Below are 71768 nucleotides of genomic sequence, written 5' to 3' on the forward strand. Positions count from 1 at the left end.
AGGGGGGACCACAGGGAGCGGTCTGTGTGAGAGAGGGGAGACCACGGGGAGCGGTGTGTGTGAGAGAGGGGAGACCACGGGGAGCGGTGTGTGTGACAGAGGGGAGACCACGGGGAGCGGTGTGTGTGACAGAGGGGAGACCACGGGGAGCGGTGTGTGTGACAGAGGGGAGACCACGGGGAGCGGTGTGTGTGACAGAGGGGAGACCACGGGGAGCGGTCTGTGTGACAGAGGGGAGACCACGGGGAGCGGTCTGTGTGACAGAGGGGAGACCACGGGGAGCGGTCTGTGTGACAGAGGGGAGACCACGGGGAGCGGTCTGTGTGACAGAGGGGAGACCACGGGGAGCGGTCTGTGTGACAGAGGGGAGACCACGGGGAGCGGTCTGTGTGACAGAGGGGAGACCACGGGGAGCGGTCTGTGTGACAGAGGGGAGACCACGGGGAGCGGTCTGTGTGACAGAGGGGAGACCACGGGGAGCGGTCTGTGTGTGAGAGGGGAGACCACGGGGAGCGGTCTGTGTGACAGAGGGGAGACCACGGGGAGGGGTCTGTGTGACAGAGGGGAGACCACGGGGAGCGGTCTGTGTGACAGAGGGGAGACCACGGGGAGCGGTCTGTGTGACAGAGGGGAGACCACGGGGAGCGGTCTGTGTGACAGAGGGGAGACCACGGGGAGCGGTCTGTGTGACAGAGGGGAGACCACGGGGAGCGGTCTGTGTGACAGAGGGGAGACCACGGGGAGCGGTCTGTGTGACAGAGGGGAGACCACGGGGAGCGGTCTGTGTGACAGAGGGGAGACCACGGGGAGGGGTCTGTGTGACAGAGGGGAGACCACGGGGAGCGGTCTGTGTGACAGAGGGGAGACCACGGGGAGCGGTCTGTGTGACAGAGGGGAGACCACGGGGAGCGGTCTGTGTGACAGAGGGGAGACCACGGGGAGCGGTCTGTGTGACAGAGGGGAGACCACGGGGAGCGGTCTGTGTGAGAGAGGGGAGACCACGGGGAGCGGTCTGTGTGACAGAGGGGAGACCACGGGGAGCGGTCTGTGTGACAGAGGGGAGACCACGGGGAGCGGTCTGTGTGACAGAGGGGAGACCACGGGGAGCGGTCTGTGTGACAGAGGGGAGACCACGGGGAGCGGTCTGTGTGTGAGAGGGGAGACCACGGGGAGGGGTCTGTGTGACAGAGGGGAGACCACGGGGAGCGGTCTGTGTGACAGAGGGGAGACCACGGGGAGCGGTCTGTGTGACAGAGGGGAGACCACGGGGAGCGGTCTGTGTGAGAGAGGGGAGACCACGGGGAGCGGTCTGTGTGAGAGAGGGGAGACCACGGGGAGCGGTCTGTGTGACAGAGGGGAGACCACGGGGAGCGGTCTGTGTGACAGAGGGGAGACCACGGGGAGCGGTCTGTGTGACAGAGGGGAGACCACGGGGAGCAGTCTGTGTGACAGTTGGAGCCATTAGAGGACACGGCCTCCTCTCCGGCCTCTGATCTGTTGGAGGCTGCACTGACTTCTCGGTAAATGTTGTATCCTAGTTACGGCAGGACCTGTGATGATGTCATGGTCATGTGATCAGTCACACGGGGGGGGGGGAGTAAAGCAGAACAGTTTCGCTGTAGCACATCCTGTCATGTGACCAGCAGATCACATGACAGTGACATCACCGCAGGTCCTGTCCCCCCAGGAGGTGACATCTGCAGTGATCTGTCGGGTGAGTTTCCTTGCGTCTTTCATCTGCCTCAGGCCTCATTCACACATCGCTTTTCCTCCTTTGTGTTCTGTGATAGCTCTCCTGCGCATTGTGGTCTATGGGGCTGTTTACTTGTCTGTCTATTTTCACTTACTGATCGGTTCACACGAGATCGCAGAGACTTGTCCGATATTGATCGGTGTCTCAGATCAGAGTCCGCAGTGTAGGTCTGTGGATCGGGGATAACTCGGCAGCGCTCGGATCCGTCTTGTTCTGTCCGTTTTTCACAGACTGATAAAAGCCGGAGAAAAACTGATGAAACTCGGACCATTATCTGCACGTAGGAAAAATCAGCGATGTCTGAACGAGGCCTAATCCAGGGAGGTTTTTCTCTTGTTGCATACTTAGGCTACGTTCACACACGTTGCTTTTTTTTTGCATTTTTGGTGCTTGTTACACCTGTGATTTGTCCACAGTCCATGATTATTAAATCAGCCAGAAGTCCAGCAAAAAAAGCAGCTTCTTATTTGTATAAATAAAATGGTGCAAAAATGCTGCATGTGAACACTGCCTTATAGCGCTGTTGTTCTGTAGGTGATGTGCAGCCAGCAGAGGGATCAGTGGCCTAAAATTGTTTAACCCTTTAAAACACCAGTCCATCGACCCATTTTGATGCCCCCCTTTCATGCCCAGAACCTAATTGGGCTAGCCTAGAGTGAACTGAATTTGAGTCACTTAACCCCTTACGGATATATAACGTACTGCTACATCCAATGTTGGCTTCCTGTCTTTGATTCGTACTCAGGAGCTGAGCCCGCATCTTTCCCAGCAGATGATGGCTGTTTTATTCAGCCGTCATCTACCTGTGACAGAGTGTCAATCTGTGACAGCGACAGTTACAGCGCGCGACTGGGGGGGGTCGCACTGTTCTAACCGACCATTGACTCCCTGCAACGTGATCACGGAGTGCCAATAGGTTGTCATGACAGCCGAGGGTGTGCTGAAGACCCCCGTTCCTGTCCTACGAAGACTAGCCTGCGGCTGGTATTCATAGGAAACTGTGATTTTTAGAATATATTGCACATTGCCATATATTGCACAAACAACCGGACGATCAAGTCCCCTAAGGGGACTATAAAATGCAGCCGAAAGTAAAATAAAAAATGTAGTTTTGAAAATAATAAAAAAATAGAAGTTTGAATCGCACCCTTTTTGCCCCATTAAAACCAAAGAAATTAAAAAAATTCACATATGTGATATTGTTATGTCCGAAAACGTCTGATTTCTAAAATTATGTAACCTGATAGGTAAACGTCGTAATGACAAAAAAAAAGATTAAAACTCCAGAATTATGTGTTTTCGGCTGCAATAAGAGGTGATCAAAACATCATAACTACCCCAAAATGGCCGCAATAAAAATGTTGGCTCAAGGCGCAAAAAATGAGCCGTCACACAGCTCAACTGACTGAAAATGATCCCCGTCATGGATCTCGGAAAATGACGACACAAGAAAAAATGTATTTTATTTTTTTTCTTGCGAATTTCCGAATTTTTTTTCACCATTTAAATAAAGAATAAAACCTCTGCATGTTTGGTATTGCCGTGATCTTACTGACCTGGAGAATCAGGTCATCAGGGACTGTCTAAGGCCTAATGAACACTGTAACAACAAAACCCCAAAAAACAGTTGCGGAATTGCGCTTTTTTTTTTTTGCAATTTCGCTGCACTTGGAGTTTTTTTTCGTGCTTTCCAGCACATCCCATAATAAAATGAATCATTCAATACTACAACTCGTCCCGCAAAAATACAAGCCCTCGTATGGCTGCATTGACCGAAAAATAAAGGTTTTATTTCTTGGAAGAATGGTAGGAAAAAATGTAAGCCTAAAAATTGAAAATTGCTCTTTAAAAACACCAGCTGCTTGTTTGAAGCTGTGGGCTGAGTGGCTCGCTGGCTACGTCTGTGCCCAGAACCCGTGTGCAGCGGCCTGTAGTGAGCAGAAGTGCTGGCCGTTCCTTTTTGTGTCTACAGTGCAACCTCGGTGGCACAGAGTGATATAACTATTTGGTAACCCCCTTTGATGCCATTTTTGTGCCACTGGTACATGTTTTGTAGCCGTTGTTAAGTCTACTCATCCCCGGACTGCGCACTGCATTGTGTTTTATTACTGTGATCATTTTTCTAGATTTTAAACTTTTATACTCTGATAAATACAAAGTTCTGCATCGTGCAGCTCCCTCCTCTCTGCTCTGTGACTCAAGACAGTCAAAGCAGCAGCTGGAAAATGGAGGGTATGGAGTAGAATGGGAACGGGCTGCTGTATATGGTGTACTGCAGGGTATATCCTCTGTAATACTGGATTCACTAAAACAGGGTCAACTGACTAATATATGACCAGCAGTCTGGTGTATATGTCACCTGCACCGTGTACTGCTGTGTAATTCCCAATTAATGAGACCCTGAACTTCATGTAAGGTTATACTCTGTCCTCCTTTTTTCATGTTCAAGACTTTTTCCCTTTAATAGACGATGGTCCTTTCCACCAGTGAACCCCCGAGGATGGAGCAGGACAGAGACCACATGGCGGCTCGGATATTAGACCTCACCCTGGAGATAATCTACTGGATCACTGGAGAGGTGAGAGCTTCACATCACATCACTCTGATCTCTAGTAATAAAGCCGGAAATGACGGGAAAGGTGAAGGATTCTCGGCCTCTGTGTAGTGATCGGAGTCTCCCCATACACAGGATCACACAGTAGTGAAGACGTCGTCTGGGGAGTGTGGGACCCCCCGTGTGTCAGGAGGACGGAGCAGGACCCCAAGTGACATCACCGAGCCTCCACCTCATTCACTGATACATGAGCAGAAGATCCTAGAACTGACCACCAGGATCACTGAGCTGCTGAGCGGAGAGGTGAGCGCTGCCGGGAATGCTGGGACATTGTACAATAACGCCGGGGGAGGGGTCTGCTAATGACGGGTCATTGTGTGTGTCAGGTTCCTATAAGGTGTCAGGACGTCACCGTCTATTTCTCCATGGAGGAGTGGGAGTATCTAGAAGGACACAAGGATCTGTACAAGGACGTCATGGTGGAGAATCACCCGTCCATCACATCTCCGGGTAAGAGGAGACCTTCCTGGGTTGTAGAGGAGAGAACAGGTCTGAGAGTCGTCTAGATTCCCCATCATCTGCTCATCACATATAGACAATGTATTCAGACACTGCGGTTATTTCCTATAGATGGATCCAGTCCGAGAAATCCCCCGGAGAGATGTCCCAGTCCTCTATATTCCCAGGATCGGCCAGAAAAGGAGGAAAATGTCCCCCGGGATCATCAGGTAGATGAGATGAGATTTCTGTAAATCCTCTGTAGATTGATGTAATGAGGCTTCCTCTGACCTCCTCCGGCCGCCGTGCTGTGCACTGGAGGATCCATCAGATCCTGGTATTGTCGGTCGGTATAAATGATTTCTGGGTTTATATTAGATTGTGTGAAGCTTCCTGCTGTCTGGAGATTGAGATGTAATGGGATCAATGTAAAGTTCTGCAGTGAGATGTAAATGACAGATAACAGCACAATGCCAATCAGCTGCTTCTAAGGCAGAATACTTTCGTAGATTGCAATAGTCATACGGTCACAAATTAGTTACATGAATGTAATCAGTTGCCACCAAATTGTATAGTGAAAAAAGTTGTCCCCCAATTTTTTTTTTTTTTTACACTGCTCTCACCAAAACCTAGAAATTTGGTTGTGGTCACCAGATTTAAAACGGAGAACAGCACAAGTCCAGGGCTGCTCTTATCTGCTCTTATCCGGAGAGATGTCCCAGTCCTCTATATTCCCAGGATCGGCCAGAAAAGGAGGAAAATGTCCCCCGGGATCATCAGGTAGATGGGATGAGATTTCTGTAAATCCTGTACAGATTGATGTAATGAGGCTTCTACTAATCTCAATGTAACCTTCTGCAGTGAGATGTAGATTTCAGATAACCGCTCAATGCCAATCAGCTGCTTCTAAGGCACTATCTTGGATTGTAAGGGTCATTCGCTCCCTGGTCAGGTAGATTGGTTTTTCCAAATTTTGGGTGAAAAAAGTTACAAAAAAGAAAAAAAAAATGTATGCTGCTCTCATCAAAAGTGGAAAAATTGGTTGTGGTCACCAGATTTTTTTTTAGAATGAAAAACAGAGGACGGCACAAGTCCGGGGCTGCTCATATCTGTCCTATGTTTCCTTTACTGACTTTTTTCAATTTCGAATGCGTCTTTTAATAAATTTGTTGCTACAACTCACATTTTGAAACTTTGCCGCGTTTCTACACAAAATGCAGGTTTTAGTCTTTTACAGAATATGAAGTTTAGTTATTTCTTTCTATTATAGTTCCTGATGGTTTTAGGTACAAAGAGAAGAAACAAAAGTGATGAGAGTCCTGGAGAAACTCAGTTATGAGGAGAAATAGGAAGTAGCGAAATGTATTTAGTGGTGAGAAGAGACGTCTAAGAGGAAGACGCGATAAACTGTACAACTATGAGAAGTGTTAAGAGCAGATTTACACTGGAGGTCACTGCAAAGGACGAAGCCGAATTCTCTCTGACGGGTGGAAAGAGGATTTTTGGTACTCTCCGTAAAATCTTTTCCTCTTTGCCTTCATTAGAGGACACAGGAGACCATGTTGTGTGCCCCAATGAGGCATCCAAGAAAAGAAGGGTAAATCTTCGGTGGTGATGAAAGGCTTCTTTACGGTAAATGCAGGGATACCTGAATAATGTGACTGAGCTCAGTGTCCACCTCACGATAGACCGAGACCATTTTATGCAGAGAAGTAACAGGAACGTTCCTGTCGATGTGTAAAGTACGAGGGTAATCGTGATCATGTCTGATAACCACGTGAGAAGATCTTTCTCCTTTTACAGCAGATTGGTTCTTGCTTTCTTGCTGTCTTGTTTTTGCTTTTTAACCTTTATGTGGATCTAGGATAAGCCAGGGTTGCGTTTCCTTTTTCTTATACCTTTACTGTGGGATTCTTCTAGGAAAGTTCTGGTGGAACGAAGCGCGAACGAGAAGCCCCCACATCGGTGTCAGTGACCGGTAAGAGTCGCCCGCTCTAAACATCCCTAACGTTGGTATCACTGATAGGAAGTTCTGAAAAATGTCTTCCTAACGGTCGTTAATATCAGGCCTCATTCAGACGTCGTTTGTGTTCTCCACGTGTACCCGTTATCGTCTATGGAGCTGTTCACATGTCCATGTTTATTTGCGGACCGTGTGTTCTGCAAAAACAATCACAGAGACATGTCCGTATGTGATCTGAGTCACAGATCAAAATTACGGCCACAATTCTATGGTTACGTGAAAAATCACCTGCGGGGCTCGGCCTGTAATTAACATTGTAGTGGGTAGAAGTTTTCCAGTTTATTTAGTTATTAATTATTTTTTATAGAAGAAAATCACCGATGGTAAAAATGTCCATGTCATGTCTTTGGAGGTGTTTGTATTGTTCTCACGCTGTAAATTGAACGGTAAAGATATTTATGGTAGAATCTAGACTGTAGGTCGCCAAACAGGAAAAAGCGAAGGCGGTTTAAGAGATTATTCATGAATGTAATAAAATGATTCAAACGACAATCTGTCCTAGTCACGTGTAGTCTGAAGAAACACGGCTCCCGAGACTTGTGTCTCAACTGACAGAGGAGCTCACATACCTTATCTGCTGGAGAAGTGCTGTGACCGAAGAAGAAGTAAATCTTCTCCCCGGCTGACTGAATACAGAAGACTGAGGCTCAGTCAGTTGAAGAGAAGATTTATTTCTTCTCCTGTCAGACAGTTCTCCGGCAGTTAACCGGTACGTGTGCTTACAATACAGCTCCTCTGTCACTTGAGACATAAGTGTCGGGAGCTGTGTTTCTTCAGAATGCCTTCTTGCCACCTGACTAGGATGGCCCGCTGTATGAATTGCATATCAGCGACATTTTATTACATTCTTGAAGAACCTCTTTAAGCATGATTGGGGTGTTCCAGAAAATTAGGAAATTTGTAGAAGGAGCAAAGAACACCTTCCTGATATCCACTGATGACTTAACCATTATATTTTCTGATCCGTAAATGTATATTTTCTTTACACGACATTGGGGGGCGGTCGTCCTGTCTGTGACTCTATTGCAGTTCAGAAATTTGCTTTACTGCGCTAGCAGGAACATATAGAAACGGGAGATGGCTCATTGGTTTGTCTTAGAGAATGCTGTAGGCACGATCTACAAATTGACTTACGTCACCAGTTAAAATAAGTTTAAATTAAAACTTTTAGTAACTTAAAGGGTTATTTCCATCTCCTAGATCCTATTCCAATATGTAGTAGGTGTAATAAAAATAATAATAATAATAATATTATCAAATACCCTCCAATTAGAAATGTAGTATAGTTCTTCTGATTCGCTATGTCTCTTTCCTCATGTGCAGGGCATTGCAGGACCTTAGGTATCCATGGTTACAACCACTGATATAGTGACAGTTAGCTAGTTGCTAGTGGTTGTAACAATGGATACCTAAGGTCCATGAGGTAAGTGACATGGTGAATCAGAAAAACTATACTACATTTCTAATAGAAGGTATTTGCTAATGTTATTTTTATTACATCTACTACATATTGGGAAAGGATCTTGGAGATTGGAATACCCCTTTTAATTAACCCTTCAGTGCTCCATGATAAATATATCCGTCATTAAGCCGGTCTGGGCGTATGAAATGGGCTCAGGAGCTGCATTATGCAGCCGTCATCTGCCTCCGACAGCAACAACTGCTGCTCGCTCCATTCACCGCTGTTAATCCCGTAAATGCCGCCGTTAATCACTGACCACGGCCATTAAACATCAGGGGTCCATTGACAGCCTGATGTGCACACACATGGCGCATATACACACTGACAAGCAGGCTGTCGGTCAATGTGCCAGGGAGTGATTACCGCTCTCACAGTATAGTGATCAGTGGCTGTAGCCGCTCCCTGCACAGCTCCCATCACTGAACGGCTGCAGGGACGATATAAGTTAATTTTCTTCCTGAAGCCGCTGCTCCAGAAGGGCAGTTTGCCATGATGTAAACTCTACCTGCAGATTAACCCTATATCTACATGTAAATAGCGTTTCTGGTGTGACAGGTTCCCTTTTAACTTTGATGTCTTTTGACACTCTGAAATAATACAATATATGGTTGGGAATGAAACATCGGGCGCTATCTCTGCAAGGCATTGCATCATAGATCCTTGTGACGACAATGGCCCCCGATTTATTAGAGGGCTTGTCCATTTACTCAGACAACCCCTTCTGAATCCCTATGTTTTCGGCCAGAAAAATAATAACACCTATACTCACCTCCAGTGCCGTTCTAACAGTGTTGGTACTGGCACTCCCAGGGATTGCTGGCTTCACTGTCCCCTCCTTCAAACAAATCAAGACATCTGGGGGAAGCGAGAGCTGCTGCCGTCCTCTCACTTCCTCCGGATGACCGTTACGTCCATAAGAGAGTAGAGTGAAGCCATCACTGATTGGCCACAGGGATCACATGACATAATATAATGTCACGTGAGCCCCAAGAGAGCCAGTGCCGACACCGCTGGAACAGCACTGGCACCGTAAGTGAATGATAATAAATAATAATAAATTTTATTTCTATAGTCCCAACATATTCTGCAGCACTCTACAATTAAGCGGGAACATGTATAGACAATAAAGACAATAGAAAGTAACACACAGTTCACTGGTTACAGGAGGAGTGAGGGTCCTGCTGCTCGCAAGCTACAATCTATAAGGAAATAGCGTGAAGACAATAGGTAGAACGTGCTGTTATGTACGGTCCAGCCATCATTATAATAAATAAGGGTTATGATATCAAGCTGCATGATGATCTGTCTAAGTGCAGTTACCGTGTGCTATAGGGTGCATGGAGGTTGTGGAGACATGAATAGGAAGGAGCAGATTTAGATTAACATTTAGAAGGGAACAGGGGAGAGTTAGGTTGGGGAGTTGAGGTGATCGGCTTGTCTAAACAGATGTGTTTTTAAAGCACGCTTAAAAACATGGGAGCTAGATATTAGTTGGATCGTTTGGGGTAGTGCATTTCTGAAAACTGGCGCAGCACGAGAGAAGTCTTGGAGGTTGTTAGTCTTAGATCAGTTGTGGAGTGGAGGGCACGGGAGGGGAGATAGACAGACAGAGATGAGGGAGGTGATGTAGGGCGGTGCAGAACTGCGGAGAGCTTTGTGGCTGAGAGAGAGAAGTTTGTATTGTATTCTGTAGCGGATGGACAACCAGTGTAATGTCTGCCGCAGGGTAGAGGCGTCTGTGTAGCAGCTGGACAGAAATACGACCCTGGTTACCTCATTCAGGGTGGATTGGAGAGGACAAAAATTTGGTTGGAAGGAGACCGATCAGTAAAGAGAAAAAAACCGCTGGAGTGGTGCTTTAAATAGTTTGTTAAAAAATAATATCCCCAATTTTTTTTTTTCTTTTTTTAACAGTTAAAAAGACAATAAGAGGTTCCCGGGGACATCACCATTTATTTCCCTGTTATAAAGAAGAAAATAACAATACCTTACAAGCTAATTCGTTACTTCCTCATGTACCCGAAGTCCTTCCCAGCAGAGATCTCTCCACTGATCCTTCTGATCAGAAGATTCCTTCATCTAGTCAACCACTGATTGGGAAACAAACAAGTAGATATAGTCAGGGGGAAATATTCCCACATGGAAAACATTTAAAAAAAGAATCTAATATTTCTGTGCTTGAGAAAAATCATAGAGATATAATGTTATTTTCATGTTCAGAATGTGGGAAATCCTTTAAGGGGGAAATTAGTTATATTAAACATCAGATAACTCACATAGAAGAGAAACCACTACCGTGCCTTAGCACCCAACCAAATCTCGTGGATCATCCAAGAAGTCAAACGGAAGAGAAGCCATTTTCATGTCCTGAATGTGAAAAGTGTTTTGGAAAGAAAGCTAATCTTCTTTTACATCAGAGAATTCACACAGGGGAGAAGCCGTTTTCATGTCCTGAATGTGGGAAATGTTTTAGTAAAAAAGCAAGTCTTATGGAACACCTAAAAACTCACACAGGGGAGAAACCATTTCCATGTTCTGAATGTGGGAGATGTTTTAGTGACAAATCTGCTCTTATTAAACATCAGAGAATTCACACGGGGGAGAAGCCATTTTTATGTCCTGAATGTGGGAAGTATTTCAGCCGGAAATCAAATCTTGAGGGACATCTAAAAATGCACAGAGGGGTAAAGCCATTTTCATGTTCAGAATGTGGGAAATGTTTTAGCTACAATTCAGCTTTTGTTCATCATCAGATAACTCACACAGGAGAGAAGCCGTACTCATGTCCTGAATGTGGGAAATGTTTTAGCAATAAGTCTAATCTTGCAGGACATCTGAGAAGTCACACGGGGGAGAAGCCGTTTAAATGTTCAGAATGTGGGAAATGTTTTAGTCAGAAATCGAGTCTCGTTAAACATCAGAGAACTCACAGAGGGGAGAAGCCGTTTTCATGTTCAGAATGTGGGAAGTGTTTTAGTCAAAAAGCAAATCTTGTGGAACACCTAAGAATTCACACAGGGGAGAGGCCATTTTCATGTCCAGAATGTGGAAGATGTTTTAGCGAGAAATCGGGTTTACTTAAACACAAGATAATTCACACGGGGGAGAAGCCGTTTTTGTGTCCTGAATGTGGGAAGCGTTTTAGTCGGAAATCAAATCTTGAGGACCATCTAAGATCTCACAGAGGAGAAAAGCCATTTTCATGTTTAGAATGTGGGAAATGTTTTAGCCAGCAATCCAGTGTTAAATTACATCAGAGAATTCACACAGGGGAGAAGCCATTTTCATGTCTTGAATGCGGGAGATGTTTTAGTCGTAAATTATATCTTATGGAACATCTAAGAATTCACACAGGGGAGAAGCCATTTTCATGTTCAGACTGTGGGAAATGTTTCGGCCAGAAATCAAGTCTTTTTAATCATCAGAAAACTCACTTTCGGGAGAAGACTATTAACGATTCACCTCTATAACTCTACCCCTCGGGACCCATGTCAGGGTAGTACTAAGCAGACCGAAGCCTTCAGATGACCTGCACCAAACTATTATGAGGTTCTGATTACTTGGGAATTGTCAGTTTGCCTGAATGTTCAGGAGCAGAACTGAGGACCATTGGCTACAAAGGAAATAGTCAATGGAGAAGCCGTACTCGGACCTGAAGTGAGCGCATACATTCGTCGTCCTTACCGGAGTAGTCCTGTGCGATAGGTTAGGTATTGTGCACCTGTCCTATTCATTAACAAGGTACAGATGCCACAGCACTTTGCAATCACGCACGCACATCCCGGCACGTGTCCGTATGCATGATGTCTCCTACCCCACTCTCTTCACGATGCAGAAGTGAGAGGAAAAGGGTTAATTCTGTCTGTATTCTTGCAAGTATTGCTTTTAAAGATTGTGCCATGGTGGCTATCATAGGTTGATCGTCACAGAAGTTGAGGTCACAAAAATTTTCGGGCTGGAAGTGATTTGTGAGTGGCTAATGGAAATGTAGACATGACAAAAGTATTGCTCTCAACAAAAGCTAAACTTTATCGATACACATTAAAATGTATATAAGTTTATTAATATGTTATTCCCTCTCCATAGAACCGAGAACAGGGCTCTGTTTTGACCTATCATTAACCCCTTAATGACACAACCAATTTTTTAGTTTTTGCGCTTGGCTTTTTTTTTTTTTTTTTTTTTTTCCTTCTCCTCATCCAAGAACCAGAACTTTATGGCCATATGAGGGCTTGTTTTTTTTGTGGAACGGGTTGTAGTTTTTTTTTTTTTTTTTTTTTTTTAAATATTTAAGTGGATTAAATAAGTTCTGAAAGCTTGTTAAAAAATAAATAAATAAATTAAAAATGTTTTGTGTTAGTATTTTATTTTCTCCACAATGGATATGTAGTTTTTAGGTAAAATTAAACTCTGCAACCGAGCCCGTGCTGACGCCAGCGCCTACTTCATCTAGATGTGGATCCCGAGGACGCACGTTCAGCTGAAATGCATCGCGGCGCAGAGACACAGTGAATTCTTGCTCTGCAATACACTCCGTCAGACAATCAGAGGCCGGCAGCTGACGTTGGTGTGCAAGTTACTGGCTGTGCATAGCAGTGACATCATGCGCTGCCCGCCGCTTTCACGCTGAAGTCAGCTGCCAGCTACAGAAGAGGACGCCGTGCCTCATGGGAGCGGAGGAAGGCAAGTAGAATCATTTTTATTTTTTTATGCATTAAAGAACGGCTGCAGAATGGGGGACATATACAGTGGGTACGGAAAGTATTCAGACCCCTTTAAATTTTCCACTCTTTGTTTCATTGCAGCCATTTGGTAAATTCCATTTTTTTCTCATTAAAGTACACTCTGCACCCCATCTTGACTGAAAAAAAACAGAAATGTAGAAATTTTTGCAAAATTATTAAAAAAGAAAAACTGAAATATCACATGGTCATAAGTATTCAGACCCTTTGCTCAGACACTCATATTTAAGTCTCATGCTGTCCATTTCCTTGTGATCCTCCTTGAGATGGTTCTACTCCTTCATTGGAGTCCAGCTGTGTTTAATTAACCTGATAGGACTTGATTTGGAAAGGCACACACCTGTCTATATAAGACCTCACAGCTCGCAGTGCATGTCAGACCAAATGAGAATCAGGAGCTCAAAGGAACCGCCCAAGGAGCTCAGAGACAGAATTGTGGCAAGGACCAGATCTGGCCAAGGTTACAAAAGAATTTCTACATTACTCAAGGTTCCTAAGAGCACAGTGGCCTCCATAATCCTTAAATGGAAGAAGTTTGGGACCACCAGAAGTCTTCCTAGACCTGGCCGTCCAGCCAAACTGAGCAATCGTGGGAGAAGAGCCTTGGTGAGAGAGGTAAAGAAGAACCTCAAGATCACTGTGGCTGAGCTCCAGAGATGCAGTAGGGAGATGGGAGAAAGTTCCACAAAGTCAACTATCACTGCAGCCCTCCACCAGTCGGGCCTTTATGGCAGAGTGGCCCGACGGAAGCCTCTCCTCAATGCAAGACATATGAAAGCCCGCATAGAGTTAGCTCAAAACTCATAAAGGACTCCCAGACTATGAGAAATAAGATTCTCTGCTCTGATGAGACGAAGATAGAACTTTTTATTGATAATTCTAAGCGGTATGTGTGGAGAAAACCAGGCACTTCTCATCACCTGCCCAATACAATCCCAACAGTGAAACATGGTGGTGGCAGCCTCATGCTATGAGGGTGTTTTTCAGCTGCAGGGACAGGACGACTGGTTGCAATTGAAGGAAACATGAATGCGGCCAAGTACAGAGATATCCTGGATGAAAACCTCTTCCAGAGTGCTCTGGACCTCAGACTTGGCCGAAGGTTCACCTTCCAACAAGACAATGACCCTAAGCACACAGCTAAAATAACAAAGGAGTGGCTTCAGAACAACTCTGTGACCATTCTTGACTGGCCCAGCCAAAGCCCTGACCTAAACCCAATTGAGCATGTGTGGAGAGACCTGAAAATGGCTGTCCACCAACGTTCACCATCCAACCTGACGGAACTGGAGAGGATCTGCAAGGAAGAATGGCAGAGGATCCCCAAATCCAGGGGTGTAAAACTTCTTGCATCATTCCCAAGAAGACTCATGGCTGTACTAGCTCAAAAGGGGGCTTCTCCTCAATACTGAGCAAAGGGTCTGAATACTTATGACCATGTGATATTTCAGTTTTTCTTTTTTAATAAATTTGCAAAAATTTTTACATTTCTGTTTTTTTTCAGTCAAGATGGGGTGCAGAGTGGACTTTAATGAGAAAAAAATGAACTTTTTAGAATCTACCAAATGGCTGCAATGAAACAAAGAGTGAAAAATTTAAAGGAGTCTGAATACTTTCCGTACCCACTGTATACCAGGATGGGGGATATATTCTAGCAAGGGCCCAGGATGGGGGTGTAAGGCAGCGCTAGTCATCATGTTGGGGGACACTCGCTGCACCCGGTCAATTAAAGCACGCCAGCCACGTTTTTCCAGTTTTCACCATCCAGCAGTTTATTGCACTTCATAACTGCTTATCACACAGTCCATCTTAGTGGCTCACCGGCATATTACACACACACAACATTCGGGAGACTTTCAAGTGGCAGACAGGCCCACTTGGCTCCAGCTACAGCCTTCAGCAAAGTCACTTATATCAATGTCCATATAACGCAGTGTTTTTACCTTTGCCGGGTCGTAGCTGCTTCAGTCCGCTTTGTTCTGCCACAGCTGTGGCTCTAAGGCTTACCAAACGTGGTCTCCAGCCCTTTTGCCCTCCAAGGCTGCTGGCATCTCTCACACACAAGAATCCAGCCTTCGTATCTTCCAGGCTTCACCAGGCCTCACTAGGCCTCACACTAACGGTGTCCCACACAGGGAACAGGCCTCACGCCTTTCACACCCCTGTCTCAGATCTACCAGGGTTTATATATCTTCCAGTTCACACACAAGACCTGTGCTGATGTCACAGTCATGTGACCAGTCACGTGGGGGGGAGGGACATGGTCGGCCAAAACACACCCTGGACCATTACAGTAATGCCGCAAGCCGCTGCATTACAGGGACATATTATACTAGGATGGGCCCAGGAAGGGGGACATGTATACCAGGATGGACTCGAATAGGGGAAATGTATACCAGGAAGGGGCCCAGGATGGAGGAACATATATACCAGAATGTGGAAAATGTATTCCTGGATGGGGGACATATATACCAGGATGGAGGAACATATATACTAGGATGGAGGACATGTATACTTGGATGGGCGACATGTATACCAGGATGGGGAACATGTACACTAGGAAGGGCCCAGGAGGGGGGACATGTATACAAGGAAGGGCCCAGGATGGGGGACATGTATACCAGGAAGGGGCCTGGGATGGAAGAACATGTATACCTGGATGGGGGACATGTATACCTGGAAGGGGCCCGGGATGGAAGAACATGTATACCTGGATGGGGGACATGTATACCAGGATGGGAGACATGTATACCAAGAAGGGGCCCAGGGTGGGGGACATGTGCCAGCAAGGGACCGAGGATGGGGAACATACATATTAGGATGGGGGTGGATGGTTTTATTACAATCCTATTTATGCTTATGCATTTCAGCTGCATTAGTAGGGGATGAAATGATGTGGTGTTTTCAGTGATAAATTAAGCTGCATACTGGTTAGTTTTCTCAACCTCCAATTAAATTAAATCATCGAAAAGTTTTAAAAAGCACATGTTCCTAATCCATGTTGTGGTTACATAGATCCCTGTGTCAGCGGTAACTTCTGGCACACCGTTTTCTGTGGGCACACAAATGGGTTAAATTGATCGGTGAAGGATAATGAATTTATGATTGAACCACTCACAGGTACTTCTCTACCATAAGCATCACGCAAATATAAAGTGTTGCAAATAGGGAATGACAAAGAAACCACGTAGAGATGATATTACATTTTTTTTAATACTTAATGGTCCATGACTAATATATCTGTGAAAGAGGCGGCAAGAGGGTGCAGAGCGGCTCAGGAGCTGATGGCGACATGTAATCCTGCTCGGGTTTGGCGTCCATTCTGGGTGTGGCACCCATCGACACCACTTGTGATGTGACTGCAGGGTGCCATGACAGCCGGAGGTCGGCTAAAGACCCCCATCTCTTCCATGTTAGTTCTCTTGTGATGCCCAGACCAGGTTTTGTTTTGTTTTTTGCCTTTTCACTGCACTTGTGATTTTTTATATAATTTTTCCCGTACATCCTATTCTAAACTGAATCAAACTACAGCTCGACCTGAGATGGAAAAAAAAGCCCTTGTGCAGCTACGTCGACCTGAAAAAAAAAAACAACAAAACTTATGGGTCTTTGAAAAATGTTTTTTTTAAAAAAAAAAAAAAAAGCAATGAAAACACAAAATTAATAAAAACGTTATTGTATTCTTAATGGGTAAATAGTAAGGGAAAAAAAATCAAAGCGGTCCAGAAAAAAAAAATAGTACACTTGGATTTAAATATACCAGTATATATTCATTTTTTAGTGTGTTGACATTTTCTTTTCTGACGGTTACAGCACATGGTTTGGTTGACGTCCCAAAAACAAGGGTGTGCAAGCGGGCACCAAATACAATGTGATAGAAGAAGTGCACGGGAACTGGTAGAAGTATAAAAGTACCTATTGCCCACTCATTTTTACTATGCAGTGCAATGCTGTATATAATAAAATTATACCTATTACAAGAGAGTCTAAAAAGATGAGATACAGTGGTCTGTCAGTTACTGCTCTCAACTCCCTCCATATCCATGGATGAATGCCATTTGGTCTTGCAGCTTCATTAACCCCTTTACCCCCCAGGGTGGTTTGCACGTTAATGACCAGGCCAGTTTTTTCAATTCTGACCACTGTCACTTTATGAGGTAACACCTCTGGAACGATTCAACGGATTCCCCTGATTTTGAGAATGTTTTTTCGTGACATATTGTGCTTCATAATAGTGATAAAATTTCTTCGATATCACTTGCGTTTATTTGTGAAAAAAATTGAAAAATTTTGAAAATTGCGCAATTTTCAAATTTTGAATTTTCATGCCCTTAAATCAGAGAGATAAGTCACAAAATAGTTAATAAATAACATTTCCCACATGTCTACTTTACATCAGCACAATTTTGGAACCAATTTATTTTTTTTTGTTAGGAAGCTATAAGGGTTAAAAGTTGACCAGCGATTTCTCATTTTTCCAAAAAAATTTACAAAACCATTTTTTTAGGGACCACATCACATTTGAAGCGACTTTGAGGGGCCTTTATGACAGAAAATACCCAAAAGTGACACCATTCTAAAAACTGCACCCCTCAAGGTGCTCAAAACCACATTCAAGAAGTTTATTAACCCTTCAGCTGCTTCACAGGAATTTTTGGAATGTGGAAGGAAAAAATTTACTTTTTTTTTTTTTTCACAAATATGTTAATTTATACCCAATTTTTTTATTTTCGCAATGGTAACAGGAAAAAATGGACCCCACAATTTGTTGTGGAATTCCTCCTGAGCACGCTGATACCCCATATGTGGGGAAACACCACTGTTTGGGCGCACGGCAGGGCTCGGAAGGGAAGGAGCACCATTTAACTTTTTGAATGTAAAATTTGCTTGAATAATTAGCGGATGCAATGTCGCATTTGGGGAGCCTCTGATGTGGAAACCCCCCACAAGTGACACCATTTTGGAAACTAGACCCCTCAGGGAACTTATCTAGATGTGTGGTGAGCACCTTGAACCGCCAGGTGCTTCACAGAAGTTTATAACTTTGAGCCGTAAAAATAAAATTTTCACATTTTTCCCACAAAAATGTTTTTCAGCCCCCAATTTTGCATTTTCATAAGGGTAACAGGAGAAATTGCACCATGCAACTTGTTGTGCAATTTCTCCTGAGTACGCTGATACCCCATATGTGGGGGAAAACCACAGTTTGGGCTCACGGCGGGGCTCGGAAGGGAAGGAGCGCCATTTGACTTTTTGAATGTAAAATTTGCTTGAATAATTCGCGTACGCCATGTTGCGTTTGGAGATCCCCTGATATGCCTAAACAGTGGAAACCCCCCACAAGTGACACCATTTTGTAAACTAGAACCCTCAGGGAACTTATCTAGATGTGTGATGATTACCCTGAACCCCCAGGTGCTTCACGGAAGTTTATAACGTAGAGCCGTGAAAATAAAAAAATCTAACTTTTTCCACAAAAATGATCTTTTAGCCTCAATTTTTTTTTTTTCACAAGGGTAAGAGGAGAAAATGGATCCCAAAAACTGTTGTGCAATTTCTCCTGAGTACGCCAATACCCCATATGTGGGGAAAATACAGTGTTCGGGCACTCGGCAGGGATCAGAAGGGAAGGAGCGCTGTGTGACTTTTTGAATGCAAAATTGGCTGGAATCGAGAGCGGACGCCTTGCCGCATTTGGGGAGCCCCTGATGTGCCTAAACAGTGGAAACCCCCCACAAGTGACACCATTTTGGAAACTACTTCCCTCAAGGATTTTATCAAGTGGTATAGTGAACATTTTGAACCCAGAGGTACGACACAGAATTTGATAACATTAGGTCATCACAGGGGCGGACATACCGCCGGTGCAGCTGCATCGGGGCCCCGAGCGGCAGGGGGGCCCTGAAAGCCTGAGGAAATGTCAGTGACTCAGCTAGTCAATGACAGCTGGCGCCAGCGGCAGTATCAATGCTAGCAGGAGAAGCACAGGGGGGCCCGCTCGGCTCTCTGCACACTGCTGCGCATATCATTATGCTCTGAGACGGGCCTGTTCCTGACCACACCTCCTGCTGTGTTACTTGATGCTGCACTGGCTTTTGGTGTGGTGGCATGGTGGTTTCTATGGAGACGGCAGATGCCAGAGGGAGTCACTGACAGAGTGGGAGGGACTCTCCCTCAGTCATGGACGCTGCAGCTCAGTGTGCTGTGTGAGGATTCCCTGCTGTGCGCGTACGCACTCCTATCTCCTTGATCCATGGGACTGGGAGAGGAGACTATGGCTGGGGGGGGCACTCGAGGAGGGATTGGCAAAGAACAAGCTAGGCTAGATAGGGGAGGGAAAGTAAATTAAGTGATTAATGCTGCAGTGAGTGCACTGTGTATAGAGGGTTGCCTAGGAGAGAGCAATGATGGGGGTGCTGGGAGAGAGAAATGACGGGGGTGCTGGGAGAGAGAAATGACGGAGATGGTGGGAGAGAGCAATGACGGGGGTTCTGGGAGAGAGCAATGACGGGGGTGCTGGAAGAGAGCAATGACGGGGGTGCTGGGAGAGAGCAATGACGAGGGTGCTGGGACAGAGCAATGACGAGGGTGCTGGGACAACAATGATGGGGGTGCTGGGAGAGAGCTATGATGGAGATGGTGGGAGAGAGCAATGACGGGGGTGCTGGGAGAGAGCAATGACGGGGGTGCTGGGAGAGAGCAATGACGGGGGAGCTGGGAGAGAGCAATGATTTGGGAGCTGGGAGAGAGCAATGACGGGGGTGCTGGGAGAGAGCAATGAAGGGGGTGCTGGGAGAGAGCAATGACGGGGGAGCTGGGAGAGAGCAATGACGGGGGAGCTGGGAGAGAGCAATGACCGGGGAGCTGGGAGAGAGCAATGACGGGGGTGCTGGGACAGAGCAATGACGGGGGTGCTGGGAGAGAGCAATGACGGGGGAGCTGGGAGAGAGCAATGACGGGGGAGCTGGGAGAGAGCAATGACGGGGGTGCTGGGAGAGAGCAATGAAGGGGGTGCTGGGAGAGAGCAATGACGGGGGAGCTGGGAGAGAGCAATGACGGGGGAGCTGGGAGAGAGCAATGACCGGGGGTGCTGGGAGAGAGCAATGACGGGGGTGCTGGGAGAGAGCAATGACGGGGGTGCTGGGACAGAGCAATGACGGGGGTGCTGGGACAGAGCAATGACGAGGGTGCTGGGACAGCAATGACGGGGGTGCTGGGAGAGAGCAATTATGGTGATAATGGGAGAGAGCAATGACGGGGGTGCTGGGACAGAGCAATGATGGGGGTGTTGGGAGAGAGCAATGATGGGGGTTTCACTTTGCTTGTACTGTAAAGCCTTGTATATTTTGCATGAACACATAGCCTTACAGTTAATTGGGGAGAGTCACAGAGACTGAATAATTTATTTTATTGGCCGGTGCAGATTATAGTTAATGGGGGGCACAGTGCTGCTTATCACTTTATATTTTGATTACTAAGTGGCTAATAGTATATTAATGGGGGGGTACATATCTGTAGTCAGGGGCGCAGTGTGGGGGAGACACATGTATATATACAATATATGTGACCTTGTTATTTTCTAGGCTGGAGATTATCGTGACAAGACGAGTCGTGGCTGGGAGATGTCGACATGAAGGTCTGACCAGATGGAGAAGAAGCAGCAGAAACCGGCTCTGATCAGATGAGACGTCAGCGGTAAGTGCCTGGATGTAAATATTATTCTGGATCTGCACTGTGTGACTTGGAGTGATAATGTTATCTGTAAAATCCCTTAAGGCCCCGTCGCACTAAGCGACGCTACAGCGATCCCGACAACGATACGACCTGTCAGGGATCGTTGCTGCGTCGCTATGTGGTCGCTGGTGAGCTGTCAAACAGGCAGGCTCACCAGCGATCAGGGAAGCAGCAACATCGTGGAAAGAATCTTTCCACGATGTCCTGCTCCTGGTTACCAGCCTGCTTCTTGGTAACCATGATAAACAGCGGGTTACTAGGGGCACACGCGCACTTAGTAACCCGCTGTTTATTATGGTTACCACTCTGCTACGGTGGGGGGGAGGTTACCGCTCACAGTAGCAGAGTGGTAACAATGATAAACAGGGGGTTACTAAGTGCGCGTGTGCCCCTAGTAACCCGCTGTTTATCATGGTTACCAGCCTGATCGCTGGTCACACACAGCGATGTGTGCTAACCAGCGGGAGGGCGAGGACCAAAAAATGGTCCAGGACATTCTGCAGCGATCAGCGACCTCACAGCAGGGGCCTGATCGCTGCAAAGTGTCACACATAGCGACATCGCTGGTGAGGTCGCTGTTGCGTCACCAAAACCGTGACTCAGCAGCGATCTCGCTAGCGATCTCGTTATGTGAGACGGGGCTTTAGGCCACATTCTCACATTTGTGTGAAATGTCCGTGAGCTGCCAGATTTTTTTATCAGATGGTCCACGGACTCGTACAGTTTTATAGATCCATTCACACATCCGTAAAAATCACGGATCTGAGAATGAGATCTAAGAAGGTCAGAGAATGTCCTGTTCTGATCCGATTTTGAGGATTAGAATAGGACATGCTCAATGCGTCTGTAAAACAGGGCGCACACTGACACTGCACACAGATGCAGGAATGTAGCCTTATTATGTATAGCACAGTCCCTTAGTATATAGTGTACTCACTTATTATGTATAGCACCATCCTTAGTTACATAGTTTCCTCTTTTATTATGTATAACACCCTCCTTTATTACGTACCATCCTCTCTAGTTATATATGGTGCTGTCTCTTATTATATAGCTTCCTCTGCTGTTATGTACAGTGCTGTCCCTTACATAGCGTATTCTTGTTATTTTTGTCAGTCACAGCGCAATCTTTTATTACATAGTCGTCTCTTGTTAGATATAAAATGACTGCTGATGGAGCAGCCGGTGACAAGAAGACCAGTCCATCAGCTCCTCCATCAGAAAAGAAGCTTTCCCATGCTCCATCAGCCGTCATTGCATTATATATCTAGCAAGAGAAGGTGGTATGTAACAAAGAACAGGGCGCTAGAAATAATCCAATATGTAAGGGACGGTGCTGTATATAACAAGATAGGGCACTGTGTTATAAGGGACGGCAATATACATAATAAAGGAGGCTGTGTAAGAGGTATATATGTGTGTGTGGCTATATATGCATCTGTTGCTTTGTCGCCATAAAAGGTGGGGGGCTCAGACACATTTCTTGCACAGGGACCCCACCTCTGGGTCATCATATTGAATAAGTTTTCATTAGTCTTGAGCGTAAGTGCTCACTACTTGAGTTTGTATCAGGTACTCGGGTATGCACAAAGTATCGTGGGTGCTTGAGTCCCCGCCCGCATGTTTCACGGTTATTAGACACCCTGAAAAAAACATGCGGGGATCGCTCGTACATGGCAGGCAATCCCCGAGAGGTTTTTTTGGCTGTATAACAGCTGCAAAACATAATGGGCCGGAGACTCAAGATTTATAAATTAGGAGGGCACCATCCAAAGTTTGGGATCTACATGCAGCATGTCCCTAAAGAACCATGAAGTAAAAGAGAGAAGAGGACATGCATGACAGCAGTGATCACCACCAATAATCAAAGTCCAAATAATGTTTACAAAATATCCAAAATTTTTATTCGACACATGGACATACCCACAGAACATCTTAAAACACCATTAAAAAGGAATGAAGGACAACTTCCATTCCTGTTCAAACCCACTACTTCAGAAACCTTTCATGATGAAGACAAATCTTGGGTGCAAAACAATATTCATGCATAGGATAACAAACAGGCTTGATGGTGACTCTGTGGTGGTCAATATTGCACTTGCCCGGGCATAAATTACCCCAGAAACAAAATTTGCGTGTAAATGATGCAACAGTTAAACACTATTTGGAGTATACACAAAACCATATATTTGGAACAACCCCACAGCTGAGAGCATCAGTGTGCAGTAATAGATATCCCACCCAGGAGGCCCTGGCGGTCTTCAAACATACACTCAAACAATATAATAATAATAATGCTGCTGTTATGAACGGGCTGTGCTGGACACAGGTTGCTGTATAAACCCAATAAGTTCCAATCCAAGGAAATAGCCAGGCGATAATACCCAAAGCTGAAAAGACCTATTTGGCCAAACGCTATGGAGGGATCTTAATGACCCTCTGATCCACTACTACAATAGCCCCTCGCGATTAGAATACTTATTATAAGTATGATATTGGACATTTAACAGTCACGCACAGGCTTCGTGGAGGCTCTGTGACGATCAATGTTGCACAAGCCCTAAATATATGGTAAAGGGTCAACCATGCAGGGTATGATTCAACAAATAGCAGCTATTTTAAAGTGTACATTGTGTTAGAATGCACGCATTCTTAATTCCAGGATTTGCATATAAACAAGCCACTAAAAATATAGACATAAAGATGCAGTAATTGCTCATAACTACAAGTAACCCTAATGCTGCCAGATAGCACAATCTAAAGGGATATCCCTATTTTGTATGAGTTAAAGTGAGAGCAGGGTGCTGCATTAGCCCAATACGAACCCAACCAGAAACATGCCCTGTGGGCAATGTCACATGCTGGAAAGCCTGTTGCACTGAAAGGTGTAGATGGGTCCTAGGCAACCCAACACGTATCGCCACACACGGTGGCTTCGTCAGGAGTCTGTATAGTGCACGTCCAAGTGTTGATCTATAAATACATAAAATGATGACTAGTTACCAGGTAGTCAGCTGTTGCTCGGAAAGCATTGAGAGCACGTGCATAACAAAGTAGCAGTGTGGAAGACGGAAGTCAGAGGTAGCAGCACAAACACAACACACGCCCCCCCCCGGACGACGTAGGGTGTTCCCGTGTCCAAGGGAACCAGTGTTGCTAGCCAGGCAGTCCCTCACCACCAGACGCACGTGTGTTGAATAGCGCCCTGCCCCCGTTTCCAGGCGACCGAACAGAAGCCAAACAATACAATACAAAGCAAGAGGCCAAGGAGGGATCTTAGGATTGCGTCTAAAGCCCCCGTCTCACATAGCGAGATCCCTAGCGAGATCGCTGCTGAGTCACGGTTTTGGTGACGCAACAGCGACCTCACCAGCGATGTCGCTATGTGTGACACTTTGCAGCGATCAGGCCCCTGCTGTGAGGTCGCTGATCGCTGCAAAGTGTCCTGGACCATTTTTTGGTCGTTGCCCTCCCGCTGGTCAGCACACATCGCTGTGTGTGACCAGCGGGAGCAGCGATCAGGCTGGTAACCATGATAAACATCGGGTTACTAGGGGCACACACGCGCACTTAGTAACCCGCTGTTTATCATGGTTACGAGCCTGCTAAAGTGAGCGGTAACCTCCCGCTCACCGTAGCAGAGTGGTAACCATGATAAACAACAGGTTACTAGGGCGTGTGTGCCCCTAGTAACCCGATGTCTATCATGGTTACCAGCCTGCTCCTGCTTCAACAGGCTGGTAACCAGGAGCAATACATCGTGGAAAGATTCTTTCCACGATGTCGCTGCTCCCCTGATCGTTGGTGAGCCTGCCTGTTTGACAGCTCACCAGCGACCACATAGCGACGCAGCAACGATCTATGCTATTTACAGCCTGTCAGCGCTGCATGCAGAAGTTACTTTGAACGTGCTCTGCGCATTACCAAAGTTCCTGCCTCCTGGTGACCCCGATGTCGTCATGACGACATCAGGTCACCATGACAACCACCAGGACCCAGCAGAGACAGCGCGGGACCCCGGAGAGGAGGTAAGTAAGCAGTGCTTACCTCCCCTTGCACCTGGAATGCTGCGATCGACTTCGATCGGAGTATTTCGGGGGTTAATGTGCAGGGAGTGGTGCGGCACCCCTCTTTGCACATAGTACCGGGTGTCAGCTGTGACAATCAGCTGACACCCGGAGGCGATCGCGCCCGCACAACCTGTGTGCGGGCGAAATCGCCAGGGTGTACTAATACGTATCTGGCCCATAAGGCCCAGGGCACAGATCCATATTAGTATGCCTTGGGTCAGAAAGGGGTTCATATTTAATTTGCTTAGACGAAGCCATAATTCTTCTTGTGTTCATAATCGTCTGTGGAAAACTTTGCAGCTTTACTGAATGATCCCTGGCAGAGGGAGCTCATTGGTGAACACGGATGAAAAGTTCATGGTTAATATCTCAGCCTTCTGTTTGTCCTCTATAATTATATTACTGTGATTATCTTTTAAGGTGCTGATGCCATCAGAGTTTTTGGGGGGCATTAATATATTTATATTTATAACATTTTTGGGGGATTTATTTTAATGTTATTGGCGATTTCTTTCTCTGGTAACTTTGTAGCTTGATTTATTTTTTACAATTCCTAATGAGATCTTTATACTTCTGACTTCTCGGCCCTTTGTTTTTGTCTTATTATACTTTGAATTGTCAGATTTAATCATAATGGTTTCTTTTTATTTCTGGATATTTTGTTACCAGAGGGTATAATCTTCCTACAAGATTTTAGTACCATATCTTTAAACATGCCCACCCCATTTGTATACGGGATCCCCAGTTACCAGGACACGATCCCAATCTTCAAGACTGAGCTCTTCCATTAATCACGTGAATTTTGATTTTCTAAAGTTCCAGGTTTTTATCTTTCCTCTTTGTAATCTTTTGCTGAATATTATATTGAAACTTCTCATATTGTGGTCTCTGCTACTCAAACGCTCATAGACCTGTAGATCTGAAAACTTACCGCTTTAAGCACAATCACAAGACACTATGTCCCATTGAATGTCTGGGGCGTTAAAATCCCCCCTATTATTATTTGCTACCTTTTCCATTTGTTGCAGCATTTCATCCTGTACCAGTTCAGCTATATTAGGAGGCTTGTAGCAGACTTCAATTAGCAGCTTTCCATTGTTGTTATCCCCATGTACATTTACCCATACTGACTCTACATTGTCGCAGCTCCCCCCAATGTCGTCATTGAGCACAGGTCTTAAGTTGGATTTAACACATACACCCCTGCACCTTTTTTTGTCTTTGCTGTCCTTTCTGAATGTAGTGTAACCCTCTACGTTTGTCACCCTGTCATGACTTTCATCCAGCCAGGTTTCCGTAATACCCATCACATCATATTCTGTGGCTGACATAAGGGTCTCCAATTCATTCATTTTGTTTGGAGGACTTTTTTGCATTCTCCAGCAGACATTTACTATTAGCACATTTATTACTCCTATTCACCTCCCTACTTTCCTTGCATATCCCAGCCCCCCCTAAATACTCATCAACTCTTAATGTCTCCCCATCTCTTTCTACTCTATCCCCTTTTTTGCACAACTACCTTCCCTCGCCCCAGATCCTAGTTTAAAAGCTCCTCCATCCGTCTGACCATTTTTCCCCCCAGCACAGCTGCACCCTCACCATTGAGGTGCAGCCCGTCCCTACCAAAGAGCCTGTAGCCGACAGAGAAATTGACCCAGGTCTCCATGAACCCAAACCCTTCCTTCCTGCACCAATTTGTGCACCACTTATTTATCTCCTTAAGCTCCCGCTGTCTTTCTAGTGACGCTCGTGGCACCGGCAGTATTTTTGAAAACACCTTGGGGGTCCTAGACTTCAGCTTCTCACCTAGTTCCCTGTAATAGTTTTTAAGAACCTTCCATCTCTTTCTGACTTTGTCATTGGTACCAATGTGGACCATGACAGCTGGGTTTTCCTCAGCTCCACCCATCCATCTGTCTATCCGATAAGCAATATGCTGAACTCGAGCACTTGACAGACAACACGCTGTTTAGCAATTATGTTTCTAAAATATGAGAGGTGGGAGGTGGGACCATGGGTTGCGGTATGTGTGTGAGAGAAGAGCAACCATGAGAAGCGGTCTGTGTGACAAAGGAGGCCATGGGCAACGATCTGTGTGAGAGAGGAGAGACCATGAGGAGCGGTCTGTGTGAGAGGGGGGACCATGAGGAGTGGTCTGTGTGAGAGAGAGGAGGCCATGGAGAGTGTTTTGTGTAAGAGGAAAGACCATGGGAAACGGTCTGTGAGAAAGGGGAGACCATGGGGAGCAGTCTGTGAGAGAGGGGAGGCCATGGGGAGTGTTTTGTGCGAGAGAGGGGAGACCATGGGGAGCGTTCTGTGTGTATGAGGAGAGACCATGGAGAGTGTTTTGTGTGAGAGAGGGGGAACCATCGGGAGCGGTCTGTGTGAGAGAGGGGGACCATGGGGAGCGGTCTGTGTGAGAGAGGGGGACCATGGGGAGCGGTCTGTGTGAGAGAGGGGGACCATGGGGAGTGGTCTGTGTGAGAGAGAGAGGACTATGGGGAGTGGTCTGTATGAGAGAGAGGTCCATGGAAAGCAGTCTATGTGAGAGAGGGGGCACAATGGGGAGTGGTCTGTGTGAGAGAGGGGGGACCATGGGGAGCGGTCTCTGTGTAAGGGACCTAAGGTGGCTGTGATGGCGAGGGAATGTTGTACTCCTTCACCCCGTATCCCAAACAAAGACAAGAGTCCAAAACTTCCCATGTGGTAATTGTGTTGCATGGCACTTGCAGTTTGCTTGTAGTTCTGCATCATCTGCGATCCATTTCCTTCAGGGACCACCACTTGAACATTAACAGATTTCCACTCCATTTTTATATCAAAACACAACTTTACTTTCTTCTTTAGCATAGCAGAACATTCAGGGAAGGACAGTTACATTGGCAGAGTTAGTTATTTACACAGCACATGTTCTTGTTTATTGTCCATTTGTCCTGAGCTATCCCTTTTCTTAGCTGGCCACTTTGACCCTTGAGATAGCTGAGATACTGCAGCCTTGTGATTCGGGACTAATCCTCGTCCGTCTAGTCCTCCACTTCCTGGAGGACTTAAAGGAAGCCACACCACTACCTCTTCTAGACTATAGGTCCCAAACGTGATGGGAAAGTCTTTGTCTGATTTACAGGCCGACAATCCTCTACTGCTGGACTGACCATGCTGTTGCTTTTTTCCCTGGTCCTGCCACAAGTGTCCTTTAACAGTCACTTCCTCCAGTCCCCACTGTCCTGCTCCTCCCACACTTTGCAACTCTTATTCTTTTAACTATTTCCTCCCTTAAATCTATTTTAAAGTGCCCACCTCTGCACTGTCCAGATCCTATCGAAACCTAAACTGCCCTTAAGCTAACAGGTCCGACAACTGTCACATACATGTTCGTATACATATAATAAGAAGAGTATAATAAATTGTGCACAAGGAGGGAAGAGGCGCATGACCTTCACATGTCACTCCCTTACATGTGTGAGAGAAGGGAGACCATGGGGAGCAGTCTGTGTGAGAGAGGGGAGACCATGGGGAGCAGTCTGTGTAAGAGAGGGAAGAACATGGGGAGCGGTGTGTGTGTGAGAGAGGGGAGACCATGGAGAGCGGTGTGTGTGTGAGAGGGGGAGACCATGGGGAGCGGTCTGTGTGAGAGGGGAGACCATGGGGAGTGGTCTGTGTGAGAGAGAGGAGACCATGGGAAGTGGTCTGTGTCAGAGAGGGGGGACCATGGGAAGTGGTCTGTGTGAGAAAGGGGGGACCATGGGGAGCGGTCTGTGTTAGAGAGGGGGGACCATGTGGAGTGGTCTGTGTGAGAAAGGGGGAACCATGGGGAGCGGTCTATGTGAGAGAGGGGAGACCATGAGGAGCAGTCTGTGTAAGAGAGGGGAGACCATGGGGAGCGGTCTGTGTACGAGAGGAGAGACCATGGGCAGCGGTGTGTGTGTGTGAGAGAGGGGAGACCATGGGGAGCGGTCTATGTGAGAGAGGGGAGACCATGGGGAGCGGTCTGTGTATGAGAGGAGAGACCATGGGCAGCGGTGTGTGTGTGTGTGAGAGAGGGGAGACCATGGGGAGCGGTCTATGTGAGAGAGGGGAGACCACTGGAAGCGGTCTGTGTGAGAGAGTGGAAGCCACAGGGAGCGGTCTGTGTGAGAGAGGGGAGACCATGGGAAGCGGTGTGTGTGTGAGAGAGGGGACACCATGGAGAGCGGTGTGTGTGTGAGAGGGGGAGACCATGGGGAGCGGTCTGTGTGAGAGGGGACACCATGGGGAGCAGTCTGTGTGAGAGAGGGGAGATCATGGGGAGCGGTCTGTGTGAGAGAGAGGGGACCATGGGGAGCGGTCTGTGTGACAGAGGGGAGATCATGGGGAGCGGTGTGTGTGACAGAGGGGAGACCATGGGGAGCGGTGTGTGTGACAGAGGGGAGACCATGGGGAGCGGTCTGTGTGAGAGAGGGGAGACCATGGGGAGCGGTCTGTGTGACAGAGGGGAGATCATGGGGAGCGGTGTGTGTGACAGAGGGGAGACCACGGGGAGCGGTCTGTGTGGGGGGAGACCATGGGGAGCGGTCTCTGTGAGAAAGGGGGGACTATGGGGAGCGGTCTGTGTGACAGAGGGGAGATCATGGGGAGCAGTCTGTGTGAGCGAGGGGAGACCATGGGAAGTGGTCTGCGTGAGAGAGGGGGGACCATGGGGGGAGCGGTCTGTGTGAGAGAGGGAGGACCATGGGGAGCGGTCTGTGTGAAAAAGGGGGGACCATGGGGAGCGGTCTGTGTGAGAGAGGGGAGACCATGGGGAGCGGTCTGTGTGAGAGAGGGGAGACCATGGGGAGCGGTCTGTGTGAGAGGGGAGACCATGGGGAGCTGTCTGTGTGAGAGGGGAGACCATGGGGAGCTGTCTGTTTGAGAGAGTGGAGACCATGGGGGGCTGTCTGTGTGAGAGAGAGGAGATCATGGGGAGCGGTCTGTGTGAGAGAGGGGAGACCATGGGGAGCGGTCTGTGTGAGAGGGGGGAGACCATGGGGAGCGGTCTGTGTGAGAGGGGGGAGACCATGGGGAGCGGTCTGTGTGAGAGAGGGGAGACCATGGGGAGCGGTCTGTGTGAGAGAGGGGAGACCATGGGGAGCGGTCTGTGTGACAGAGGGGAGACCATGGGGAGCGGTCTGTGTGAGAGAGGGGAGATCATTGGGAGCGGTGTGTGTGACAGAGGGGAGACCATGGGGAGCGGTCTGTGTGAGAGAGGGGAGATCATGGGGAGCGGTGTGTGTGACAGAGGGGAGACCATGGGGAGCGGTCTGTGTGAGAGAGGGGGGACCATGGGGAGCGGTGTGTGTGACAGAGGGGAGACCACGGGGAGCGGTCTGTGTGGGGGGAGACCATGGGGAGCAGTCTGTGTGAGAGAGGGGAGATCATGGGGAGCGGTCTGTGTGAGAGAGAGGGGACCATGGGGAGCGGTCTGTGTGACAGAGGGGAGATCATGGGGAGCGGTGTGTGTGACAGAGGGGAGACCATGGGGAGCGGTCTGTGTGACAGAGGGGAGACCATGGGGAGCGGTCTGTGTGAGAGAGGGGAGACCATGGGGAGCGGTCTGTGTGACAGAGGGGAGATCATGGGGAGCGGTGTGTGTGACAGAGGGGAGACCACGGGGAGCGGTCTGTGTGGGGGGAGACCATGGGGAGCGGTCTCTGTGAGAAAGGGGGGACTATGGGGAGCGGTCTGTGTGACAGAGGGGAGATCATGGGGAGCAGTCTGTGTGACAGGGGGGACTATGGGGAGCGGTCTGTGTGAGAAAGGGGGGACTATGAGGAGCGGTCTGTGTGAGAAAGGGGGGACTATGGGGAGCAGTCTGTGTGACAGAGGGGAGATCATGGGGAGCGGTGTGTGTGACAGAGGGGAGATCATGGGGAGCGGTCTGTGTGACAGAGGGGACACCATGGGGAGCGGTCTGTGTGAGAAAGGGGAGACCATGGGAAGCAGTGTGTGTGTGAGAGAGGGAGACCATGGAGAGCGGTGTGTGTGTGAGAGGGGAGACCATGGGGAGCGGTCTGTGTGTGAGAGGGGGGACCATGGGAAGTGGTCTGTGTGAGAGAGGGGGGACCATGGGGAGCGGTCTGTGTAAGAGAGGGGGGACCATGGGGAGAGTGGTCTGTGTGAGAACGGGGGGACCATGGGGAGCGGTCTGTGTGAGCGAGGGGAGACCATGGGAAGTGGTCTGCGTGAGAGAGGGGGGACCATGGGGGGAGCGGTCTGTGTGAGAGAGGGAGGACCATGGGGAGCGGTCTGTGTGAAAAAGGGGGGACCATGGGGAGCGGTCTGTGTGAAAGAGGGGAGACCATGGGGAGCGGTCTGTGTGAGAGAGGGGAGACCATGGGGAGCGGTCTGTGTGAGAGGGGAGACCATGGGGAGCTGTCTGTGTGAGAGGGGAGACCATGGGGAGCTGTCTGTTTGAGAGAGTGGAGACCATGGGGGGCTGTCTGTGTGAGAGAGAGGAGATCATGGGGAGCGGTCTGTGTGAGAGAGGGGAGACCATGGGGAGCGGTCTGTGTGAGAGAGGGGAGACCATGGGGAGCGGTCTGTGTGAGAGGGGAGACCATGGGGAGCTGTCTGTGTGAGAGGGGAGACCATGGGGAGCTGTCTGTGTGAGAGAGTGGAGACCATGGGGAGCTGGCTGTGTGAGAGAGAGGAGACCATGGGGAGCGGTCTGTGTGAGAGAGGGGAGACCATGGGAAGCGGTCTGTGTGAGAGAGGGGAGACCATGGGGAGCGGTATGTGAGAGAGGGGAGACCATGGGGTGCTGTCTGTGTGAGAGAGGGGAGACCATGGGGAGCGGTCTGTGTGAGAGAGGGGAGACCATGGTGAGCCGTCTGTGTGAGAGAGGGGAGACCATGGGGTGCTGTCTGTGTGAGAGAGGGGAGACCATGGGGAGCGGTCTGTGTGAGAGAGGGGAGACCATGGGGAGCGGTCTGTGTGAGAGAGGGGAGACCATGGGGAGCGGTCTGTGTGAGAGAGGGGAGACCATGGGGAGCGGTCTGTGTGAGAGAGGGGAGCCCATGGGGAGCGGTCTGTGTGAGAGAAGGGAGACCATGGGGTGCTGTCTGTGTGAGAGAGGGGAGACCATGGGGTGCTGTCTGTGTGAGAGAGGGGAGACCATGGGGAGCGGTCTGTGTGAGAGGGGAGACCATGGGGTGCTGTCTGTGTGAGAGAGGGGAGACCATGGGGTGCTGTCTGTGTGAGAGAGGGGAGACCATGGGGTGCTGTCTGTGTGAGAGAGGGGAGACCATGGGGAGCGGTCTGTGTGAGAGAGGGGAGACCATGGGGAGCGGTCTGTGTGAGAGAGGGGAGACCATGGGGAGCGGTCTGTGTGAGAGAGGGGAGACCATGGGGAGCGGTCTGTGTGAGAGAGGGGAGACCATGGGGTGCTGTCTGTGTGAGAGAGGGGAGACCATGGGGAGCAGTCTGTGTGAGAGAGGGGGGACCATGGGGTGCTGTCTGTGTGAGAGAGGGGAGACCACGGGGAGCGGTCTGTGTGAGAGAGGGGAGACCACGGGGAGCTGTCTGTGTGAGAGAGGGGAGACCATGGGGAGCAGTCTGTGTGAGAGAGGGGAGACCATGGGGAGCGGTCTGTGTGAGAGAGGGGAGACCATGGGGAGCGGTGTGTGAGAGAGGGGAGATCACGGGGAGCGGTCTGTGTGAGAGAGGGGAGACCATGGGGTGCTGTCTGTGTGAGAGAGGGGAGACCACGGGGAGCAGTCTGTGTGAGAGAGGGGAGACCATGGGGAGCGGTCTGTGTGAGAGAGGGGAGACCATGGGGAGCGATCTGTGTGAGAGAGGGGAGACCATGGGGAGCGATCTGTGTGGGAGAGGGGAGACCATGGGGAGCGGTCTGTGTGAGAGAGGGGAGCCCATGGGGAGCGGTCTGTGTGAGAGAAGGGAGACCATGGGGTGCTGTCTGTGTGAGAGAGGGGAGACCATGGGGTGCTGTCTGTGTGAGAGAGGGGAGACCATGGGGAGCGGTCTGTGTGAGAGAGGGGAGACCACGGGGAGCGGTCTGTGTGAGAGAGGGGAGACCATGGGGAGCGGTCTGTGTGAGAGAGGGGAGACCATGGGGAGCGGTGTGTGAGAGAGGGGAGATCACGGGGAGCGGTCTGTGTGAGAGAGGGGAGACCATGGGGTGCTGTCTGTGTGAGAGAGGGGAGACCACGGGGAGCAGTCTGTGTGAGAGAGGGGAGACCATGGGGAGCGGTCTGTGTGAGAGAGGGGAGACCATGGGGAGCGATCTGTGTGAGAGAGGGGAGACCATGGGGAGCGGTCTGTGTGAGAGAGGGGAGCCCATGGGGAGCGGTCTGTGTGAGAGAAGGGAGACCATGGGGTGCTGTCTGTGTGAGAGAGGGGAGACCATGGGGTGCTGTCTGTGTGAGAGAGGGGAGACCATGGGGAGCGGTCTGTGTGAGAGAGGGGAGACCATGGGGTGCTGTCTGTGTGAGAGAGGGGAGACCATGGGGTGCTGTCTGTGTGAGAGAGGGGAGACCATGGGGTGCTGTCTGTGTGAGAGAGGGGAGACCATGGGGTGCTGTCTGTGTGAGAGAGGGGAGACCACGGGGTGCTGTCTGTGTGAGAGAGGGGAGACCACGGGGAGCGGTCTGTGTGAGAGAGGGGAGACCATGGGGAGCGGTCTGTGTGAGAGAGGGGAGACCATGGGGAGCGGTGTGTGTGAGAGAGGGGAGATCACGGGGAGCGGTCTGTGTGAGAGAGGGGAGACCATGGGGTCCTGTCTGTGTGAGAGAGGGGAGACCACGGGGAGCGGTCTGTGTGAGAGAGGGGAGACCATGGGGAGCGGTCTGTATGAGAGAGGGGAGACCATGGGGAGCGGTCTGTGTGACAGAGGGGAGACCATGTGGAGCGGTGTGTGAGAGAGGGGAGACCACGGGGAGCGGTCTGTGTGAGAGAGGGGAGACCACGGGGAGCGGTCTGTGTGAGAGAGGGGAGACCACGGGGAGCGGTCTGTGTGAGAGAGGAGAACCATGGGGAGCAGTCTGTGTAAGAGAGGGGAGACCATGGGGACCGTTCTGTGTGAGAGAGGAGAACCATGGGGAGCGGTGTATGTGAGAAAGGGTAGACCACGGGGAGCGGTCTGTGTGAGAGAGGGGAGACCATGGGGAGCGGTCTGTGTGAGAGAGGGGAGACCACGGGGAGCGGTCTGTGTGACAGAGGGGAGACCATGGGGAGCGGTCTGTGTGACAGAGGGGGGACCACGGGGAGCGGTCTGTGTGACAGAGGGGAGACCATGGGGAGCGGTGTGTGTGTGAGAGGGGAGACCATGGGGAGCGGTCTGTGTGACAGAGGGGAGACCATGGGGAGCGGTGTGTGTGACAGAGGGGAGACCACGGGGAGCGGTCTGTGTGGGGGGAGACCATGGGGAGCGGTCTGTGTGGGGGGAGACCATGGGGAGCGGTCTGTGTGAGAGAGGGGAGATCATGGGGAGCGGTGTGTGTGAGAGAGGGGAGATCATGGGGAGCGGTGTGTGTGAGAGAGGGGAGATCATGGGGAGCGGTGTGTGTGAGAGGGGAGATCACGGGGAGCGGTCTGTGTGAGAGAGGGGAGACCATGGGGAGCGGTCTGTGTGAGAGAGGGGAGACCACGGGGAGCGGTTACTGGCTCCTTTCTGGTCTCAGTGATCTGTTGGAGGAGGCTGCTCTGTGTAGTTGTATAATCTTGTATCCTAGATACTACAGAACCTTTGGTGATGTCATGGTGATGTGATCAGTTACATGAGGGGAGGAGCAAAGCAATGGATATTTCCTGTCATGTGACCAGCAGATCACATGGCAGTGACATCACCACAGGTCCTGTATCCCAGGATACCACATAACAGACCAGTGATCGTTCGGTAGGTGAGCTGCTTTGTCTCTTTCCTCTCTGTATAACTCTGTGAGTTCCCTATACCACAGGTGCAGCCAGCAGGGGGCAGCTTCTCCTTCACAGTCTCTGCTCCCATGTTTGTTGTCCCTGGATATTCTGGAGATAATAATAATAATAATAATAGTTTATTTTTATAGCGCCAACATATTCCGCAGCACTTTACAAATTTTAGGGGGGACTTATACAGACAATACAGAATAAGCATATCTCATATCGAACGGAGTGAGGGCCCTGCTCGCGAGCTTACAGTCTATGAGGAAGTGGGGGAGACACAAAAGGTAAAAAGTACATATATTGTATAATGCAGCCTTGATATACTGAATAGGATAAATAATAATACATGGACTGGTCGCCAGCCAGTATGTGTGCAGTCCTGACAGAGGCTATTATGTGCATGGTTGGTTTGAACCCGAAGTTGAAGAAGATTTTAATATGGGGGAAAGCTGGGATGGACAGAGTGTGTTTAGGTGATACGCCAGTCTAAAGAAATATGTTTTTAGGGTTCGCTTGAAACTGTGGGTATTGGGAATTAATCGAACTGTCCTGGGTAGTGCATTCCAGAGAATTGGCGCAGCACGCGAGAAATCTTGGAGACGGGAGTGGGAAGTTCGGATTATGGAGGATTTTAGTTTCAAGTCATTTGCAGAACGGAGGGCACGTGTAGGGTGGTAGACTGAGACAAGGGAGGAGATGTAGGGGGGTACTGAAGCATGGAGCGCTTTGTGGGTAAGCGTGATAAGTTTAAAACGAACTCTATATTGGATGGGCAACCAATGCAATGACTGGCACAGGGAAGAGGCATCTGAGTAGCGGTTGGCGAGGAATATGATCCTGGCTGCTGCGTTCAGGACGGATTGGAGAGGGGAGAGTTTAGTAAGAGGGAGACCGATTAGTAGAGCGTTGCAATAGTCAAGACGAGAATGAATAAGAGCGACAGTAAGAGTTTTTGCCGAGTCAAAGGTGAGAAAAGTCCTGATTCTTGAGATGTTTTTGAGGTGTAGATGACATGAACGAGCGAGTGATTTGATGTGAGGAGTGAAAGAAAGATCTGAATCAAAAATGACCCCAAGACAGCGGGCTTGTAGCTGGGGAGTAATGGTTGAGCCACAAACGGAGATGGCAATATCGGGCACAGGTAGATTAATGGAGGGAGGAAAGACGAGTAGTTCAGTTTTTGACAGATTCAGTTTTAGGTAGAGGGAGGACATAATGTTAGACACAGCAGAAAGACAATCACTGGTCTTTTGTAGTAATGCCGGGGTGATGTCCGGAGCAGAGGTGTATAATTGGGTGTCATCAGCATAGAGATGGTACTGAAAACCGAATCTACTGATTGTTTGTCCAATAGGAGCGGTGTATAAGGAGAAAAGAAGGGGGCCTAGGACTGATCCTTGAGGAACCCCAACAGTAAGAGGAAGTAGGGAGGAGGAGGAGCCGGCAAAAGACACAGAGAAGGAGCGGTCAGAGAGATAGGAGGAGAACCAGGAGAGAACCGTGTCCTTGAGGCCGATAGAGCGGAGCATAGTGAGGAGGAGCTGGTGATCCACAGTGTCAAATGCTGCAGAGAGATCCAGGAGAATCAGCAGGGAGTAGTGACCATTAGATTTAGCTGTTAGTAGATCATTAGAGACTTTAGTGAGGGCAGTTTCAGTAGAATGTAAAGAGCGGAAACCAGATTGTAAAGGGTCAAGAAGAGAGTTGTCTGAGAGATAGCGGATTAGACGGGAGTGGACCAGGCGTTCCAGGAGTTTAGAGATAAAGGGAAGATTGGAAACAGGTCTGTAGTTGGCCGTGCAGTTCTGGTCGAGGGATGGTTTTTTAAGTAATGGTTGTATGCTGGCGTGTTTAAAAGAAGAGGGAAAGATACCAGATGAGAGGGAAAGGTTGAAAATTTTAGTTAGGTGAGAGGTGACAGCTGGAGCAAGGGACTGAAGGAGATATGAGGGAATAGGGTCGCTGGTGCAGGTGGTAGGGCGAGAAGATGCAAGGAGCCTGATCACTTCATCTTCCGTGACTGGTTCGAAGTCAGAAAATGAGCAAGATACAATGTGGCGGGGGGGAGCATGCATAACATTTGGGGATTGGGAGAAAATTTCCTGTCGGATATGGTCAATTTTTTCTTTGAAATAGTTAGCCAGATCGTCAGCGCTGAGGTCGGTGGTCGGGGCCTGTGCTGTTTGATTGAGGAGAGAATGAAACGTGTCAAAGAGTCGTTTAGGATTATTGGAAAGTGAGATGATGAGGTTGTTAAAGTAGGTTTGTTTGGAGAAGTGAAGGGCAGAGTTATATGTTTTCAGCATAAATTTATAGTGGAGGAAATCTTCGGGCAGATTTGATTTTCTCCACAGCCGTTCAGCGCACCTGGAGTACCTCTGGAGAAGACGTGTTTGAGGCGTGTGCCAGGGTTGTCGCCGTCTATGCCGAATTGTTCTTTGTGTAGGAGGTGCGGCTTCATCCAGGGCGCATAGCATTATTTTGTTATAATGCTTCAATGCAGATTCGGGACATGAGAGGGAGGAGATTGGGGCCAATGATGATTGCAACCTTTTTATAAATTTCTGGGTGTTAATGGCGCGTAAATTTCTATAAGTGTGGACGGTGGGAGTGTCTTGAGTAGAGTCACAGTTCTTGACAGAGAATGAAAGAAGATTATGGTCAGAGAGTGGAAGGGGAGAGTTAGTGAAGTCATGTACTGAGCAAAGCCGTGAGAAAATCAGGTCCAATGTGTTCCCGTCCTCATGTGTAGGAGAATTAGCAAGCTGTGAAAGGCCGAAGGAGGAGGTTAATGATAAAAGATGCGTGGCAGATGGGGAAAGAGGATCGCCAATTGGGATGTTAAAGTCTCCCATGATTATCGTGGGGATGTCGCAGGATAGAAAATTTGTAAGCCAGGCAGCATAGTGATCCAGGAATTGACGGGGGGGACCTGGGGGGCGATAGACAACCGCCACTCGCAGGGAGAAGGGCCGGTAGAGTCTGACTGTGTGGGCCTCAAAGGACGGGAAGATAAGGGAGGGTACAGGGGGGATAACCTGAAAAGTACATTTTGTTGAAAGAAGCAGACCAACACCTCCACCTGATCTGTTGTCAGGTCGCGGGGTATGAGAGAAATGTAGGCCACCATAGGAGAGAGCTGCAGCGGCGGTGGTGTCCGACTGCTGGATCCAGGTTTCAGTGAGAGCCAGAAGGTTGAGGGAATTAGAGAGGAAAAAGTCATGGATGTAAGAGAGTTTATTACAAGCTGAGCGTGCATTCCAAAGGGCACAGTTGAATGAGACAGAAGATATGCAGGGAATATTAATGAGATTAGCAGGGTTTCTGAATGTAACAGGGAAAGTGTTAGTGTTATTATTACTGGAGGGTCCTGGGTTGGGAGAAATATCACCTGCGACTAATAGAAGGAAGATACAGAGAGTGAGCAGATGATTGAGTGATTTGTGAGAGCGTTTCCTGCGTTGTATGGTGGGAATGAATGGATCTGCGTGGTATAACATTGTGAAGAGAGCATGACAACTGTACATAGGAGAAGAGAGGAGTGAGGGATTAATATGGATGAAGTGTGCCGCATTTGTGGGTGAACGGTGAATGTGGATGATTGTAGCAACCAGAGTATAAATGGCACAGATACAGAGTCACCAACTTGACTTTCTATTTTTTGTGGACATCTGAGCAAAAAAATCACGGAAACATCAGAAACCCATAATAAATCATTATGATATAAGTGATTTGTGTCTACAGCCCAGAGCTCTGATATGAAGACATGAACTGCAGTCACTGTAAACTGTAAAATGATGATAATTACAATCAGAATAGTCGTACAAGTTTCTTAACCATCAAAAAAATCACGGACGCCTTCAAATTTTTTTTTTTACTGGCCGGGCACAGAAGTGCATTATGTTAATGGAGGCTCCTGGACAGTTGGCGATCCTGCTGGGGGGTCTGTGGGACCTCGCTGACTCCGGTAAGAGCAGGATATTCCCCTGGGTGAATCGGGTTTTTAATACTTCCCAACTCTCCCAGAACATCTGAGCGGCTGCTGAAAAGAGAAAAGACCTCACGAAAGTTTGGGTGATTCTCCTGGTCACACAGGAGCCCCCCCAACGCAGCATTTTCCGTCCCCTCACGGCACTGTGACGCAGACGGTGCCATGGTGTAATCCTCTGCCTGTCTCTGTCACCATAAGCTCTGCCATAAGAGGTCAGAGAGAGTATGTAATAATGTAGTGAGGGGGACAGTGTGCCTAATTGTGTATCTGTTGTGTACTCGGGTACTTCTCCTTCAGCCGGCGCTGAGCACTTCGTCCTCCATCTGTAGCTGCCGGCTCCTGTGAGCGTCAAATTGTCACCCCATCCAATGAGCTCATGTGACATATGGCTCAGTGACGAGACACCACTCAAGAATTCTTTTAGTTGGCATCCATGACTCTTCTGTATGACATCAGTCTGCATGTGACTCTCTGCCAAACTCAGCTTTGCCACTGAGTCAACTCAGCTATATCACTGCTTGAGCTCCCTATTGCATTCTGCGGCAAACTCAGCTTAACCATATTAGTGAGTCTATCCTTCTTCCTTTTGGATTACAACTCTGCTTCATCAGTCCCGGTGGTTCCAGTTCAGCGCCTCCTGTTGCTGTCCGGCCGCTACGGCCTCTGTGGTTCCACCATTGTCGCTAACGTCACCTGTTTGTATTGCATAATAGCTGCACATCCTGACCCACCAGGATCCACTCATAATAAGGGGGCACAGAGCACCAAATTATTTACTCAGCGGACTCTGCTTCATTCGGCAATTCCTAAAGTATGTATATCTCATGCCATCAACACATATGTAATACCTGAAGAAGGCTCATATAGAGTCGAAACGCGTTGTATGCTAATAAAATTAGATTATTTAATGTATCTTCGCATCCTACCTACTGTGTTCCGGGAGCGCATACCGCCTGGAGAATGATTAGATATGTGATGCCATCAACACAGGAAGAAGAAATATAATAAACCACTAAATCCACAATGAAAAGAGGAATAATGGGCGCTCATCACAAGATGGGTATAAGAAATAGCCTCTTTGCTCCTTTGTTCTCTGGTATTATGGGTATAAAGCTAACAGCCGTTTCACGTTTATCTTATATTTGATCGCTTAGAGGAACATTACTAAACGTGGTACATCACAGTGTGTATCCTGTGGGATACTGTATTCACCATGTAGCAGGGTAGTCAGCTAATATATTATAATATGACCAGCAGCCCGATATATATAAGCCACCTCCATTGTATACTGAGTATAACGCATTGTAAGTCCAGATTCATGAGACCCTGAATTTCATGTAATATTTTCCTCCGAATGTGATTTTGCTCAATCTTCAGTGTTTCCTCAGGTTCCTGATGTTCAGGACTTATTTATTTTCATAGCTGATGGTCCTTTCCATCAGTGACCCCCCGAGGATGGAGCAGGGCAGAGACCACATGGCGGCTCGGATATTAGACCTCACCCTGGAGATAATCTACTGGATCACTGGAGAGGTGAGAGCTTCACATCACATCACTCTGATCTCTAGTAATAAAGCCGAAAATGATGGGAAAGGTGAAGGATTCTCGGCCTCTGTGTAGTGATCGGCGTCTCCCCATACACAGGATCACACAGTAGTGAAGACGTCGTCTGGGGAGTGTGTGACCCCCCGTGTGTCAGGAGGGCGGAGCAGGACCCCCAGTGCCATCACCGAGCCTCCACCTCATTCACTGATACATGAGCAGAAGATCATAGAACTGACCACCAGGATCACTGAGCTGCTGAGCGGAGAGGTGAGCGCTGCCGGGAATGCTGGGACATTGTACAATAACGCCGGGGGAGGGGTCTGCTAATGACGGGTCATTGTGTGTGTCAGGTTCCTATAAGGTGTCAGGACGTCACCGTCTATTTCTCCATGGAGGAGTGGGAGTATCTAGAAGGACACAAGGATCTGTACAAGGACGTCATGGTGGAGAATCACCCGTCCATCACATCACCGGGTAAGAGGAGACCTTCCTGGGTTGTAGAGGAGAGAACAGGTCTGAGAGTCGTCTAGATTCCCCATCATCTGCTCATCACATATAGACAATGTATTCAGACACTGCAGTTATTTCCTATAGATGGATCCAGTCCGAGAAATCCCCCGGAGAGATGTCCCAGTCCTCTGTATTCCCAGGATCGGCCAGAAAAGGAGGAAAATGTCCCCCGGGATCATCAGGTAGATGAGATGAGATTTCTACTATTCTTCTATACATTGATGTAATAAAGCTTTGTACAAAACTCTTCCATCACCCGTGCAGTTTACACCTGGCAGTCCTCACAATATATATGCCGATCAGACATAACATGAAAAACTTTTGCTTAATATTGTGTCACCAGAACAGTTCTGACTCATTAAGGCTCATGTGACGCTCGCAGTCCTGCCCTGAGAGGTGGGGGTACTCGGAGCCGGGTCAGATGTTTGGTGGGTTGTAGCCGTGGCCTGGACCCATTCCGTGCCCAGGGCAGTCACATTTTAAAAGGGTGTAATGGGCTTTCAGGGTTGGTGTTAATCGAGTGGTTGTATTGAGTACGCCACCTGTGGTGTCTGGTGATTCCCCACCAGCGCTGCGTTCAGTCCTCTGAGGCGGGATGTAGTGGCAGCCGGAGATGATACTACTCCCCACAGGCGGAGCAGGGCCTCTGGGCAGAGAAGACGGATCAGGGGAGTAGTAGTAGGAGATGTGGTGCGGTGCCGCGTTGCAATAAGAAACCGAAGGCCATAGGGGTAGTCTTCCAAACTTTACTCACGGTGGTATGCACAGCTGCAAGGCTTCTCCCTTCTCCTCACGGCGCACTGCGGCCACCGGGACCGGGGGTCCGACAACCTCCAGGTAGTTCAGGTGCCTTGGTCAGGACCCCGCACCAGAGTGTTCCTAGACTTTTCCACTAGGTCCTCTCCGGTCCGTATGTGGTGCGTGTACTAAGGCTGGGTCTCCCTCTGGACTATGCACAGAACAAGGGTACGGGTGGCGACTCCGCTCCGTCCGTTACCCGGTGGGATCCACTGAGCCTCCGGGCTTCTCCGACTGAGACATAGAGTAACAAAGTCAGATATCGGGGGCCGGTACCCCTTTTGCAGCAGGAATCCCTCTGACTAGGCCAGAATAGCGAGGACAGGTGGCGTATACTGCTCCGTCTGCATCCCCCTGGGATCCTTTTGCCTGCGGAGCTTTACTCCTCCACTCCCCTCCAGGCCTTCTTGGGTAGGGACCTTGACCGGGTAGAGACAGCCGTTAACTCTTGCCCGCTCCTCGACTCAAGGCCAGAGTACGAGGACCGTGTCCCCATCAACTGCAGGTTCACACAGAAAGCCACGTTCAGTGATGAAGATCACAGTCAAAGACCATAAGCCCAAGATGGCTGTTTATTAAATATGAATTTTTGTTGTGTAACCTCCAAGTGTGTCCTCCACCCTCACCCACTACTAGGTTCCCCCTTACTTTGGTTCCCCCATTTCCACTTATCCCGGCTGGGGCAGCACCCTGGTGCCTATAAGCCCCCCCACATGTGGGAGAGGTGTAGTGTTGGATGCAGAGGTGAGGTCCTGACAGTTGCACCATCCTTACCTCGAAGGAGGGATACCACACCTCATTAAAGAGATGCAGTACCCCTGTGGCGACCGAACCCTCAGGGGCACCACATTCCTCCCTGGTGAAACACAGCACGTCCGCGGGCTGCAAAGAGAGCAAAACCTGGTACAGACTTTTTAAATTTTTGTATAACATTATAACAATCTTCCCATTATGGGAGGCACTTCTTCTTGAACGTTACAAACTTTAAATAGTATAAAAGTATACAAAAGTATAAAAACATCACAGAGACATTATGCAAATAGACAGACTGATTAAAGTGCAGTACGCAAGAGTCAGTTCAGAAGCAAGAGGGACCTGTCCCAAACCCTCAACGTAGGCCCTGGGGTGGCTGCAGGGCATGAAGATCCGGAGTTGGACCTCCAGGAGAGCCACGCCAGACAGGTTTTTCTTCTGAGGTCTGAGGTAGTAGTAGAGCGGTTTTATATAAAACCAATAGGGAGCACCTAAAAAGATGCAAACTATTTACAAGAAGTAGAAGAGTCTGTCTACTGCCAGTCCGCAGGGACAAATATCTCTAGAATACGGCAGGAAAACATGGTTAACATAAGCAATAACAAATGAAGTCCAAAAGGTTACAGCCGCCGGGGCCGCTTAATCCATATCTCCCCACCGAGGAAAAGGCTCATTCCTCCCGACGGAGGCTGGTCGGTCCTCCACTGTCTTTCGCGAGGGGGCATCTCTCCTGGACACCTTGTGAACATCCAGGGCGTACCACCCCCACACCCCGTGGTGGCGGGTGTACGACACGAAGTCACCCGAGAAGAGGTTCCGGCCAGGGTGTCCTTTCTTCAGCCGCTGCTCGACGTCCTGCCTGCTGACAAAGACGTCTTGCTCAAAGTGGGGACTTCTTATGAAGCCCCATCCTGCCTCGTGGTGGAAGCGGACGACTTGCCCGTGCTCCCGGGGGCTTGGACAGGCTGCCTCCTCCTGGCGGGCCCTGGATTTTGTGGCCTTGGCGCGCACCTCCAGGTGCTCGCAGCGGATTTCCCTCTGCCGTTGCTCCCTGTCAAGCTGGAGAATTTGCTGCCTACACAGCTCTCTCCTCCTTCGAGCTTCAGCTCGGGTCTCCTGGGGGAAACCCATCAGGTCCCCCCCCCTGGTTGTCCCAGGCCAACTCTTCCGCTGCCGGCCAGGCAACTGGAGGTGTGGGTAGCGGTGACAGCAGGGATTGCTGCAGGTCCTCGATCAGTGTGAACCAGTCCGGGTTGAAGTCGGTAGGTTCCCCAGTGGGCACAAGTTCCTCCGAGACAGGAGGCGGGAGGCAATGCAGGCCTCCGGCGATGGCGGAGGCTTCCAGCTCCGGGGCAAAGACCTGCTCCCAAATTACTGCACCAGGGAGCAGGTACTCGGTCATCAGATCCAGGAGGGGCACAGTGTGCTCAGCAGCCGGGACGAGGGTTTCACTCTTACCCGATCCTGGGCTGCACGCAACCTCCGATGCTTCTTCCTCCTGGGTTGCTGCTCCTTGGCGGCAGGCCCGCATCTTTTGCAGCATCTCTTCTTGACACGCGGCGGACGCTGCACGCTGTGCCTCAGCAACCCTTCGGGCCAGGTCTGGGGTTTCCCGACGGAGAAACTCAGTATCTCCCGGGGTTAAGACCATGCCTCCCTCCTCTCCGACAGGAGTAAGACTTGGGCCGACTGCAGAAGGCTCGGGTTGACTTCCCTCAGCAGCGTCCATTACTGCTCCGGAGTATGGTAAGTCTCGAACTGTTATGGCCGCACCTTGTGGTTTCCTTCGTTTCCTCCTCTTTTCGGGGCGGCTCCAGGGCGGTAGGCTGACAGGCAGTCCTTGGGACGTCCCATCCGTCTTGACGGACACTACCTTGCGGACAGTCTCTGCTGGAAGGGGCGGTCTGCACTTTTGGCGCCTTGGGGGAGCCAGGCCCACCATAAGAGGTGCCAGGAAGCTGTCCTGTCTGCACATTATGGCGTCCATTCTTCTTGGGCGGGCGCCATTTTAAGTGGAAAGCGACAGTCTAAGGTAAAAGGTGCACAGTACCCGGTAGCAATGGGCAATTTCCTTCCGTTGCTGCGGGCACGCTATCCTGCCAACTATGCCAAGTATGTGACGCTCGCAGCCCTGCCCTGAGAGGTGGGGGTACTCGGAGCCGGGTCAGATGTTTTGTGGGTTGTAGCCGTGGCCTGGAACCGTTCCGTGCCCAGGGCAGTCACATTTTAAAAGGGTGTAAAGGGCTTTCAGGGTTGGTGTTAATCGAGTGGTTGTATTGACTACGCCACCTGTGGTGTCTGGTGATTCCCCACCAGCGCTGTGTTCAGTCCTCTGAGGCGGGATGTAGTGGCAGCCGGAGATGATACTACCCCCCACAGGTGGAGCAGGGCCGAGAAGACGGATCAGAGGAGTAGTAGTAGGAGATGTGGTGCGGTGCCGCGATGCAATAAGAAACCGAAGGCCATAGGGGTAGTCTTCCAAGCTTTTCTCACGGTAGAATGTACAGCTGCAAGGCTTCTCCCTGCTCCTCACGGCGCGCTGCGGCCACCAGGACCGGGGGTCCGACAGCCTCCAGGTAGTTCAGGTGCCTTGGTCAGGACCCCGCACCAGAATGTTCCTAGACTTTCCCACTAGGTCCTCTCCTGTCCGTATGTGGTGCGTGTACTAAGGCTGGGTCTCCCTCTGGACTATGCACAGAACAAGGGTACGGGTGGCGACTCCGCTCCGTCCGTTACCCGGTGGGATCCACTGAGCCTCCGGGCTTCTCCGACTAAGACATAGAGTAACAAAGTCAGATATCGGGGGCCGGTATCCCTTTTGCAGCAGGAATCCCTCTGACTAAGCCAGAATACCGCTCCATCTGCATCCCCCTGGGATCCTTTTGCCTGCGGAGCTTTACTCCTCCGCTCCCCTCCAGGCCTTCTTGGGTAGGGACCTTGACCGGGTAGAGACAGCCGTTAACTCTTGCCCGCTCCTCGACTCAAGGCCAGAGTACGAGGACCGTGTCCCCATCAACTGCAGGTTCACACAGAAAGCCACGTTCAGTGATGAAGATCACAATCAAAGATCATAAGCCCAAGATAGCTGTTTATTAAATATTAATTTTTGTTGTGTAACCTCTAAGTGTGTCCTCCACCCCCACCCACTACTAGGTTCCCCCTTACTTTGGTTCCCCCATCTCCACTTATCCCGGCTGGGGCAGCACCCTGGTGCCTATAAGCCCCCCCACAGGTGGGAGAGGTGTAGTGTTGGATGCAGAGATGGGGTCCTGACAGTTGCACCATCCTTACCTCGAAGGAGGGATACCACACCTCATTAAAGAGATGCAGTACCCCTGTGGCGACCGAACCCTCAGGGGCGCCACACTCAGACTCCACAAGTTTCTGAATGTTCCCTGTGTAATCTGGAGCCAAAACATTGAAACATTAGCAACAAATCCTTTAATGTCTCGAATAGGATTCCCTTTTATTTTTTTAATTTATATCTTTAATGTGGGATTTTTACAGGAAAGTTCTGGTGAAATAACGAGAGGACTTGAAAACCCCACTTCAGCATCACTGACCGGTAAAAGCCACTCATGGGAAGATCAGTAAAATGTCTTATTTCTTTCTTTTTTGAACTTTTACAAGAAAATTAGGGTGAAGAAGGGCGATGTAGAGGGGTGTGGTCTGTAAATGGGACCTTTCCATGTGTTATTTTCCTCTATGTCCATTTTACTTTATTTACTCCTTGTCGTTGTCACAGACTTAGTAAAGCTTCATTAGTTTCTTTAGAAAAATGAAAACATGTTGGTTTCCTTTTTTCAGATGAAAACGGGATGAGCGGCTCCATTGCACATCACAATGTGTCTCTCTGTTATGAAGTAGAGGATAACAATATAATAGCCGATGATGAACCTGCCGTCAATCAGTGCATTCATTCATCCTCTGACCTCGCCGATTGCTGGATACCTTCATCTGATCAATCGCTGATCCAGGACCAAACTGGAAATGTATGGAAATATTTAAAAAATAAATCTAATCGTACTTTGCCTGAGCAAATTGTGACAGACGCACAGCCATTTTTATGTTCCGAATGTGGGAAATGTTTCTCGAGGGAAATTCAACTTAAGAGACATCGGAGAACTCACACAGAGAAGAAGCCGTACTCTTGTCCTGAATGTGGGAAGCGTTTTCGTACAAAAACACTTCTTAAGAACCATGTAAGAGTACACACGGGGGAGAAGCCGTTTCCTTGTCCTGAATGTGGGAAGCGTTTTGGTACAAAAACACTTCTTAAGACCCATGTAAGAGTACACATGAGGGAGAAGCCGTTTCCTTGTCCTGAATGTGGGAAATGTTTTAGACGGAAAACATATCTTGCGACTCATCTAAAAACTCACACGGGGGAGAAACCATTTATATGCTCAGAATGTGGGAAATGTTTTAGCCATAAATCACATAAATTGGTTCATCTAAGAAGTCACACAGGGGAGAAACCATTTTTGTGTTCAGATTGTGGGAAATGTTTTGCCCACAAATCAAATCTTGATAGACATAAGAGAAATCACAAGAAGGAGAAGAGATTTTAATGTTCCGATACTTGATTGAAATGTTTCAGAGATAGGACCTGCTGCCTATATATGCCTTCTCACATACAATGTGACCCTTACAGGTCTTGTGTTTTCACAGAAAGACACAGTCAGTACTCTGCAGACTAAAGTCCAACTCACTAGAGTAGGACATGAATGCGATAGAAGGAGTCTAATTTCCACATTTGGGCTTGGACACCCTACAGGTTTTGAAAGGTTAAGAAACTCACATTAAATGTCTGTCACATATAATCCACCTAAAACAGCAGATAGTCAAATCATTAAACTTACAAGCTATCCTAAAAAATTAGAATATAGATTAGTAAAAATAGACTATTTATTATAGGGGTTGTCCACTATTAGGACAACCCCTTCTTATACCCCACGCTTGGCCCCGATAAAATAAAAAAGCTTATACTCACCTCCCATGCCAGCGCCGTTCCAGCGGTGTGAGTACTCACGGTCCCGGCGCTCTCATACTGTTGTTGTGATACGTGACCGCAGCACCCAATCAGCACTGGTATCACTGTCCCCCCTGTGGACGTTTTGAACACGAGGAAGTCAGAGATCAGCCGCAGCCCAGACTTTCTCTTCATGTTCAAAACGTCCTAAGGTTGGGCCAGTGACGCTGGTGCTGATTGGGCACCGGGGTCACGTGTCACAACAATCGCACGAGAGCCCCGGGACCCCGAGTGCGGACACCTCTGGAATGGCGCCGGCACTCAAGGGGAGTTTATATAGTTTATATTGTTTTATAGGGGCCAAACATCTAGATCAAGAAGAGGTTGTCCTAGTAGTGGACAACCCCTCTAATATATGTAATAAATCCAAGACAAACCCAACAAGAAAATACATATACAACCATCTAAAATACATGACTGGAAGCCCCAGTAAAAAAAACACCCTATTCACAAAACATAATGCACCCTGAATGGGAACCACAGAGTAAAAAAATACAATAATATCCACTTATTCAACAAATTATTCAAGCATTCATCTATTAACTGTGGTTCTGGCACTGCATTCATGTACTGATGGTTGTTCTGGTGCTGCATTCATATACTGACGGTGGTTCTGGTGCTGCATTCTGGTACTGATGGTGGTTCTCTATTCATGTACTGAAGGTGGTTCTGGTGCTGCATTCATGTACTGACAGTGTTTCTGATTATGTATTTATGTACTGATGGAATTTCTGGTGCTGCATTCATGTAATGATGGTGGTTCTGATGTTGCATTTATGTAATGTTGGTGGTTCTGGACTCATGCAATAGATAGTATTACAAATAGGCTAATCAGCATAATAGAAGATTAATGAGCAGAAGTACCCAATATAACTTGTTTAAGCCAACAATGAAGTAGGTAAAAAATATAACTTTTAATATTCACATTAAAAAAACTAATTAGGGACAACAAAAAGCTGTAGCCATCTAAAATTATCATGCCATAGAATAAAAGGAACTAGATTAATATTCATCTCAGGTAATATCCCAGATCAGAGAATCTCCATAATATTCTCCCAAACTCTTTTGACTTAGAATCTAAAAAATACATTTGGTATCAATTTGGTGTGATTTTTTTTGTCCCTAATTAGGATGTTTTTAGTATTATAAATACTTGTCATTATGATGGGGCTGGGTAATGGGATACCTGAGCAGAAGCCCCGATGTGTGTTTCGCTTCTTCATCAGGAGCCACATTAAATGTCTTTGAAGTTTTACAGATTTACAAGTTGCCATACTATGGAATAGGGAAGTTCCAGAAGCCAGTACATTGACTCGTGCTTCATTTTGTGGATTGTTGATTAGATCGAAATACTGTAAATAAAAATATTAACTTCTTGGTTTCTAAAAATGTTCGGATTGGATTGTAAAATCCTTCATATTCAGTTCACAGAACAGATTATATGGAAGTATTTGTGATTCAGGTGGCCAGCGATGGGCTAAGTGAGCATTTCTGGCCATTTTCAATACTTCGAGACCATGAAGAAGAGATCAGCTGGGACCAGTTGAATATCAGAATGGGAGCTGCGAGAGATTAATGAAGGTGAGAATTCATTTTTTTTTAAATTTTTCTTTAGTCAGTCCTTTGCCCCAATTTGCGCCATGACCAATTTTTGTTTTTGTGCTTTCATGTTCTCATTTTCTAAGACCCGTAATATTTTTATCCTTCCATTGATGGCACTATGTGAGTAGTTGCTTTTTGGCATTTCTATTTGTAACATTTTGGGCTACCTGTTTTGTTTTGATTATGTTTTATTGCATTTTATAGAGAGATGTTGCGACTGAAAAAAACCTCCACAATCATGGACGTTCGATTTTTTTTTTTTTTTGTCTCTTTACAGTGTTTAGCAGATGGGTTAAGTAGTTTGATAGTTTGATCAGACGTTTAAGGATGTAGTGATAACAAAAAATGCTAATTTTTTAACTTATTTAACATGCTGTGGTAGTGCTACTCGCTTATCTGCTCTCAGAGGTAGACACAGGAACAATTGGGGTTAATGTCCGTGGCTGGTTTATTACTTCATAAACCAGAAAATAAAATGGTAACACAAAATGTCCCACTTTGGCATAAATGAAAATCCACAGCACTCAGAAAGTCTTTTCCGCTGCGGTTCCGGCCTTGTGGAAAATAACACACTTTAGCTCGCACTTGAGTACCCAACTGGAGACTTCTTTGTCTTCAAACACACAACAGAGAAAAAATCTCAGTAGCTGGACATTTAACTTCCCCAACCACACCCTTGAAGTCGAGATATGGTGAGTGGCTGTCCCACTCCTCTCTTACAACCACTCACAAAAAAAGCCAACCCTGTCATTGCGGATTAACATGCTGTAGAGAAACTCCTGGGTTTCACATCATGGAAGATAGTAATCTTCGTGGTACATATCTCCCCTCACATTCTTTTCCAGTAAACCTGTCGCATATCCCCCCCTCTGCCCAAAGCCAGGGGTTTTGACACCAAACGGAATTCTGGAGAGGGCATCAGTGTTACTGTATAACTTTCCGGGCCTTTGCTCTATGTGAAAACTAAAGTCCTGAAGGCCTAAGAGCCACCTAGTCACCCGAGCATTTTTACCCTTCTTTTCACATAACCATCTCAGAGGGGCATGGTCTGACACTAGTTTAAACCTACGAGCTAGTCGGTAATTCATCAGCCTATCCTCTGCCCATTTGATGGCTAAGCACTCTTTCTCGACAATGGCATAATTATTCTCGCAGGAAGACAGTTTCCGGCTCAGATACAGGAAGGGATGCTCTTCACCATTTATCTCTTGAGACAGCACGGCTCCCAAGCCAACTTCTGAAGCATCTGTCTGGACCACAAATTCTTTACTAAAGTCTAGTGTGGCCAGGATCGGCTGTTTACATAAGGCCAGCTGCAGCTCTTGGAATGCCATCTCCATTTTAGCAGTCTATTTGGCCATCATCGATTTGGTGCCTTTAAGAAGATCCCTCAGTGATGCGGCAATCACGGTGAGATTTGGGATAAACCGCCAGTAATATTCTACAATTCCAAGAAACGCCCTAACCTGCTCCTTGGAGAGAGGTTGCGGCCGCTTCTGGATTTCCTCAACCTTGTTTACTTGTGGCTAGATTTCGCCTCTCCCGACGATGTAGCCTAAGTACTTGGCCTCTTCCTTCCCCATGGCTCATTTTTTTGGGTTTATAGTAAACTCCGCTTTTCTCAGAGCATCCAGAATCGCCTGTACCTTTGGTAGATGAGTATCCCAGTCTGGGCTAAGACCACAATTTCATCGTGGTAGGCTGCGGCATATTTCTTATGTGGAGGTAGGAGCCAATCCATGGTCCTTTGGAAGGTGGCTGGGCCAGGGTTTCGCTGCAGCAGTTCTCAGCACTGTTGCTTCTGGGCTGGCAATGGTGTCTCTGCAATCATGACTTCTACTTTGGCTTTGGGACTTGTTCCCAGACAAGGAGCTTCCAGCGTTTCCTGATCTCGCCATTGCTTGAGCAAGTTCATGTGGTATACTTGGTGTGGCTTCCTTCGTCCTGGCTGGTGGACCTTATATCCCTGGCTGGAACTGCCTCAGCCTCGCTGATCAGTTATGTACCCTTGCCTGTGACTCCTGTGCTTGGAGAAGATTCGCCTTTAACGATAGGTATAATTTTCGCCATTCTTTTCTGCTACTGGGCGACGTGCTCTATGACGCTCTGGTGGGGCGTGACCTTGGCTTCCCAGGTTTCCTTGGCGATGTCTACAAGCCCTCGTGGATGTCGACCATACAGGGGCTTGAACGGACAGAAACCAGTGGAGGCTTGAAGAACTTCTCTGACTGAGAAGAGCAGAAATGGAAGCAGATAGTCCCAGTCTCGACCGTCTTTCTCAATGACCTTCTTAAGCATGGCCTTTAAGGTCTTATTGAAATGCTCTACTAGGCTGTCTGTCTGCGGATAGTAGACTGAGGTTCGCAGTTGGGAAATCTGGAGGACCTTACACAACTCCTTCATCACCTTGCTCATGAAGGGGGTTCCCTGGTTCTTCAAGATCTCCTTTGGCATGCCTGCCCTGGCAAAAATATGAACATGTTTCCGGGCTATAATTTTGGCCAATGTGTTCCTTAGTTGTACTGCTTCTGGGTACCAGTTCGCATAGTCAATGACCACTTGAATGCATTGATGCCCCCTCACTGGCAATTGGACTAGGGGACTGCTGAAGTGAAAAGAAGGAGCGATTCTGGCAGGTGGGGCAGGACCTACAATAATTTAGGATCTCCCAGTAACATCCGGGCCAATAGAACCGCTGCATTATTATTATAAAATTCTCCGGTAGGGTCCTGGACCTAACAGCTGCTCCACTATGTCACCTTCCCTCAGTTTGGATACCTGATAAAATAACTCCCCATTAACTGCAAAATGTGGGAACCTGGTGTCTGCCCCTGGCTTTTGAGCAACCCTGTTATAGACGGTAACATTGCTAAACGCCCCTTTTAAGGTAAGTTCCCTAACTTGAGCAGTCCCAAAGTTCTCTCCGGACACTTCCAACTCAGGGAGGTTGGACTTCTCGGTCACCATCTCGTCCTCCTCACTGACTAGGATACACAGAGGAAACGCCTCCATCTTTGTTTTCGATGGAGTTTCTTCCTGAGGGATCTGACTTTTGTCTTGACACTCTCGGTACGATCTTCTTTTGCCACATATCCCAAAACAAGGAAAAGTCTTGCCCCAATATGACCGGATGTATCAAGTCCTTGACTATCTTGATCTCATGGGACTGGGCACCACAATCTGTTTCCATGGCCACAGTTTAGCACTTGGCGTCCCCGTGTATACAGCGAACAGCCATGGATTTGGCAGGGATCAACTGGTCAGGAAGTGTAGCACTGTTCAGGGTCACCAAACTTTCCGAATCCAAGTCCACACTACAGACCGGATAGGCTTAATAGGAACAACGTCGGCCTAGGATGCAGTCCATTGGTTCAGGGGACATATGACACCGGGTGGCTACGTGACCAGGATTGCGACATCGCTAACAGACCACGTCCATAACAACTGCCCTTTGGGAACCCTCAGCAGGATTGGGACGCCCCCCGTTTATGGCTCTAGACCCCTCCATGGTGAACCTGCCCCCTTTTGGGTACTCCAGTATGGGGAAGTAACGATGTTCAGTTTCCCGAGGGATTTCTCGACAACCTAATACCTCTCTACTAGGCCAACCAGGTCATCTGCTTTCTGAGAGTTGCACTAGGCAACCCAGGTCTATACTGGCCTGTGAGTGGATGAATCTGTCTATCAACACACGCTTGACCATCTGGGTAGGAGTGGAAGACCATTTTTGGACCAGATGCAGCAAGTCAAACATCTGCGAGTGAGGGGATTTGTCGCTGGCATACGCCCAGTGGTGAACTCGTTGGGCTCTAACCGACAGTCACTCCCAGGCGTGCCAAGATTTTGGCCTTCAACTTAGCATATTCCTTGGCGTCCTGCAATGCTAAGTCATAATACGCCTTTTGGTTTTCCCCTATCAAATATGGCGCCAGCACCTCTGCCCACTGCTCTGGCAGAAGTCTCTCCCGATCTGCCACCCTCCCGAAAACTGTGAGAAAAGCTTTGACATCATCCCCCGGGGTCAACTCCTACATGGCCCATCTTACCGCCTTCCGGACGGTGGTGTCGTCACCTGGACTTCAGGGAGGGGCGGTTCTTCTGCTGCGGACAACCTCTGCCAGGAGTTCCATCTGCGGCATTAGGAGTTTTTGCCTCTTGCTGGGCCTGCTGCCGCTGTTGCTGCTCTTGGTGCTGCTGTGGCTGCTGCTGGTGTGGCTGCTGTTAGCTTAGGATCAGGTGCTTGATCAGCTCCTCCATTTTGTCTGACCATTATACCATTCCTATAGCCTCCTTTATCTATGACATACAGTTTTCTGTAGCAGCTACACATTTTCCTGGAACTTTGTCCGCATTCAAAACATCAACTGTGGTAGTGCAACTCACTCAGCTGCACTCAGAGGTAGACACAGGAATACTTGGGGTTAATGTCCGTGGCTGGTTTATTACTTCATAAACCAGAAAACAAACAAAATGTGCCACTTTGGCATAAATGAAAATCCACAGCACTCAGAAAGTCCTTTCCACTGCGGCTCCGGCCTTGTGGAAAATAACACACTTCAGCTCGCACTTGAGCACCCAACTGGAGACTTCTTTGTCTCCAAACACACAACAGAGAAAAAAAGTAGCTGGACATTTAACTTCCCCAACCACACCCATGAGGTGGAGATATGGTGAGTGGCTGTCCCACCCATCTCTTAGAACCACTTACAAAAACCCAACCCTGTCATGGCTGATCAACCCCCTCAGCACATAACATGCTGGAGAGAAACTTCTGGGTTTCACATCACGGAAGATCGCAATCTTTATGATACATATCTCACCTCACATATACAAGTGCTTCTCACAAAATTAGAATATTATGAAAAAGTTAATTTATTTCAGTTCTTCAATACAAAAGTGAAACTCCTATATTATATAGAGTCATTACACACAGAGGGATCTATTTCACGTGGTTATTTCTGTAAATGTTGATGATTATGGATTACAGCCAATGAAAGCACAAAAGTCATTATCTCAGTAAATTAGAATACTTTATAACACCAGCTTGAAAAATGATTTTAAAATCCGAAATTTTGTCCTACTGACATGTATGTTCAGTAAATGCCTCAATACTTGGTCTGGGCTCCTTTTGCATCAATTACTGCATCAATTCGACAATGTGGCATGGAGGCGATCAGTCCTGATGGTGGAAACTTCACAGTAGACCTCAAGCAGCTTGGATTGTGGCCTCTCCACTCTTCCTCTGGGACCTTGATTTCAAAATGCAAAATTTACTTTCATCTGAAAACAACACCTTGGACCACTGAGCAGCAGTCCAGGTCTTTTTCTCCTTGGCCCAGGTAAGACGCTTCTGGCGTTGTCTATTGGTCATGAGGGGCTTGACACCAGGAATGTGACACTTGTAGCCCATGTCCTGGATAAGTCTGTGTGTGGTGGCTCTTGAAGCAATGACTCCAGCAGCAGTACGCTCCTTGTGAATCTCCCCCAAATTTTTGAATGGCCTTTTCTTAACACTCCTTTCAAGGCTGCGGTTATCCCGGTTGCTTGCGCACCTTTTTCTACCACACTTTTTTCCTTCCACTCAACTTTCCATTAATATGCTTGGATACAGCACTCTGTGAACAGTCAGCTTCTTTAGCAATGACCGTTTGTGGCTTATCCTCCTTGTGGAGTGTGTCAATGACTGCCTTCTGGACATCTGTCAAGTCAGCAGTCTTCTCCATGATTGTGGAGCCTACTGAAACAGACAAAGGGACCCTTTTAAATGCTTAGGAAGTCTTTGCAGGTGTTTTTTGTTAATTATTCTAATTTACTGAGATTCACTGTGACTTTCCAGCGCCTGCGCACAAGATCACTACTGGAAAAAATATAGCCTGCAGAAAAAAAGCGTGCCTTGCGTTATAGGTGATTTGCGCATGCGTCGGTTTTGGAAGACGAGACTGCACAGGGCAATGTGACGTGCAAGGGAGGGGTGGAACATTGTAATTAGCAAAGTAGGCAGGGATTTCTTCCCGCCCCTGGCTTGCAAGAATGAGAAAACTGACTGAATAAAAAGACATTTCAAAGCAACCAGACCTCTAATATGGGCCATACAGGTAAGTATAGATTTACATTTATATCACCTGTATTATAGGTCTGATAAGTCCCAGGGGGTGACAGATTCCCTTTAAACCTTCAATCGTTTGTTGTATAGACTGCAACACTACTGTATTACAGAAAGTATAGCAAATGATTTTCTCCTATGATGCTCAGGCCCAGGCTTCACAAGAGGATGAAGGTGGCAGCTACTGGGTCCTTCAGGAGGGCCCCGAGTGCCCTAACAACCCATCAGAACCCAGCAATTGCATTATTGAAATTATACTGTCGGTGATTTAAATGGTAAAATGGTTAAACAGCAGCAATCAGCGCAAGCTGCTGTTACAGGCGTATGCTGGCTGGTATGCTGCACAGGGACCTGACATAGGACCTACTATTTTGTCCTTTGTCAAGAAGGGGTTATATAAGGGTTGTACTCAAAAGTTTACATACCCTGGCAGATTTTTTTCTGTTTTGGCATTGTTTGAGAAAATATGAATGATAACAAAAAAACTTTTTTTCCACTCATGGTCATTGGTTGGGTGAAGCCATTTATTGTCAAACTACTGTGTTTTCTCTTTTTAAATCTTAATGACAACCAAAAACATCCAAATGACCCTGATCAAAAGTTCACATACCATGGTGATTTTGGCCTGATAACATGCACACAATGCGACAGAAATGGGTTTGAATGGCTACTAAAGGTAACATCCTCACCTGTGACTTGTTTGCTTGTAATCAGTGGGTGTGCATAAAAGCTGAGTGAATTTCTGGGATCCAGACAGACTCTTGCATCTTTCATCCAGCCACTGACGTTTCTGGATTGTGAGTCATGGGGAAAACAAAAGAATTGTGAGGTGGATCCTTGAAGTATTTGGTCTGGTTAAGCAGCTTTTATGCAGCACAGACAGATGATGTTGGTGCTGTCAGGAGATTCGGATGGAAGCTGTGATGGCAGAATGGGGGAGCAAATAGAAATTATGGCATTGGATGAAGCGGAGTTAAAAATGTGGCAACAGGCATGACAGAGTTATAGACAACAAGAATGCAGCAGAGATGCAGTAATGTGGAAGAGGTGCAGCCGGGCTTGGCTTCACAGAAGGTTCGATAGCAAGACTAGACCATCAGCGTAAGGCTACTGTTAAATGCACGCCGCTACGTTCAGATAGGGGCGAGACAGGTTACATGAATTCTTTGGAATCCTGGGGGAACCGTTACTCAGGGCAACCATAGACCATGTTCTGCAGCTTCTCTCAGGCGCACAGGGGTATTGACCCTCAGGCACAGACACGTAGGTTGTTTCACTTGCTGACCAGACACACTTGACAAGAGTCCTCATAAATGGTAGAACAGTAGCATTTAATAAGAAGCCGCACAGCCAGTGCAAGTTAAGTCTTATGAGCAACAGGCTCCAGTGACAAACAGTACAGTTTACTTAGCATCACAGCAGTTCACAGTAGTACAGGACAGCACAGTTCTAATGCAAAGGCACATTAATGAACACAGCATTCTTTACAGCACAGTGAGATGGAGGAGGGGGGTTTGCTGAGGGAGATGATCCCTGTGACACCATTTCTTCCAGTCCTTATCTTTCTGCTTAACAATACTCTAGTTTAGTACACTGCTAGTTCAGGAACTCTACCTGACCTGTGCTTTGCTTCACTCCTGACTTGAATCCTTTTCACTTGCAGGGGCGCTTCTGTGAGATACAGAACACACACACCACCTTTGTCTTCATCTCCAGCCAGACAGTAAACAACTTACCCACAATCCCCCTGGGGCTCTGCTAAAACACTCCCCTTCTCCTGTGACTGTGTTAACCCCACTAGTTGCTGGATGCTTTTAAAGCATCAACACTACTTCTGCAAGTCACACTCTGCAAAAGCACTACTTCTGCATGTCACACTCTTCCCTCCTTTTTGAATGTCGTCCTCGACATTCATCTTAATTGGTCTTAATTGGACAATCTAACCAATTCTGAGACAGTGGTGAAAGATAGATAACTTTATATACAAATTGGCATTGTGAAATTGGTAAAAAAACTATACGTATGACACATAAACTAAATGCAGTATAAAATGTAACATTTATTAATGATAATTTAAAAATACATAATTGGAATAAAAGATGGGGAAAGGAGTCACAAAAAAGAAAGGCCACAGAGGTAAGTATCAGCAATACTAAGATTAACATGCACGAGATGGATACATCAAAACAAATTCTCCACATGAAGTGTTAAAATGTTGTATATGCAAATAATAGAGTGAAACAGTGGTAAAGTGCAATGTGCTAATATACTTCCCACAATATTAGATATATATAAAAGTAACAAGACAAGGTGAGAATGGTGTGCAAGGATAGGGCATGTGTTACATATTTAAGCTGGTACTGAACCGTGAGACCTGGATCCAACGCGCGTTTCGCCGAAGCTTTCACAAGGATATAGTGAGAGGAAGGATAGGAGGGTATTTATAAAAGGTCCAGCCAATGGGGGAACAGGGAATGATGAAAAAGTACTGCTTACACATGTGCTGTGCTACTGATATGGCGCCATATCGTGTGGCCGTGTAACCTTTCCCCACGCTGAGGTGCGACTCACAGGAGCGCAGATCAGCTGGGGAAGTCGGATGCCGGCGTGCGTGTCATTGAACCGGTGGAACGCACAAACCGGAAGTGACGTAGTGCCGGAGGCACAGGAAGTATGCTGAGGTGTGCGTTCCACTGTATGAGACGCAAAGAGGAACAGATGGGAGATCATATTAAGCGGTGAAGTGGAAGGAAAAGTGAAAGAAAATGTAAAGAGGTGTATAATGATGTAAATAAGTGCGTGTGTGAGATTTGGACAAAACATAAGTGTAAGAGAGTGAAGAGAAATGGTCATAAAAGTATAGTGTGAAAGAATATGTGAATATAAAAATATGAGTGCCGCGAAAATATTTAATACCATAGTGAAATGAATTGCAGTTGGCAAATACATTACCATCCTGAATTAAAACAAAAACTCCATACAATGTAGGAGAATTAGATAGATTAAAAGTTGAGTCCCTCTGATAAATAAATATATGGAGATCAATAAGATACTTCAACAAAGCTTACATGTATAGCAAAATACCACAATATCAGAGAAAACAGCACATATAGAAACAGATATATATACAGAAATATATGGATGAAAGTCGAGCGCCAATGGCATATTCGTGAATACAAAGCAGTGATATGGAAGAAGTATCATGGGATCCTGATGTCATCAGCAGTCTGAAGGAAATGGCTGGAAGACGGACAAATCAGCTGGCGAAAGAATTGAAGACCACTTGGGTATTTGATAGACCTGCTGACATTGATTTATTCCCCACTGTAGAGGAACAAGCGGCACTGAGTACACTTCAGAGTCTTCTTGATGAGCAAGAACCTATTCAACCCAGTAAGTTACCTGTTTCCATCATTCCTAAATCACAACGTTTTCCACCCCTGTCAATGTATCCAAATATAGATGTCTTTGTCCGTCTGGTTGATAATGAATTTAAACAGATTGCCTCCTCCTTACCTTATGACAACTGTACCAGGAATGAGCGAGTAGCAATCAATGAACTTAAAAAACTACATGACGTTGTGATAAAGCCCTCTGACAAGGGTGGTAATGTTGTTCTTTGGCCTACCCATATGTATATACGGGAGGCCAAAAAACAATTAAGTGATTGGAACACATATAAAAAACTGACTTTTAATCCTCTGTCCAAATACCAGGTGGAGCTAAGATCCCTCTTGGATGATGCAGTAACCCAGGGTACTCTTACAAAGAAAGATAGTGACTACTTATTTTACAAAGACCCTCGGATTGCCACGCTTTACCTTATCCCGAAAATCCATAAGGACATCAATAACCCTCCAGGTAGGTCCATTGTCTCAGGGGTGGGCAATTTCTGTGAACCTGTTTGTCGTTTCATAGATTACCTATTACGCCCCCTGGTACAAACCCTTCCCTCGTTTATTCAGGACACAACTGATTTCCTAAAAAAGATGGATGGGATACATGTGGATTGTGACGTCTTGATGGTTACATGTGATGTAGAATCACTCTACACCTCAATTAACCATAATGATGGCTTAAGAGCAGTGGAAACTTTTCTTGAAATGTCTGATTATGAAAAAAACTTGAGAGTACTGATTTTACAACTACTCCAATTTGCTCTAGGTCACAACTTTTTCCTCTTCCAAGATTCCTTTTACCTGCAGCTCCGGGGCACCGCTATGGGGGCTGCTTGTGCACCCTCATACGCTAATTTGTTCCTGGGGCTGTGGGAAAGGGAATTCCTCATGACTAACCCATTACCTCAGTCTAGTAACATCTTATACTGGGGGAGATATATAGATGATATTTTTTTCTTATGGCAGGGTTCCCTGGAAGATGTTACATCGTTCATCAATCTACTCAACAATAACAACCAAAACATTAAGCTCACTTTCACTACTGGAAGAGAAAAGGTTGTATACTTGGATGTCATCTTGGAGGTTGATTTCAACGGTTTCATTCAGACGGACGTCCACCGCAAACCTACTGCAGCTAATACTTTACTTCACGCACAATCCTCGCATCCCAGAAATTTAATTAAGAGTATCCCCACTGGGCAGTTTTTAAGAATGCGCCGCATCTGTTCTAACGATCTCAAATTTGAAAGACAAGCCTCACTCCTAAAAAACAGATTTTACAATCGTGGATATAATGACAGCATTATACATCAAGGCTATCGTAGAGCAAAATTTTCTAAAAGAAAGGACCTCCTTTACTCCACAAAGGCCAAAAACAGAGATGACACCGTGAGATTCATCTCTACCTACAACGCAAGAAATGGCGATATGTGGTTAGCCTTGAAAAAGCTTTGGCAAGTCTTGTAAATTGATCAAACCCTCAATAAATACTCACCATCCCATCCAACCATCACGTATAGACGCTCTAAAAATTTGAAGGATCTACTGGTCCACAGTCACTTGGAATCCTCCAATACGAAAGGTCTCTTTGGTTCAAAGGGTCCACCCTGGGGTTGTCGCCCATGTGGCTCCTGTGTCGCCTGTATTAATATCGAGCCCACTAAAGTTTTCTTCAACTGTGATGACACCAAAGAATTCAGGATTACCCACTCAATTAACTGTACAACTAATGGAGTGGTGTATTGTGCAAAATGCCCTTGTGGAAAAAAATACATTGGCCTAACTTCGAGAGAATTGCGGAGACGAACCAGGGAGCATGTCCTGGACATCAGATCAGCCAGGGAAGTCGATAATATGGACCTTCTAAAGACACTTCCCCGCCACTTCAAACAATTTCACGACTGCGACCCAAGTGGTCTTCAAGTAAGTGGTATAGATCGAATCTACCCGAGGGTTAGAGGTGGTAACTGGAAAAAGCTTCTGGCACAAAAAGAGGCCAGGTGGATCACAATTTTGAACACATTAACCCCTTATGGCCTGAACGAAACAAATAGTTTTGTTTCTTTTCTTTAAGTAGTATATTTATTAGGTATCTCTATGATCATTTGTTTTTATTTTTATTTTAATATTTATTTTCTTTTTACTATTTATTTGATTTCTTATATTTATTCCTGTGTTTCTTTATTTTACTTACCCTTTTTCTCTTTTTATTTTGCTATCTATATGTAGTTCTTTCGCCAGCTGATTTGTCCGTCTTCCAGCCATTTCTTTCAGACTGCTGATGACATCAGGATCCCATGATACTTCTTCCATATCACTGCTTTGTATTCACGAATATGCCATTGGCGCTCGACTTTCATCCATATATTTCTGTATATATATCTGTTTCTATATGTGCTGTTTTCTCTGATATTGTGGTATTTTGCTATACATGTAAGCTTTGTTGAAGTATCTTATTGATCTCCATATATTTATTTATCAGAGGGACTCAACTTTTAATCTATCTAATTCTCCTACATTGTATGGAGTTTTTGTTTTAATTCAGGATGGTAATGTATTTGCCAACTGCAATTCATTTCACTATGGTATTAAATATTTTCGCGGCACTCATATTTTTATATTCACATATTCTTTCACACTATACTTTTATGACCATTTCTCTTCACTCTCTTACACTTATGTTTTGTCCAAATCTCACACACGCACTTATTTACATAATTATACACCTCTTTACATCTTCTTTCACTTTTCCTTCCGCTTCACCGCTTAATATGATCTCCCATCTGTTCCTCTTTGCGTCTCATACGGTGGAACGCACACCTCAGCATACTTCCTGTGCCTCCGGCACTACGTCACTTCCGGTTTGTGCGTTCCACCGGTTCAATGACACGCACGCCGGCATCCGACTTCCCCAGCTGATCTGCGCTCCTGTGAGTCGCACCTCAGCGTGGGGAAAGGTTACACGGCCACACGATATGGCGCCATATCAGTAGCACAGCACATGTGTAAGCAGTACTTTTTCATCATTCCCTGTTCCCCCATTGGCTGGACCTTTTATAAATACCCTCCTATCCTTCCTCTCACTATATCCTTGTGAAAGCTTCAGCGAAACGCGCGTTGGATCCAGGTCTCACGGTTCAGTACCAGCTTAAATATGTAACACATGCCCTATCCTTGCACACCATTCTCACCTTGTCTTGTTACTTTTATATATATCTAATATTGTGGGAAGTATATTAGCACATTGCACTTTACCACTGTTTCACTCTATTATTTGCATATACAACATTTTAACACTTCATGTGGAGAATTGGTTTTGATGTATCCATCTCGTGCATGTTAATCTTAGTATTGCTGATACTTACCTCTGTGGCCTTTCTTTTTTGTGACTCCTTTCCCAATCTTTTATTCCAATTATGTATTTTTAAATTATCATTAATAAATGTTACATTTTATACTGCATTTAGTTTATGTGTCATACATATAGGTTTTATGGTTAAATAGACACATCTACATATATATTTTTTTCTCACACTGGCTATCTAATTTTCGTATTGTGAAATTGGTATAACGTTCATAAACATTGCTAGCAACCTAATCTTACGACTTCTTGTAGGATGCCTGTAAGAAATAAACAATTAACACAATTAAAACATTCAGCATCTCTTCAGCTGGAGCTTTTCGTACGTCTTCAATCAGCTCTCTCTTTCTATGCTTGAACAGCTCTTTGTTTCTACAAAGTCTTTTAAGGAAAGTCAAAGCATGAAAACGAGTCTTTCTAGTAGGCAACATCTTCCATACTGCCTCTCGGTGGTGAATACCACTCAAGTGGGCCTACCTGGCCCGCAGGCAGAGATACCAGTTTCCAGTCGACAGTTCTTGGCACTTGACTCGGTTCACCAAGTGTCTCATACGTCAGCATCACGGGCCTCCTCACTTCTTGAGTCGACATCCTCCTGGTGGGTTGTTCCTCCGAGACCACAGGTTCTTCGGTCACAGAAGTTTCTTCCGCCGCACTCATTTGCCGTGCTTCCTCAGATGCTATTGGAGCTGCCTCTGTAAGTTCCTGTACTTCTGAGTCGGTTGTTTCGGCATTGTCTGGTAATTCCGCTCCTCCTGAGTGTCGATCGGTCTCTTCAGGGGCCGGTGTTCGATCATCAGATCTGACTTCATCTGTACTCCTTGGTACAAACTCTGGAGCCTTAGTTCACACTCCTGAGGATGATACATCCCTCTCCTTGCTGGTCTGTGAAATACAATGGAGTGCTGTTCTTCATCGGAACTTTCAAGGTCACTATCCACCTCTGGAGCTTCAGTCTGTATTGGTCCCTTAGTTGATCTCGGACGATGTCGGTCTACTTCTGGGAAGTCTTGTTGTGGTGGGAGATAATCATAGGGTAGCTGTAAATTCCGATGGACTATTCTGGTTTTCTTGTCTCCCGTTTCCAATCGGATTTCATACACTGGGCTGTCATAAGCTTTCCTCCTTATGACCACATACACCTTGTCTTCCCAGTACGAACAAAGTTTTCCTGAACCGCCTTTCTCATGTACGTTCTTGACTAGCACCCGGCTTACCTGTGCCAATTCTGCTCCATAACATTTTCGATCATAGTACTCCTTACTCTTGCTCTGTCCTTGCATAACCACTTTGGACGCTATGTTGTATGTCTCTGCCATCCATTCCTTCCATTTCCGAATGTACTCCGGATACGTTCTCTAAGTCTCTGACACCGGAGTATCAAACATGATGTCGATTGGCAGTCTTGGCGATCGTCCATACAATAGGAAATAGGGTGAGTAACCCGTTGCATTGCTCTTTATACAGTTATAGGCATGTACCACTTTTGACAGAGAACTCTTCCAGTCTTTCTTCTCATCAGCTGTTAAAGTGCACAACATTGACAATAATGTCCGGTTAAAATGTTACACCTGTCCATTACCCTCTTGGTGATAGGGCGTAGTGTGGGATCTCTGAATTCTACAGTACTTTCCTAGCTTGGCAAAGAGCTGGTTCTCAAATTCTCTTCCTTGGTCATGGTGTAACCTTGAAACCTCAAAGCAAAATCATTGAAGATCTTTTCTGCTGCTGTTCGACCCTATTTATTGGTGGTGGCATATGCTTGAGCAAATCGAGTTAAATGGTCCGTCAGCACCATGATGTATTCGTAACCACCCTTGCACGTCTCAAGATGTAGGAAGTCTATTGAGACCATCTCAAACGAATATGTAGTTTGGATGTTGCCCATAGGTGCCCGGGTTGATGTGCTGGGACGTTTATCTTTCAGACACCCACACTCCCTGGTCACGTACCTCTCAATATCTCTCTGCATGTACGGCCAGAAGAAACGTTCACGGATCAAATTTGTTGTCCTTTCCACTTCCAGGTGTCCCATGTTTTCATGGAGTTCTTTGAAGACCAACCTACGGAATACTCTGGGTAGTACCAACTGTTGGTTTTGTCTTCCTTTATGATACAGGATACTGTCTTCACTGAGGTAGAGCTTCATCCATTCTTTAACTAAAACAGATACTGCTGGTGACTCATTGTCTCTCTCTCGTTTACTTGGAAACCGATTTTGGTCCACATAAAGTAGTATTCTACCAATTATCTGATCTTCCCATTGTGCTCTATGGATTTTCTCTTTTGGTAGTTGTTGAATAGACCGGGGGTGATCTTGATCTCTTGCTTTTATGGTGGTTTCCACAGTCAACGGACACCACTATGGTGTGTCTTCCTCCTGATAAGCTTGTACTGCTTGGGTAGTGCTCTTAATTGCTTCCAGACAGACTTCCTCCAAGCATTCTTGCATGAACTCCTCAGGCTCTAGTGGCATTCTTGACAATCTGTCAGCATTCACATTGCATTTTCCTGGCCTGTACTTGATGCTGAAATTGAAGTCACCTAGTTCAGCGACCCATCTCTGACCCATTGCATTCAGTTTTTGTAGTAAGGACATAGGTTAAAGTGTTGTTGTCAGTGTATACCTCAAACTTTTTGCTGTTGTAGAGATAATCTCTAAATCATTCACAGATAGCCCATTTCAATGCCAGGAACTCCAATTTTCAGGAATGTAGATGGTAATTCTTCCCGGCATCTGTCAACGTTTTAGAACCTTTTCCATCTTGATGCTGATACAGGGCAGCTCCCAGTCCAATTTGAGAAGCATCACAATGAAGAACAAAACAGCTTTAATACATGTGAGGAATGTGTAAGAAATAGACATTCCTCACATGTATTAAAGCTGTAAAACCATCGCAAATCATGCACACAGGAGTGATTCAAACATAATACGGAGCAGCTGTAACTACTCGGAGCTCGCCCGAGAGTACTCGGCGAAAGGGTTAACAAAACATACTCGCTCATCGCTAAAAGGCACATTAATGAACACAGCATTCTTTACAGCACAGTGAGATGGAGGAAGGGGGAGGGTTTGCTGAGGGAGATGATTAGTGATGAGCGAGCATGTTCGCTACTGCTCGGTGCTCGCCCAAGCATCTCACTGCTCGAGATGCTCGGCGTTCGCCGAGTATTTTCGGGGTTGCTCGGTGGGAGCTCAGGTCTCCTCCCTGCAGGTTTGGTGCTCTTTACAGAGCCAATGAACATGCAGGGATTGCCAGCCAGTCACTGTAATGCCGTAGCCATGTTGGTTGTGGCATTACAGTGATTGGCTGGCCGCACAGCGTCATCAGGTGTATATCACACCTGGCGCCGCCATGCTCATCACAGTCACTCCGGAATTAGACAGTGTAGGGAGAGGTGCTGATGCGTCAGGGAGAGATTTGCTTGTTTCTAGTTAGTATAGGTATACCAAACTATATTAGAGACACATATCCATCTCAACAAACAGTCCTTCTGAGGACTAATCCATCTGCAGAGATCAGGCAGGCGGTGTATATAGGCACGCAGTGTATATAGCAGACTGCAGTGCATATAACACAAGAGGCTCCATTTCATTTCTGTCTGCTGCTGCTGTTAGATATTTTTAGAAATAGGCCCAGGTCTCGGGCCAGGCATAATTTCTTTGGGGATCTTAATCCTCATTATTTGCTTAAAAAGCAATCCACAGAACACAGTTTTTCTGCGCCATTTGCTTGTTGGCACTGCAGAATACAGCCAGGTCCTTTCCATATTACAGCGCTAAAAATCCAGCTATTTAAAACTGTGGTTTGTCCGTCACACGGATCACATATAATTGCGCTGAAAATACTGCCATTTCTGGCCTCCATTAAAATATTTTTCAGTGTGTTAGTGAAGCAATTGACACCAGTTTGCTGTTCAAAATAGTTACCTACAGGCCAGATATTTAAAAGTGTGTTTCTCCGTCACACTGATCACATACACGTTTTCATAAAATAATGCCATTTCTCACCTCCATTAAAAATTTGTTTCAGTGTGTCAGCAAATTTTTTGACACTGGTTTGCTGTTCAAAATAGTTACCTACAGGCCAGGTATTTAAAACGGTGGTTTCTCCGTCACACGGATCACATATAAGTTCGCTCCAAATTCAGTCATTTACAGTGAGCGTGGAAGATATTGTCCTCTATTTAGAATGGGCAAGGCACGTGACAAGGAACGGGGAACTGGACGTGATGGTGATGATGGTGCATGCAGAGGCCGAGGCCGTGGGCAAGCTGAAATTGTGCCACAACAAACACCCACATCTTCTCGCTCAAACTTCCTGTCCCAATTAATAGGGGACCACAGAACACCACTATTGAACACAGATCAGTGTGAAAAGGTTGTTGGTTGGATTGCAGATAATGCTTCCAATCACTTAGCCAACACCAACACCTTGTCTTCCACATGGTCAAGTCTCAGTAGCTGTGAGTCTGGACTGCATATTCCTCACCCTGATCCTCCTTCCTCCCACCATGCCGAGTGCCCAGAGACAACTGATCCCACACTTGGACACTCTGAAGAGCTGTTCACTTCCATTTATAGATTCAGGCCTCTCGCCCAGTCCACTTGAAGCGGGGCAAGAGGAGATCGCGTGTAGCAATGCCCAAATATTTGAGCAGCCATGGTCACACCAAGGCGACAGTGGGAAAATGTCACAAGAGGTGGACGATGATGAGACACAATTGCCAGAAAGTCAGGAGGAGGACCAGAGTGCGGAAGTGGAAGACGAGGTGGTAGATGATATAGTAACTGACCCAACCTGGCAGGAGAACATGCAGACGAGGACAGCAGCACACAGGGGGTGGGAGGCAGAGCACCCCAACAGGCAGGAAGAAGCAGTGTGGTGGCCGCAGAAAGAAGGCAGACAACCGTTCCCGTGACACCAACATGAAGGAATTTGCCAGTACAACTGTTACGTCTTCCCGAGTCTGGTTGTTTTTTAAAGACCACCTGCTAGGCCAGCATCAGCAGGGGTGGCAAAACGACCAGCCTGACCACCACCAGCATGATCAGGAACATGGCAGGAAAGCACCCGACTTTGTGGGCCGAACCCCAGGGTCCAGGAACAGTGTCTGCGGGTGGCACCATTGCTTCTTCCGCTGCTGTGCATGCAAACCAATCCCCTGTCCATGGTGCATGCGAAGATGCCTCCTGCCCTGCACCTGTCATTGCACACTATCAAGTAGCAGCATCAGGAAGCACATCCACGTCCTTGTCCCAGCGCAGCATTCAGTTGTCCATACCCCAGTCCTTGGAACGCAAGTGCAAATACACAGCCAACGCCCCACAGGCCGCACTACTAAATTCCCAAATTTCACGACTGCTTGCGCTCAAAATGTTGCCTTTTAGGCTCCTGGAGACGGAAATATTCCGCAACCTGATGGCGGCGGCTGTCCCTCGGTACTCGGGACCAGCCGCCACTATTTCTCCCGGTGTGCCGTCCCCGCATTACACAAGCACGTCTCCCAAAACATTAGCCTTGCCCTCAACAACGCAGTTACCGGGAAAGTCCACCTAACCGTGGACACGTGGACAAGTGCTTGTGGGCAGGAACGGTCCATCTTGCTGGCGGCACACTGGGTTAACAACGGAAGTCGGAACCCAGTTGGACCTTGGGACGGAACACGTCCTCTCGACGCCATGGATTGCGGGCCCTAGGTCAATCAGGGTTGCCCCCACAGTCTACAGCTCCTACACCTCAGCCTCCTCCTCCTCTTCAGCCTCCATCTCCGAAATGACCACATCAGTCACAAGTTGAAAGCACTGCAGCACTGCCTCGGCCAAGCGGCAACAGGCTGTGCTGAAGCTAATATGCTTAGGTGAGAAACCGCACAATGCTGAAGAGTTGTGGACAGCTCTGAAAGAGCATGCAGATCTGTGGCTCACACCACAGAACCTACAGCCAGGCATGGTCGTGTGTGACAATGGCTGGAACCTGGTGGCGGCTCTGAGGCGAGGCGAGCTCACACACGTACCATGCCTGGCCCATGTGCGTAACCTCGTGGTTCAGCGGTTTCTCAAATCCTACCCGGAGTTTCCAGATCTGCTTGTTAAAGTACGCTGCCTGTGTGCCCATTTTAGAAAGTCACCTACAGCTTCCGCCGCCCTTGCCGTGTTTCAGCAGCGTTTGCAGCTTCTGGCTCACAGACTGGTATGTGATGTCCCCACGTGTTGGAACTCTACACTGCAGATGTTGGGAAGGATTTGTTAGCAGAAGAGGGCAGCTGTTGAGTACCAGCATCAACAAGGCCGTCGGTATTCAGTACAGACTCCACACATAAGACCTCAGGAGTGGACATGGATGTCAGACATATGTACCATCCTCCAAAACTTTGAGGACTCCACCAAGATGGTGAGCGGCGATGACGCCATAATTAGCGTCACCATCCCGCTTCTCTGTCTTCTGAAACGCTCTCTGCTCACAATCAAAGAGGATGCATTGCAGGAAGAGCACGATGAGATGGAGCAAGGAACAATACAGGGTGATTACACACAGCCCAGCCTCATCTCATCCCAACGTGGATTGGGTGACAATGAGGAAGAGGAGGAGGAAGAATAGGAGCTAGTTTCATGCGCTATAGACGGTACTACCTGCACAACTGTCATACCGTCTTTTCAGCGTGGATGGCCAGAGGACAGAGAGGAGGAGGAGAGCATGGTCAGTCATCCTCTTGGTGAGGACACAGAAGTCTTGCCTGTTAGCAGTCTGACATGCATGGCTGAGTTTATGTTACGCTGCCTTTCCCATGACCTTCGCATTATCAAAATTTTGGGTGACAGTCATTACTGGTTCGTGACACTTCTAGACCCACGCTACAAGGAGAACTTTATATCTCTTTTTCCTGAGGTGGACAGGTCTACAAAAATGGGGCAGTACCAGAAGGCCCTTGTTGCGGAACAATTAAAAAAATTCCCATCTGAAAACGCTGGCGGCAGAGGTCACAGTTCGTTGGACAACCAAGGAGTACAGGCGAGAGACATAAATGCAATCCAGCAGAGGCAGGGGAACACTGTCAAAGTTCTGGGACAGTTTTCTCAGACCCTCCCATCGCACAGGCCCTGAGGTGCGGGGTACTCTCACAAGGAGTGCAAAGTTTGGGAAGATGCTGAGAAAGTACCTTGCCGACTGTACCAATGTCCTCCGTGATTCCTCTGTGCCTTATAATTATTGGGTATCCAAGCTGGATACGTGGAATGAACTGGCTCTCTATGCCTTGGAGGTCCTGGCCTGCCCTGCCGCCAGCGTTTTATCAGAACGGGTTTTTAGTGCCGCTGTTGGAATTATAACTGATAAGCGCATCCGCCTGTCAACTGAACATGCTGACCGGCTGACTCTTATAAAAATGAACAAGGGCTGGAGTGGGCCAGACTTCTCAACACCACCGAATGATAGCGTAACATAAACTCAAATCCAGTGTCTTTTTTGGGGGAGGTGTATTCCTATGCACCTCTTCACACCCACACATGGGTATACGCTTCCTTATTTTGGCTATTTGCTCCTTCTCCTCATCCTCATCCTCCACCACCATATCACCAGGGTGACCGTGGTCCGTGATGCAAAACCCACATCATTTTTTTAAAGGGTGTTTATGATGCCCGTAAAAAATTTTTATACAGTATGTTCATGTATACCCCCCAGGGGTAAATGTTTGTCAGCCCATACACTTAGTGCATGGGCATTACCAGTATAGGAGACCCGCTCCTTTCTAATGGGAACATTTTTTTGTGAGGCCCTCTAAGTCTCTTCCAAGGGGCATTGGAGTGCCTCCCAATTTTTGGCAGCCCTTGCATTCACTGCATAGGCCAACACTATGGGAGACCCTCTCCTTTCTAGTGGGAATTTGTCGTTACTGTGGCCTTGCTCTATGTGTCTTTAATTTCTTAGTGGGGTTTTTCCTAAATTCGGTCAGCCGTTGGACTCACTGCATACCCTATAACTGTATAGCAGACCCTCTCCTTTCTAATGGGAACATGTCGTGCTTGTTACTGTGGCCCTGCTCTATGTGTCTTTAAATTCTTAGTGGGGTTTTTCCTAAAATTGGTCAGCCGTTGGACTCACTGTGTTATGGTTAATTTTTTATATCTAGCTTCATCATTTAGGAAAACAATCTATTCTATTAAGCCTCTGCTTAAAACTTGCATTGTGGAATGTCTGACTAAGATACTGGTTTCCTGTGAATTACCTGACAAGAAGGTTTTACGTTGGGCCAAGGGAAGTGTGTTATCACTGATTGTCTATTTCGGTTTCCTGTTCAGTTGTATGTAACAATTGTAGTTCCATTTTTGTCTAGCTAATAAATGTGATGAGTCTTAGTTGCCACACAGAAGACTCTACCTGCTGACAATGCATGTCGCATGTATTTTGTCTCTCTCCCTCTCTCCATCGATGAAGTATTTTAATTTGAATCTCACTGGCAATGTGAAGACCCTTTGCTGTCTATTCCAAAGTTCTCCCTAATAACAAAGAGGGTCATCATAACAACTGCATACCCAATAACTGTATAGCAGACCCTCTCCTTTCTAATGGGAACATGTCGTATTTGTTACTGTGGCCCTGCTCTATGTGTCTTTAAATTCTTAGTGGGGTTTTTCCTAAATTTGGTCAGCCGTTGGACTCACTGCATACCCTATAACTGTATAGCAGACTCTCTCCTTTCTAATGGTAATTTGTTGTTACTGTGGCCCTGCTCTATGTATCTTTAAATTCTTAGTGGGGTTTTTCCTAAATTTGGTCAGCCGTTGGACTCACTGCATACCCTATAACTGTATAACAGACTCTCTCCTTTCTAATGGGAATTTGTCGCCGTTTGTTCAGTCTTCATGGTTTATGTAAGCAACAGTTACCTTGTTGTATGACAGGACTCTTACATGGTGACCTCTCGATGGAAGGAGTTTTCTTAGTGACTGCCTCACTGCTAAGAGCACTTTTAGGTTGAAAGAACCAGATTTTTCTTTCCTCATCCATTGGCCCTAAACCAGGAGATCTCCCATATGTGCACCCCATCCTTGAGGGGTTGCATCTGTTGAAATAACTCAAAATATCTGACTCATCCAGGGAATGCCCCTGGACAGGTTTTCGGTCTCTAACCATCAGAGGAGGGACTGAGTCGTTGTTGAAGAAAGAGTTTGTTTTACATCTAATCGCCCTTTCAGTGCATACTTGTTCACCAAGATATCACATCGTAACACACGAGTGTGTACCTGAGCCCAAGCTACTGCCGAAATGCAGGAGGTTAGAGTTCTTAACAACGACATTGCCTTCCTTACAGTTGTGACCGGATTGCCTATCGATTTCAACACTTGGCAAGACACCTTCTTCTTCTCCTCTGGGAGATAACTCTGATTCACTGAACCTAAGAAAACACCAAGGAAAACCTGTACTCTCTTGGGCTCTTACCTTTATTTCTTGACATTGAGTAGCCAACCTAGACGTGTCAAGGCACACCTGATTTCTGCCATCTGAGTTCTGTAGTGCTTGACAGATCTGCCCACAATCATGAAATTGTCGTGGTAAAGTATCACCAGTGCATTTTTCTCTTGCAGGTCAGCAGTCATCAATTTTCGTAAAGACTCGAGGGGCCACCGACAACCTGAAGAGAAGGGCCTGAAACTGAAAATACTTGATCCTCTTCCTCTACCCTCAGGAATTTTTGGTGTTCTACATGAATTGGAACGAGATAAAATGCATCATTTAAATCCAAGACTACCATATAGCAATCTGGAAATAGAAGTTTTATGATGAATCTTAAAGACTTTATCTTGAACGATCGATTTCTTTTTTATATAAAGTACAGACCAAAAGTTTGGACACACCTTCTCATTTAAAGATTTTTCTGTATTTTCATGACAATGAGAATTGTACATTCACACTGAAGGCATCAAAACTATGAATTAACACA

The 71768-nt window shown here is 47.3% G+C and overlaps 2 protein-coding genes across 8 annotated transcripts; both read left to right on the top strand.

Moving 5' to 3' along the window:
* The first annotated feature begins 1625 nt into the window (after positions 1-1625).
* On the top strand, positions 1626-12598 carry LOC141257310 (uncharacterized). The gene is made up of 7 exons (XM_073671740.1): positions 1626-1714; positions 4221-4331; positions 4443-4610; positions 4694-4817; positions 4938-5035; positions 6726-6783; positions 10205-12598. Exons 1-7 carry the CDS (start codon positions 1652-1654, stop codon positions 11758-11760), a joined length of 2178 nt encoding a protein of 725 aa, XP_073527841.1. The 5' UTR covers positions 1626-1651; the 3' UTR covers positions 11761-12598.
* Positions 12599-19163: 6565 nt separating this feature from the next.
* LOC141257316 (gastrula zinc finger protein XlCGF66.1-like) lies at positions 19164-48703 on the top strand. 7 transcript variants are annotated; one of them, XM_073671752.1, is made up of 8 exons: positions 19164-19260; positions 20616-20727; positions 40102-40257; positions 40369-40536; positions 40620-40743; positions 40864-40961; positions 45838-45895; positions 46138-48703. In XM_073671752.1, exons 3-8 carry the CDS (start codon positions 40150-40152, stop codon positions 46899-46901), a joined length of 1320 nt encoding a protein of 439 aa, XP_073527853.1. In that variant the 5' UTR covers positions 19164-19260; positions 20616-20727; positions 40102-40149; the 3' UTR covers positions 46902-48703. The 7 variants fall into 7 exon arrangements, with proteins under 7 accessions (XP_073527853.1, XP_073527854.1, XP_073527852.1 ...); XM_073671753.1 differs by having other exon boundaries at positions 40113-40257; XM_073671751.1 differs by lacking the exons at positions 19164-19260; positions 20616-20727 and adding an exon at positions 34584-34707.
* The last annotated feature ends 23065 nt before the right edge of the window (positions 48704-71768 follow it).

This window comes from Phyllobates terribilis, unplaced genomic scaffold (genome assembly GCF_046119375.1).
Source record: "Phyllobates terribilis strain yellow unplaced genomic scaffold, ASM4611937v1 Scaffold_3__8_contigs__length_932513732, whole genome shotgun sequence".
In the NCBI taxonomy this organism is placed as follows: domain Eukaryota; kingdom Metazoa; phylum Chordata; class Amphibia; order Anura; family Dendrobatidae; genus Phyllobates; species Phyllobates terribilis.

Coding starts and splice junctions, on each gene's coding strand:
- LOC141257310 (XM_073671740.1), top strand. CDS start 1,652: ATGACAGTGACATCACCGCAGGTCCTGTCCCCCCAGGAGGTGACATCT. Junction 1,715..4,220: donor CATCTGCAGTGATCTGTCGG/GTGAGTTTCCTT, acceptor TCCCTTTAATAG/ACGATGGTCCTTTCCACCAG. Junction 6,784..10,204: donor CACATCGGTGTCAGTGACCG/GTAAGAGTCGCC, acceptor TTTTTTTAACAG/TTAAAAAGACAATAAGAGGT.
- LOC141257316 (XM_073671752.1), top strand. CDS start 40,150: ATGGTCCTTTCCATCAGTGACCCCCCGAGGATGGAGCAGGGCAGAGAC. Junction 40,744..40,863: donor CCCGTCCATCACATCACCGG/GTAAGAGGAGAC, acceptor TATTTCCTATAG/ATGGATCCAGTCCGAGAAAT. Junction 40,962..45,837: donor ATGTCCCCCGGGATCATCAG/GTAGATGAGATG, acceptor GGATTTTTACAG/GAAAGTTCTGGTGAAATAAC.